At 38.8% G+C, this 69,294-nt stretch overlaps 2 protein-coding genes across 2 annotated transcripts; both read right to left on the reverse strand.

Annotated features, from left to right (window-relative positions):
* Positions 1-3,399: 3,399 nt before the first annotated feature.
* On the reverse strand, positions 3,400-21,963 carry Ms4a5 (membrane spanning 4-domains A5). The gene is made up of 5 exons (XM_026411631.2): positions 21,811-21,963; positions 17,202-17,330; positions 15,726-15,782; positions 14,575-14,727; positions 3,400-3,501 (listed from the first exon to the last, which is right to left on the reverse strand). The coding sequence occupies exons 1-5, from the start codon at positions 21,961-21,963 to the stop codon at positions 3,400-3,402; spliced, it is 594 nt and encodes a 197-aa protein (XP_026267416.2).
* A 4,197-nt stretch (positions 21,964-26,160) lies between these two features.
* Ms4a14 (membrane spanning 4-domains A14) lies at positions 26,161-44,641 on the reverse strand. The gene is made up of 6 exons (XM_026411630.2): positions 44,504-44,641; positions 42,542-42,670; positions 38,744-38,797; positions 36,237-36,386; positions 31,483-31,581; positions 26,161-28,014 (listed from the first exon to the last, which is right to left on the reverse strand). Exons 1-6 carry the CDS (start codon positions 44,639-44,641, stop codon positions 26,161-26,163), a joined length of 2,424 nt encoding a protein of 807 aa, XP_026267415.2.
* Positions 44,642-69,294: the final 24,653 nt, after the last annotated feature.

Consider the following 69,294-nt stretch of genomic DNA (forward strand, 5'->3'; position numbering starts at 1 on the left):
AGATCGCAGCATGTGGGGTCCGAATTGTGGATGATCCTGAGGCTTAAGGTTGGAGTCCAGGACGGCCGGCTGGTTAGAGGTGTGTGTCTTCATTTTAGTGAGTGTGCGATCAGGGTCAGGAAGTGGCCAACGTGTGGCCTCAAAGAGGTTTGAGTTTAGTTTGTGCAACCCAGTCTTTGGCATTTTTTCCCCCTCTGGTTAAGCCCTTTTCTTCCCCCATCGGTCTTGGGTTGTTTGTTATTTTGATCTTCGTGGCCAATGAGAAAACAGATGGCTGTATGGGTGGTGCATCCTAAATGAACTTGAATTAATTTTATACAAATAAAAAAACCTTTCATTTTTCCGTTGTTAGTTTGGACGGATGGTCCTTTCAGTGCTTGAGTATGTTGAAATTCTCACACTCAGAGCTTATCAATAGCATCTTCTTGGATCTGTCACTTTCTTCCCTTTGAATGTTTGAGGATATTTTGCTGCTATGTAGTATTCTATTACACATTTAAAAGTATTTCTTTGAATTAGCTTCTTGTCATTACCTACCAGTCTTCTCATTTCTAAAAAAAAAAAAAAATCGACTTCATGAAGTTAACTTAAAAATTATACCAGTTTTATTTAGTGTTTGCCTGATATGAATTTTTCTTTTATTTATTCCCCTATGTCCTATTACTTGTGTCCTTTCCTTACTCAGCCGTTGGTCTTCGTGTCCCTTGAAAACAGGGATAGTTTTTCTATTGCGTGATGAGACTAACAGCTCTCCTGTGGCCACCCGATATTAGGAAGTAACAATACTACCAATTCTCAGCAAGGCCTGGACGTCCAGGAGTATCTGCTGTTGGAAGGTTTTTATTTCAGAGCATTGGTAAGGGAGATACAGGGTCCCTTAGAAATGAGGCAAAATATCTAACTGAAAATAGAATTTGGTTACAGATCATAAAATCCCAATGTTGTGCTTATAATTCGTACTAAGGAAAGTATAAATTCAAATATTTAAGAGCTTTATAGTTCCTTCTGTCCTGTAGGACTACTTTATATTGTTCACAGCAAGTAACATTAATTGAATACCTACTTATATGCCAAGCACCACCCATGGAAAAGTATCATAACATGTAGAGATTCTGTTTAATAATTGAAGAAACTATAGTTCAGGAAAAGAGGAAAACTGGCCCCAAATCACAGTTAGTAAATCACCTAATAACTGATGTTTCAAGAGCAGGATAATCACAATTATGTGTTTTAAAAAACCTACTATTAGCCAGGTGTGGTGGGGCACGCCTGTAATCCCAGCAGTCAGGAGGCTGAGACAGGAAGATGGTGAGTTCAAAGCCAGCCTCAGCAACAGTGAGACACTAGGCAACTCAGTGAGATCCTCTCTCTAAATAAAATACAAAATAGGGCTGGGGATGTGGCTCAGTGGTTGAGTGCTTCTGAGTTCAATCCCCAGCACCAAAAAACTAAACAAAACAAAACAATTACTATTTATGAAGCAATTTTTAAGTTCTAGATACTGATAAAATCACTTCACATATTTCATTTAGGGGTCACAGCAAACTCACTAGGTAGACATTATTATTTCTGCATATTATTCTAGGAATTTAAAGCACATAAAATTTAAATAGTTGGTTCAAGTCACAGTTTTATGGGGCAAAACCAATATTTAAATCTAGATCTGACTTAAAAACCATTATCTTTACCTGCCGGGGGTTCAACCTTAAATATTTCTCACACCTCACCCATCTGAACATCACTCAGTTGCCAAAATATTTTTTATCAGATCCTCATCTCCTGGAAATTTTTTTTTTCAAAATGGACCATTTTTTCCTCCTGCCATTTCCCTGTCCTTCACCTTCATACCCATACATACCTATAGACAAAGCCTGTTAATTTATTTTCTTTGAGTATGCTAAGTTTTTTGTTTGCTCAAAGCCCATGTGAGCATAAGATAATGGGATTTGGAGTTAGGCAATCTTGATTCAAATCCTGGTTCTAAATCATATTCCCTTTGTGATCTCAGAAAAGTTAGCTACTTAGAATGTGGGTTTCACGTCCCTGACAAAGGCACAGCTAGCTCAGAGGGCTGTCAGGACAATCGAAATGGCACAGGCAGATCCCTAATGCCCAGAAGATATTGTCAGCGGAAGGCAGTGATTCCGGAAGTGTGGTCTGGGAATTTCCTGGGGTCCTCAAGACACTTTTAGGGTGCCCATGAGCTCAAAGCTATTTTCATGTTAATACTAGAACTTATTTCCATTGTTCACAGGATTGCAATAGGGCACCCCATAGGCTCCAGAACCCATACATCAGAGTGAATGCAAAAGCCACGATGAGAATCCAGTTGCCTTCCATTGTGCCGGAGGAAAGCAATAGTTTCCAAATTTTGCTCTGCATTGGAAATCCTTTGTAAATCTTTTTTAAAAAAGACTGATGTCTGGCTCTCACCACATTCAGATCCAATTGGTTTGTGTTTGCATTTGGTGAACGGGAATTTATGAAAGTTCCTCAGATGATTTGAATATTCAATTGAGTCTAGGAACCATTGCATTAAAGAGCTTACTGAAAACAGAAATCAATATCATCCTCCCTACTAATTATTTTATTTTGAAAAATATACTTTAGGAAAAATTTTATTTGTACTAATGTGTAAAGACTCCTTTATAATTTTTAATGAAGTGATCCCGAGACCAAAAACCTTAGCAGAGATTGGTTTACAGATTAAGACCTCTACACTCTGCAGCCAGACTGCCCCTGAAAGCTTTGTGACTTTGAGAAAATTACATACTTTTTCCGTTCTTCAGCTTCCTTGTTTGGGTATAATATTAAAATTGACTTCTTTTGTGAGACAAAATGAGCAATGGGTGAAGCATGCTAAGTTCTAGCATGAAGCCTGGAGCACCACAGTGGCTCAATAAATATTTGTTCTCTTTGTTTTTATCATTACCATTCTAGTTGGTCAGCTTACTGCACGGATGATCTTTCAGCATCAACATATATTTTGTGGGCCAAACCATTTTTGCCTCTAACTCATCTTTCTGCAAAACAGAGTAGGAATCACAGGACAGAACCTTAGAGGAACTGGCAGATTTTTCTGAATCAGAAAAGTGAGAGAACTTGGTCACCCTGACCTGGGGCTTTGGTTTGAACCTTTGCTTGTCTTGGGGCAACAGCACTCTGCTGTCCTGTAGGTGAAAGAATGCATGAAGGACAGCTGAAGGCACCGAGGTGTGGAGAGGGGAGATGCCCTGGTCAAGAGGCAGGCAGTGTTCGAGTGCCAACGTGTCCTCGCACCCACCCTCTCTGTGAGTCACAGAGTTGGCAGCCTGAAGATTTTATGTTCCTTTGGGGCAGAGCTCATCTCTCAGGAATATTGTAACACATTTTATTCTCACAGTGCTAGAAACGACAGTCCTAAAAGTCATGATCTTCTTCTGAGTGGAATCCACAAACTGAGATAGACAGAGAAATGAGTAATTCGATAACATTGAGGATCATCAACATGGTGAATATTCCCTGAAACACAGAAGATAAAGAAGAGTCATCATATTAGCACATTATTTTTTTCTGATTAGAATGAGGCAGTGATGCCTATGTAATAACCCTCCTCCCCCCCATTTCTCAAGTATTTCTCATGCTCTGGAATCAAGTCAGCGGAGAATCCTGAGAGTATACAGTTATTTCATCATAGCATAACACAGAATATCATGAATCATACAGTTTCTAAATTATGCATGGGCAATACTCAATTTCATAAATATGTCAAATACAAAAATATATCCAAAAAGTGATCTATTAAAGGAGAAAGAAAGAAGGTGGTAGAGATAGAAAAAGGAATAAAAAACAGAAAGCCTTAACCCAGTCAGTGAATTAATACCCTGATAGGAATTAACTGAGTGGTAATTGAAGGTGGGTAGGGTGTGGCTAGAAGAGGTGGATATTGGGGAGCATGGCTTAGGGGTATATATCTTGTAGCAAGTGGAAATCTCTCTCTGCTTCCTGATCATGATGTGAGCCACTTCCCTCTGCCACACTCTTCTGCCATGATCCTCACCTTGAACCCTGAGGAATGGAGCCACTGTCTCTCTGAGACCTCTGAGACTGGGAGCCCCCAGATTAACTTTTCCTAGTCTATAATTGTGCTGGTTGAGTCTTTTAGTCATAGCAAGTAAGTGCACGACTAAGAGGGACACACACTTTGTCATAGCTCAGAGGCTGGACACAGGGGCTGTGCCAGCCAAGGTGTGTCGTCCTCTGGGAGCTGAATCTTACACTGAAGTTGCAAAGGTTAATACAATAACATTCTGTTCCTCAACCAGGTTTTTCTACTGCATTTTTAAATGACTATTTTAGAGCCACATGTTTTTAATTGCCAGATAATGTACAAAACCCATAATTATAGGTGGTTTACTTGCTGTGGAGGTGAATATTAGGGTTAAAAGGTATATGCATCTTTCATAAGAGTAAACAATGTCTCCTCTCTTTCTAAAAGGGTATAAACATCTTATATTTCTATTGCTGATACATGAGATCATCCTATTCACCATGTATCTGCCAGTAATAATTGTGATATCTCTTTAATTATTTCTAGGCTAATGAATGTAAATATTAGTCCATTGTTAATACATTTGTCATTTCCCTGGTTACTAGTGAATTTGAGTTGCTTTTGTATAAACTCCTTCCCTTTTTAGTAGTGTTTTTGACTTTTTTCTTGAGTTATATGCACTCTGTACATAAAAATATAAAACTGTTATCTGCTTTAAAAATATTTCCTAATATTTTTAGCATTAGAGTTTACAAATAAAGAAGTACATTCTATCTATATCATCTATCTATCTATCTATCTATCTATCTATCTATCTATCTATCTATCTATCTATCTATCTATCTATCTATCTGTTTGCTTCCTATATCAAGATACAGCACATTGCCATCACTCCAGTAAGGTCTCTGTTTTCTCCCTGTCAATCCTCCGACATCACCTAGAGTATCCTCTCCTCTGAATTTCTGAGATCATTTATTAAATTTGCCTGTTCATTTTTGTATCTGAAATTGTGTGTTTAACATAATGGATTGAGCAGATAGGAAAAGGAAAGACAGTGGAATGAATCTGACAAAATTTTTCCATGAACATGTATGAATCCACCACCAGGTACAGCCACAAGAATGGGCTCCTAATTAGAATAAGACATATTCCATGCTTGGATAATTACTTCAAAATGGATTCTACTGTCATGGTTCTAAAAAGAACCAATAAAAAACCATAAGGGATTGAAGTTCATCCGTGTTGATCCATGTATCAGTAAGCCATTCTTTTTTCTTGCTGAGAGATACTCTGTTATTTGAATAATCACCACTTGTTGAGCTCTTTTGCTGTTGATGGACATTTGAATTACTCCTGTTTTCACCATGATGAACAGAGTTGCTGTGAATATTCTCATGTGTGAGACATAAAATAGGTGTATTTTACCGTGTTAAAAACCGCTAAATAGTTTTCCAAGGTGAACACCTCATTTTGCCCCCCACCAAAAATATGTAAGACTTCCAGCTGCTTCACATTCCTGCTGACACTTGGTATTGCCAATATTTTTAATTAAGGTCATTCCAATGTATACATAGTAGTATCTCACTGTGATTTTAATTTGTGCTTCTCTGAGGACTAATGGCATTGAACACATTTTCACATGCTCACTAGCCATCTGTCTTCTTTCTGATGTGCTTGTGAAAGCCTTTCTCATTTTAACTTTTTGCCAGTTTATTACTAATTTTCAAGTGTATTCCACATATGGGTCATTTGATAGGAAAAATTACCCCCACTGTGTGCTTTGATTTCCACTCTCTTAATGATGACTTTGATGAAGTTTTAGTTTGTTTGCTCCTTTTACTTAAAAAAATTTTTAAAAAAGCATTCCTATTTATTTATTTATTCTTGTTAGTCTCTTTCATGCTCTGAGCACCTCCAGTCATGAAAATGTTCTCCTAAATTCTCTCTCCCAGTCTAGAAGCTTTATAGTTTACTGTTTCACATTTAGGTCTATTACTGATAAATTTTTGAATGTGAAATCAACTGTACTTCTGGTTTTGACTGAGTAGCCCGTGATGAATTCTCACGTGTATCACTCAGTTTGGTTCCTCATCTTTTATTTCGGATGTCTACACAAGGTTAATAAAAGAGAACTTCCTATAATTGTCTTATTCTTAGCAATGTCCTTGTCACATTTTAGTGTCAAAGATTGTGACAGTACCATATAAGTACTTGTTCAAGTTACTGTTACTCCTTTTCTAAATATTTGAAAGAACTAATCTGCTCCTGAATTGATTTTCTTTTTCTTTCTTTTTTTGGGTGAAAGTTTTAAATTATAGATTTGAATCTTTATTAAAGAATTTTCAGATGTTCTCTTTTCTCCTTTGCTGTGACAGGTGGGTTTGACATAGTTTGGGTTGTTGGGCTTTTATAAGGCATTTGTGAATTTCGTCTGCAGCGTCAGATTATTTTTATAATATTGTTCATGATGACCTTGCTTCCTATCAGCCTGGCTTCTGATTTGGTACCCTGTAAATCTTAGGAGTCAGCAAATACCTCAAGGAGAAAAGTGGTAGAGAACACTGGCTTTGTGTGGACAATTCTTGACAAGAGCCTTGCTCCTCAGATCCTAGTCACTGTGGTTTCCTTCATCTGCATTCCAACAGCCAGGTGGAATGCTAATCAGTTTTAAAGTGGTTGTGCCTGTAATCCCAGTGATTCTTGCAAGGTTGAGATAAGAGGATCTAAAATTTGAGGCCAGCCTCAGCCATTTAGCAAGACCCTAAGAAATTTAGCAAGATTCTGTCTCAAAATAAAAAAATGAAAAAGAGGCTGGGGATGTGGTTTAGTGGTAAAGCATCCTAGGATTCCATCCCTAGTACCAAAACAAAACAAAACAAACAAACAAACAAAAAACAACCCCAAAACAAACAAACAAACAAACAAACAAAAAACACCTCTCCTAAGAGAGGTGTCCTGGTACTACTCTATCATAACCAGAAGTGGAGAAAAGAAAATAAATTACATATTTTTAGCACTTTCCAAGAAACATTGTTGACTGTTTTGATCTTTACTAGTATGTGCACGAATTCTTTTCTCTCTTTTTCACTAATGTATGCTCTTGCTTTTGAGGGGTGGGGTCGGGGGGGGGGAGCAATTTTCTGTCTTTTTTCTAATTCTCAATCGTTGGACCATAAATTTTTACACGTTTCCTATTTTATAGTATCTAGCTTTCGAGGTACTATGAATTGCCTCAATAGTGGTGCTTATCTCTTGCCCACAAGTTTTTGATCTTTCCCTTTACAGCATTGTCATATTTCCATTATGATTTCTTCCCTGGCTCCTACATCATTTGGAAGCATCTTAATACATAGTCACATAGGGGTTTTGAGGTTATTATTATTGCTCAAGGTTTATTGCATAGAACATACACTGTTTGGCTTCAACTTTGGTGTTAATCTAGAATGATTTTATTTTTTAATGTGTGCTTATTTTCCTTTTGTTGTATGTTCTACAAAAATGTGCATTATATTCAGTATAGTATTCTAAGTATATTAGGTCTACGTTTCTTTTGTTTGTTTTGGTACTGGGTGCTTCCTTACCACTGAGCTACATCCTCAGCCCCTACCTATCCCTTTTTAAAAAAACACTAAGTTCTCACTAAGTTTCATAGGACCTCACTAAGTTGCTGAGGCTGGTCTTGAACTTGTAATCCTCCTGCCTCAGCTTCCCCAGATGCTGGGATTACAGGTGTCTGCCAATGTGCTCATTGAGGTTCTTACTTTTGATGATACTGTATACTTTAAAACATACTTAGCTCACCAAAGTCTAAAGTTTATAAAACCTTCATTCTCTGCTCAGATAACACTATCATGTTTACCTTTAGCAAATATAAATAGAAGAAATGCCATTTGCCCCTTACTCTACTTATATATTAGTATTTTCTGTTATTTTAAACATGTCCTTACAGCTTAATCTTAGTACTTATAATTATTACTACTTTCTATAAGCAATATCCAGTTACATTTGTTCACATATTCATGGCATTTCTTGATCTTAGTTCCTTCTTGCATCTGGTGCTGGTTTTTATTTTTTCCTATTTGGAGTTCATTCTTTTTTGTGTGTGTGGTGTTGGGATTGCACCCAGGCAAGCTCTCTCCCAACTGAGCCATATCCTCAGCCTGAGAGTTTATTCCTTATTATTCCTTTTATGCCTAAATAGGTCTTCAGGAGGTCGATTCAATTTTTTTCTATCTCTGAGATCCTTTATCTCTTTTTCTCAACTACATTCTTATAAGAATGGACAACAATGGGTGAGTGGTTGAAGGTTGTTTTTCTCAGCACACTGATGTCATTCTGCTGTCTCCTGAACCCTGTTGTCACTTGTTAGAAGTCAGCTGACACAGGAGTCACTTGACAATCTAGCTGTGTCTTCTTTTTCCACTTTGTAATTTCCATTGTCTTTTAATTTTTTTCCTTTTGGTTAAGATCACTGAGAACTGAACAGAAAGCATGAATTTAAAAACAACTATACTATGAACCAGCAAATTTACAAAATGCACCAAAGCATGATGTGTGTAACCAGGTATCAGTTCCAGGTTTTATTTGAAGTCTTTTTAGAGTAAAGATAAGGCAACAGTTTTTCCATGTCAATTCATGTTTTCCAAGAATAACACCATCCACTGGCCTTGTATACTCCTGAGTTTGTAAATTCTAACCAGTTTTTAACCAGGTCTAGTGTTACTCTTCTTGAAAACTTCTTTATGAATAAATTCAGTTGATGAAACCCTGCAAGTACCCGCTCTACTTTCCCCTGTTGAGCCCAAGACCCTACGTTCTTGTCTTCTTCTGCATATTTAATAAACCCAGCTTTGAACTGCTGTAGATTTCCCTGGTGGTCTGTGAGTGGGTGCTTGGTGGTTATGGAGGCTTCATGGAGGTCTAGCCAAGACCCCCCACCGTTAGGGTCCTGCTCCTGGAGCTCATTTAGCACCTGTTCCACGGAAGCCCCTTGAGTTTCCCTGTTGGGACTTGCATGTCTATGCGGATGGGGCAAGTTCAGCACTTTCTGTCACTCAGGGTTTGTCCCCCCTGCCTCCCGCCCCCAGGAATCACATCTCCCGGAAGTTCTTCACCGTCTTCTCAGAGCTGTTCTTGTTTCGTTTTGACTCATGAAGGTCTGCTAAAGCATTGCCTCTACCCATCCTTTCTGTCTATGCCTTTGTGTATCTGAAAGAATAAGTTCCTGGGGCAGGAGTCAATTTTATGATGCTGTTTTCTTAGCCAGGCACAAGGACCAATAAGTAAAATGCCTCCCAAACCAATATTCTTTCTAGAAGAAATAATGAGGCTATGCATTAAAACCTTACAGAAACTTTCCTCAGTCTACTCGGTGTTTAAGAAATTGACTTTAGGAAAGACTCTTTTTCCCACATTCCACCTCTGAGGCATGGGACAATTTTTCAAGGTCCTCACAATATTTAATGACTTCCTATTTCCTTGTTAATCCTTGATTAAATCCACAGAAACTCTGCATTATACCATATCTCAATGCATGATTCTACTCTACCCTGTTCTGTTAACACTGATTCGCATAATACATTTGTCCGTGTTTTCCGCTAATCGGTATGAACCATCTTCCTTTGCCTGTCTTCTACTCTAATAAATCTTGGTGATGTTAGGCAAGAAACTGGCTACTTTGCATCAGAGGGAGACTGCACTGAGCCTTCATGGATGAGATCCTACTTACAAAAACACCACCATCACTACCACCACCACCTCGTCTCTTACAGACTTCAAGCTGCGGTCCTCAAGATACTCTAGAAGCAGATATTTCGGAAGGTGGGACAGTGGGGTAGATGGCTCTGGCTCCTCAGCATTAGCAGCTACAATGCTTCCATTCAAAACTACTGGAACAAAAGTGCCTTCTCTGAAAAGGTCAGTTGCCATCAGTTGTGATGTGTTTAGTCTCTTGGCTAATTTCTCCCTTTTCTGCTCGTTCAACTTTCTAGATGATGGGTTGGCAACTCTACTGACATGGGACCTTCATGACAGTCTTTCTGAACAGTCAATATCGCCATAGTCTTTCATTCATTTATTTTGACAATAAGGGACACCCTCTTAGAAACTGACTCAAGATGAAATAGAAAATTTGAATTCATATATACATCAAGGAATTAAAAACTTTTCACAGAGATAAGTCCAGGCCTATCTTGAATTTTATGAGATGTTTCTAGGCGATCTGATACCATTTCTTTACAAAGTCTCCCCCAAAAACATGAGAAAGGAATACTTTACAACTAGTCTATAAAGCCAGTATTAACCACAAGCAAAAACCACAGACACCACAAAAAAAGAACTATGTGTCAATATTCCTTGTGAATATGGATGCAAAAATCTTTAACAAAGTGTCAACAAACTGAATCTCACAATATAACAACAAAGGATTGTGCACTAAAACAGGATGGGGTTTCTTAGGGATACAAGGTTTGTTTAAGACAGGGGGAAAAAAGCAATCCATGTAATATGGCCGACTAAAAGATGAAGAAAAAGCATTTGACTAAATTAAAAAATTATGGTAAAAATATGCAACAAACTGGAAATAGAAGAGAACTTCCTCAACTCGGTAAAGTGCACCTACAGAAACCCTCAGCTGATATCATACTTGGTGGTGAGAGACTGTATGCTTCCCCCTAAATTCAGTAATAAGACAAATATGCCTGCTTTTACAGCTTTGATTCTGGGTTGAGCTAGGTATTCTAACCAGGGAATAAAGACAGAAAAAGCAGGCAAAACCATCCAGTTTGGAAAGGAATAGGTCCAGCTATTTCTAGATGACATGCTCTTATGTATAGAAAATTCGAAAGAATCTTCTAAAAGGAACTCTTAGGACTTATAAAGGAGAGCAAGATTTCAGGATGCAGTATCAATACAAAAAAAATCAACTGTGCTTCTACACCTCAGCAATGAATATTCCGAAGACAAAATGAAGAAAACAACTCCAGCTATGATAACATCAAAATGGATAAAATACTTGGGAATGAATTTATCAAAAGAACTGCAAGGCTTATATACTGAAAATATAAAACATTGGTGAAACATATTTAAAAACTAAATGAAACAAAGAGATATCCCAGATTCATGGTTTAGGAAATACAGCAACTTGTTATGCTAAGATTCTAATAACCCTCAAAATTGTCTAAAAATTCAACACAACCTCTTAAAAAAATTTCATCTGAAATTTTCTTTTGACAGAAATTGACAGGATGAGCCTAAAACTCATATAAAAATCTAGGGACCCAAAATAGTCAAAAATAATCCTGAGAAGGAAGAGTGAAGTTGTAGAACTTGTACTCTGTGTTTTCAGAACTTATTGCAAAGCTATGGGGATAGAGGCCCTGTGGTTCCGACGCAGGGTAGGCTATAGAGTGATAGAATGGAATTTAGAGCCCAGACATTAGCCCTTACAGTCATGCTCCATTGATATTATATTCATCAATGTGGCTTGGAATAGAATAGGTTAAACAAGTCTTTTTAGCAAATGGTGCTTAGATGACATACAGAAGAATGAAACTGATCCCTTTCCTCACACCACACACACACACACACACAGACACACAAACTCAAAGGACAAATGGAAGACCTGAACCAATAAAAACCTTAGAAGAGGGTATAAGAGTACATCTTTGGTCAGGCAATGATTTCTTAGATACAACACAAAAAGCACAAGCAAGAAAAAACCAAATGAGTAAATTCCATGAAGATTAGTAACTTGTTGAAAAGACTGAACTTTAATGTATGCAAGTTAAAAAAAATGGTATATTTCAGGTTATTGGGTGATTCTAGAATGTAGATGACTCTAGAATGTAGACTGTGGCAAAGTCATCTAATTGTATGACAAGCAGATGAAATAAGCTCACTGAAGGGGTGAGGGAGAAAAAGGTGTTTAGCAGAGTTTTGTGGGAAGCTGAAGAAGTCCATTAGCATGAATGTAAAGGTGCTGCTCATTGGCACTGTGTCCAGCATGGAGATGCCGGTCAACAATTCTGACACCACTCTGCATTTACAGAACATAATCGAAAAAATAAGTGCACAGCTGGAGGATGGTGGGAGACAGGTTTCCCACTACTGGGAGGTAGTTTCCCAATAACCAGTTCAGAAGCTAAAATGATCCACATGGTAATGCATCGTTATGAACTCATGTCCAGCTCAATATACATAGTTCTGAGCACATTAAGAAATATTTATAGATATATGAATAAGTTGGGTTAATGCAGAGGTATTTCATAACCGTCAGCTGAGAGGGTCTGTCTATGAAACAATGGTACTTGGGTAAAACAAGCATATCTAGTACCTGATCTTGGTTTCTAGTACCATTTATTGACAGAATGAATGTGGGCTCCTCTGGATGAATGAGTGCTTCTAAGGCCTTGTGCAGGGAATATACAAGAAGAACTTAGAGAATCTTGTAGTGCCTGAAACTATGGAAATGTTAAAACAAATAAATCCCTTCACAAAATAGGGGAATGTACAAGGATCACAGGATCCAAAGAGTTCACAGTGGCTGAAATTTTCTTAATTTGCACAATATTAAATTATAACTCAAAGTATTAAATAAACACTCATACAAGTCCATAATGATATAAATACACAATTGAGTGAATACATAAATAAATGGGAGAGAATAGTCAAATCTGTCATTTAGAAAGATTTCAAACAATATATGTAGACCCTCTGCTCTCAAGAACTTGGTACTTAACCCCCTACTCTTATTGGTGTTTGGACATAGTGATTTCACAGTATAGAAAGAGAGAAAATAGTAACTTGGTATACAAATATGTTCATTTTAGGAAAATTCGTTAAGATCTACATATTTCAGTTTTAAAAGATGGTAAGATGCTTCAACATTAGGTGAAGGTGAGCTTTTTAAACTTAAGCATCCTGGTTATTCCCTTGGTATAGAAGTCTGTGAAGCATTACGTGGGTCTAAATTAGCAAACGCCAGAATAGTTTTGGCTTAGTTTGTTTGGCACGTTAAAGATGAAACAACACTCTGGAGACTCCAGCTCCCTTATTTTTCCTTCTAGTTACTATCTTCTCCAAGATAAAAAAAAAAAAATCACCTATCTTTTGAAAACAACTGGCCTTCTTTACTTGTTGCTTTGAAATTTTCTCTGCCCTTGTTGTTTACATTTTCATTATGTGTCCAGGTGTCCAGAATTCACTAGGCTTCTGGGACTTGTGGGTTAATCATTTTATTGGTTCCAAAAATATTCCGTCATTATTTCCTCTTTCTCTCCTCTGTCTGTAATTCTTGCCTTGCCCCCTTGATGACTGACTACCGGAATTAAAATCCCAGCTGGAGTGGGAGTGGGAAGTGGCTGACAGGGCATTTGATCTATGGCTATAAGTTCCTTATGTACATTATACAGTAAGATTTCTCTGTCATGATGGGACAGGGTACTTTGTTATGTCTTTTTATCCTTGATTGAAAAAGAGTGTAGAATTCCATCAAGGGCTTAGTTCAACGTGGAGAAGGTCTCTTCCAGGTATTTCTACCTCGTGTGGACTTTGGGCCTCTGCTTGTGCTGGGAATCAGATTCCAGATGGGCAGTGTTGACAAACCAGCCGGAAGACATGGCAGCTTTGGTGCTCTTTAACGTACCATGGCTACAGAACTCACCCTGCGGTTCCAGCTGACTTTTGATTTTTTAATATCTTTAAGATGGTTTTTGTTTGGCTTTTTTTTTTTTTGATTTAGCATTTTTGTTTTAAAGAAGAGTTGATACTAATAGCCCAACCCACCATTACCTGAACCAGTCTCCCTATTTTCTGTTCTCTGCCCTGATGTCTGTGGTTGAAGTGCATCCACCAGCTCAGTATTCTTAGATTCTGCTATGTGAAATATCTAACTTCTCTTAGAACCTCCTTTAGGTAGCTTTTAGTGTCTTCAGCCATTTTTTGGGGGGTACCATGAGTTGATTCCAGTGCCCAATATATGCTAAATGCTTCACTCCATCAGGGACCTACATCTCTGTCCCTCTTCACCATTTTTTGATGTGTTGACTACCTTTTTATCTTCAGGTGGATTCACACCTTTTACATTCCTTTACACTAACTTTAGTAGTATTTTGGGAAGAGCAGAAATAAGTGCCCATTTTCAATCTACCATGCTCTATCAGAAGCCTAACCTAAGTTACTAAAGCCAAATCAAAAATCAGAAGAACAATTTGGCTTAAAATTCTAATGTACTTCTAGGACTATGAACCGAAACCAAACTGCTGTGCCTGTATTTTTCTTTTAGTATATCACTTTTAGTACATCGCTCGCTTGTCTCGATGTTTTACCTCTTTTCCACCCTTTGTGAATTTCTAAAGGTGGGTGTTGTAATGTATTTATTGTTCTGTTCCATAATGCGTCATAGAATGTTTTATCAAATATTATGGTTTTCCTGAATGTTTATGAGTAAAAGACAAGGCATGTGTATCCACAGTATTATCTGGATGGTGCTAATTAAGTGTTAAGAAATCTTTTTTTTTTTTACTCTAAAATTACAGCATACTTACAACCAAGAGCGCAGTAATTTCACCGCAGTGAATGCCTTCTGGAGAATAGCCACAAATGTAGTTTCGATCTAGAAGGAAACCAAATGTGAGGAGAATGATTCCAGCTGCTGCTGCCACGGCACTAAGAAAATTCATTACCCGGCTCACTTTCGCCTGAAATAGAATCAGAGCATAATACAATGATTTAGGTCCGGCCTGTGCTATAGTCAAAGCAATGAGAGGGTGGCTGGAGAGCAGGATTCTAGTCAGTGTCACAGTGTCACAGGCTAGCTTCATTTCTTTGGGACTCAGCCCTCATCCACAGAATAAGAGGATCCAATGAATTTTTAATACATTCCTCCTCCTTCTTTTCACATTCTGCACCCACGATGATTTCCATTTGAATGGGGAGGGGTGCACCTGGGACACAGGGCTTTGTGGGGTCACTGTGTTCCACTGCATTTAGACCTCAGGGTCCATTAGCATTTTCACTTCAAGACTCTTGTGTCAAACTGAACATTGCATTTCTCTGCAATTTTTATTTCAAGCCACAAACTTATAGGAGATATTCTTTTTACATATTTACATTTACTCCTATTAATAAGTCAATAAGTGGTTCAGAAAAATCATTTATTGGCTTATAATCAATATCTAATATCTCTGAATCTTTGGGTAGACCTATTCTAGTTATAATGAATCTATAAGTTATAATTTCACATTCTTTAGCAACACTTTTGATTTCTAGATTCTACTTCTGACTTAATTAGGTTTTCTACAGTATATCTTTCCTGTGGGTCAAATAAGTGTCTGTCAGAGTGTCTGGCATGCAGTAGGCACTAAATATCCAGAAAGACTGAGTGATGGGCTAGCAGGAATATGGAGATGCATTCTACCACTAAGGGACTGAGGAAATTGAACCAGTTGCTTAACATTTCTGTGCCTCAGCGTCTTCACATTTAGAATAAGAATTCGGCTTGGTGACCCAGAAAACACTCTTCTGGCACTCGGAGCTTACGATTCCATGAAAGTAGGAAGCAAATGCCATTTCATGGTATGAGTACTTGGCCGTTTGTGGAATTGTGGTCACCTAGGGATTTTCAAAACTCACTTTCAAGGCTAGGATGAATAATTTCAAAGTTGTAAGTTTTTAATCAAGGGGAAACATCACTCACCATGGATTCGGTGGTTTTCCTTTTTAACGCAATGAGAAAGGCTCCAGATGTAATGAACTGTGGGAGAGAATGAGTATCTTAATGGGGGCCATGGTTAGCTGACGTGGAAGAGTCCCCACGCCATGGGTGTCCACACATTCCCTTTGCATCCTCCTCCTGAGTTCACATGGTCTTGCCACGCCTGAGAAGGGGAAGCTGTCTGGATGACTGTCCACACAGGACAAAGGACAAAAACACTGCACTGGACATCGGCTCCAGGCTTCGCTACTTATTTGAGCATGAGATTTTCTTTTAACCTTACGGGACATTAAGCTTTCTCACTCATCTTCCTTTTACGGCTATTGTGTGGACTCAGCTTTGCTGTCACGACACACTAGGTGTCACATCCACTTATCACCAATAAGATCTGATTCCATCTTTCTTACAACCTAATCTGGGGTTGGTAGCTAATATGCTGTTAATTCTGAACAACAACAAAAAAATCCCAAGAATTTTCATGAAGGTGAGCCAAATATGATAGCATTATTGTCCAGTGGAAACTTCCCATCCCATTACAGCCCACCCAAGTTTAAGTTTCTAGCCTCCTTGCTGGCATTTCTCCACCCCCCTCCCTGCACTCTCACCCTCTGTGCTAAACTCTTGCAGGACATAGAATACACAACGCTCCCCACACCTCCAGCCTTTTGCATTTATTTCCCCCTTGGCATGCAACAAGACACTCCTATCCCTTGCTCCGGATGCCCTGGATATATCTTCATCATCCATTAAAACTCAGACTGGAAGTGGCTCTGGACAATGTCCCTGATGCTTTTAGATGCTTTCCCTATGACCTTTGTCATCACTCATCACTCCATGGTAATTTGTCTGACTCTCCACTCAACTGGGACCTTGAGATTGGGGACTGCCTGTATGAGCAACCCCTAAACTCCACTCATTCTCTGGTGCTAAATTAGATGCTAAAGTAATGTTTATTGAACGTGGTTAAATAGGTCCTCCGTGCTCCCCTCTCTGCCTCTCCATTTCTCTAAGGAGGAAGTTGTTCCTTTGCCTCTGTTTACCTGAGTACTTCCTACACCTGTGTGAGATCATTTTACCTTCATGTGATCCGTGGACAAGTTTTCTCCCTGGCCTGGCCTGGGAGCCCTTTGAAGGACTCTCATTGTACTAACTTTTGGATCCTTGTCTTTCTCTATGGATCTAGATTATATTAGCAATAAATTTTGAACAAATTAATGAACAAATAAACAACTACAAGGCCCAAAGAAATTTTCCCAGAGGAATTTCAAGACTTCAAGCTGGGAAAACAGTCATTCTGGTAATTTAATGGGGAAGTAATTTCACAAAGGCTGATTTTTTTTTCTTGGTCGTACTTTTCAAAGCCCACCATACTCCTGAATATAGTTTATTTCATAACTAGGAATTTCCCGCCATCCTGGGTGGCATGGCTTCAAATTGAACTTGATTGATTATACTCACCAAAGCAGAGCCCCAAAATGGGTATCCTGAAAGAAGTATAAAAGGAAACCTTGGGTAAGGAGGTACCAAGGTGAAAAGAAAAATAATTCCAAAAGAAAAGTTTACAATTCCAATCAGGATCTGAGTAGCCTGTAAATGAGGGGAAAATCATAGTGAGAAAAAAAAACAAAGTGACGGGATTCCCTTCTGCTTACATCTTCTTTTGATTAAAAAGATTTGGCAGTTTACCTTCTTTTATGAAAAATAAAAGAATAGTCAAAGTCCCTTTATGATGCTCACAGGTATGTGCTTAATTCCTCTGTGATATTTGGCAATCGGGAAAATGATCTAAGTCAATGTTCCTGAAAATGTGACCTATGGATGGCAACCTCGGCATCTCTTGTGAGCCAGAAATGCAAAGTTTCAGTCTTATCCTGTACTTATCAGAATCCCCAGGAGGAAACCAAGAAACTTGTGTCTTCATAAGCTGTCCAACTCCTTAGCACATATGAGTGAATGTTGGACGAGCACTCAATTCTAAACTGCAGCACCAGCCTGTTTCAGGGAGAAGTGGACTGTCAGAAAACCCCTGCCTATGACCCATGCTCAGCCTGCTGTCCCCCTACCAAGGCTAAAGCTCTCTTGGACTCTGTATTTTGTTCTGTTTTCCCTCCTGTGCCACACTTGTGATGCAATGCAACACCAAGCAGCAGCCTGACAAGTGTTAGGGAAGACCGCGAAAGTGACATAAAGAACAGAAACTATGGCATAAAGAACAGGAGTCTATGCCCTCTGCCCTCTTTTACTTTCAGTCCACCTTCTCAGACTGAGTGATCTCACTTGCTGCCATAGCAACTATCACTTTTAGTGGAGCCCTAAGTGAGAATATTTTCATGAAGCCTGGACCCACAATTTTTAAAATCAGAGCTTTATAGCCATACACAGTAGTTGGGTTCATCCTGACAAACTCGTCCATGAATGGACTTAGACTTCAGTTCATGGTGTCTCCATTTCCCTCCCCCTTCTCTCTCCCCTTCCTTGTTCCTTTTCCTCTACTAGACTTCTTTTTCACTCATCTATTAATTTATATTTGGTTCTTTTTACTTATGCATCAAGATGAAATTCCCTGTGGTATATTTATATGTGCACATATTAAGATTTTTAAAGAATTCATTCTTCATTGCCTCCCCTTTCCCATCCCTCCACTCTGCTTCTCCATTTCCTTCTACATTACTTATCTGCCCTTTATCTTTATGTCATCTCCCTTCCCCTTTCCTTTATTTTACTCTAGCTTCTGCATATCAGAGAAAACATGAAACCTTTGAATTTCTGAGTTTGGCTAATTTTCCTTTAGCATGATATTCTCCACTTTCTTCCATTTACTGGTAAGTGCCATAGTTTCATTCTTTGTTATGGCTGACTAGAACTCCATTGTATATGTATACCACAATTTCTTCATTCATTCATTTATTGACAAGTACCTGGGTTGATTCCATAATTTAGCTATTGTGAATTGTGCTGTTATAAACATTGAGGTGGCTGTGTCACCACAGTATGCCAATTTCAGATCTTTTGGAAAGATATGAAGGAGTGGGATAGCTGAGTCACCATGGTAGTTCCATCCCTAGTTTTTGAGAAATCTTCATCCTCCTTTCCAGAGTGGTTGCAGTAATCTGCAGTCCTAAAAGCAATGTACAAGTGTACCTTTTCCCCCCACAATACTGCCAGCACTTATTATTGTTTTTATTCTTGATCACTGACATTCTGGCTGGAGAGATGAGATTTTAGTGCAGTTTTGATTTGCATTTCCCTGGTTGATAGAGATATTGAATTTTCTTTTTTTTTTTAAATTTATTAGCCATTTGTGTTTCTTCTTTTGCAAAGTTTCTTAAAAAGTTTAGTTCTTTTGCCCAGTTATTGATTGGGTTATTTGGTTTGTTTTTTGGTGTTAAGTTTTTTTAGTTCTTTATATATTCTGCCCATATTAATCCCCTGTTAGAGGAGTTGCTGGCCAAGATTTTCTCCCATTCTGTAGGCTCTCTCTTCACACTCTTAATCATTTTCTTTGCTCTGCAGAAGCTTTGGTAAGTTTTAAAAAATACTGGGCAAAGAGAACCCGAGCCCTTTTATTCCATTTTTGGGAGTGAGCTCTTTTAGGAGGACACATTCTGACTTCTTAAGATTGTAAGTATTATAGAGGCAAATACTGCTCTTACTATAGGAATCTGGGAAATTCAGTCACCTCAATAGCCACCACTCATTCATCTCAATTATTAGAATTTTCTAACTGGCTTTCCTGCACCTATCTTCTTTTTCCACATGTTGAGTCAGTGCTAAAGTAAAATTCCAAAACAACTCCAAATTATATTACTCTTCAGAATTGTTTGAATAGTAATTCCTGAATCCTGTGGGCATTAGATTCACTCAGAGAAATGTTTTAAAGATAACATATTTCTAGTATTCTTCCTCCTCAAAAATGTGGGTCAGTGGTTCCACATTGAGGCATAGGAACTTGTTATATACTTTATGAAATAAGCACTTTTAGTAGTTTCAGTAATTTTATAGGTTGGAAACTAATTGTCTATATTATCAAATCTCATAAAGAGGGAACACATATAATTATTGAATTTTGGGTCTTCAAAGTACCTTCATGGTTGCTTTTGAATTTTTTTATTATTTTTTAAGTATTATTTCATGTCCAGCGCAGTGGCTCATGCCTGTTATCCCAGCAGGTTGTGAGGCTGAGGCAGGAAGATGGTGAGTTCAAAGCCAGCCTCGACAACTTAGCAAGGCCCTAAGCAATTCAGCAATTGTCTCCAAATAAAATATGAAATAAAGAGCTGGGGATGTGGCTCAGTGGTAAGCGTCTATGAGGTCAATCCCTGGTACCAAAATACACAAATATGTTATCTCATGATTTTTATTGTGGCACATGACATTTACCATATTTAGCATTTCATTTAAATCAATAGACTTTATATTTTAGAAAAGTTTTAGGTTCCAGTAAAATTGATTAGAAACTTAAGAGGTTTCCTACATCTCTTCTCCTTCCTCTTCCTGCCTCTTCCCCTTCATCCCAGCATTTCCTACCACCACCATCTCACATCATGGAGGGACATCTAATACAGCTGATGAACCGACATGGACACCCCATCAACTATAGTCCATAGAGATCACATTAGACCTCATTTTATGTTGCACATTCTGCGAGTTCTGGCAAAAGTCTGCCATTGTAGTGTTACAATTTTATACAGAATCATTTTCTTGACCTTAAAATCCTCTGAGTTACCCTATGCATCCCTTTCTGTCTCCCTAGAACCTCTGGCTGGCACTGACTGATCTTTTCATTATCTCATAGTTTTGTCTTTTCCAGAATGCCTTATAGTTGGAATCCTACAATAGGTAGCCTTTATAAACTGTCCTCCTTCACTGAACCCTAGTGTTTACAGTTTCCCTGCGTCTCTTCTTGTCTGGGCAGCTCATTTCTTTTACCAATGAATACTCTTGCATGATGTGGATATCCTGTGGTTTTCATTTGTCCATGATGGTTGCTTCCTATTTTTTAACCTTCTTGAGTCTTTGAAGCCTTGATTGACCTCTCCCAGCTCTCTTTTGCCATTCCTAACCTGCTACCATATGCATTTATTTAGGATGTGTTTCCCACTTAGACTGTCCTGCCTCCTTCCTCTCTTTTTATTTCCACTTGTTGAAATTCCACCACTTCTTTAGAGTTCATGTTAAATGCCAAAATTGCCATAAAATTGTCTTGTCCTTTTAGTTGGAAGTAACTATTCTCTATCTGACCCGCCATCACTACCACCATTTATAGCTCCTATTAGATGCTCCATTGAAAAGTAATTTGAATTGTTTAGCACAATTTTGGATTTCATTATATTTGAATAGATGCTAAAGCAGTTTACATTGATGGTTCTCTTCTTCATTTTACTTGACCATCTTTTTCCACTTTTCTATTATATTTTTTTCTGAAAAATTAATTTCTATTTTTTTTTTTTTATTCTTGGAGGATGAGGCCTGAGAGGACAAATGTTTTCAGATATGGACAAATTATAATCTCCAATACAACCGAATCCCCACATTATCCTAAAGAGGGATTGGTTAAAAAAAAAAAGAAAATTAATCTTTATGGCATGGGTTAGCCGGATGAATGGAGAGATGAGTATTAATAGTATTAAGAGGCTATTCTGCAACAGCTGTATGCAAATATACATGTAATTTTCATGCCAGGCTTTGAATTCTGATTTTTGATCAGAAAAAAATATAAAACTGGGAAAATTGCAATAATCCAAGACATAAGACTCTGTCCTGTTGACTTTTTGTTGATTTTCCTTCCCATTTCTTCTCTCAGAAATCAACTAGAAAAAATTTAATAGTTGGTCAGTATGGAGAATGTGAATGTCAAGAGCCTAGGGCCCTTGACTTTTTCATCTTGCGTTCTCCTCTTTGCAGCATCTCATGCGTATGGGTATAGAAATGTAATCCCTACTCTCTGAATTGAGTGGAAATAAAACTTGGAATCGACTCCCACCTGGACACATGGGCCACCAGACGTTTCTTTCTATTCTTTCCCTCGGCCCCTTTAGTAGAATTCACACAGGGAGGCAAGTCTTACCCCTAAGATCTTCAGTTTTGAAGTAAGTAATTTCTGCAGGAGGTTTTGAGATGCGTAGGTGGTGGCTGAGAGGACATTTTCATGATACTCTGGTTGGTTGATCTCTGGAGGAAATACCAGAAACACAGGACTGTGCGTTTCCCTTGAGTTCATGATGGTACTGTTGGTGTTTTCAAATGAAAAAAAAATTTTTTTTAGTTGGTCTTTCAGTCTAGACCATGTTCTTTTGCTGTTCCAGGCCTGTCTGGAGCGCTGGCATTGTTTACTTGGGTTTGGAATTATAGAATGATAGAGTCACAGAGTCATAGAATCTCAGGACTGGGCAAGATCCCAAGTAAGTTAGAAAGTAAGCTGCCCAGGACTGTGGATCCGAGGAACTCACTAGTGTTCTTGGTTTGATCAGAAACACATTGTCACCATGGAAAAGTCATATCCCCCTATGCTGATCTCGGCTTCCTCATGTTTCTCTAGACCAGATCAGACTAGATGACCTAGAAAGACATCTTAGTTCCCAACTAAATGGCGACTAGAAAAAATTCCTCATTTTCTATACTCATGCAGGTGGAGGACCAAGCCTCTTAGGCTATAGATCTAATTAGCCAATTTTGGAAGCACACATAGCATCCTCGTAGCCTGTCACTGTTTTTCTTTTCTTTTATTCACCTGCTTTTTAGTAGCTTTCCCTGGGTAAAAGTCTACCCCAAACCTAGTGGCTTCTAACAACTACTGTTGTTACTTCATTGACACTTCTGTGAGCCATAGTTGGTTCTTCTGGTCCTGTTCAAACTCGGCTCATCTCTACCAACTTCTCTCACACTTGAGTGGTCAACTGGTGGAGTGTCCAGAGTTGGATGAAGTAGGATGTCCTCGGTCACGTGTCGGACAGTCGGCAGATTCCTGGTTCTCTTCCAATTCACAGATGCTTTTCATCTGAGTCATATGCTAGTGTTCCCTTGGCCTACACAACTGTGTAGATAGTCCAGGTTCTAATGTAAGGACATAGACTCCATGTCTGTGTGGAAGGATCTGCATGTCAAATTGCAGGGAAATGGATAAAATAAAAGAATTCATGTCTTCTTTTTTTTTTTTTTTACATTTTGTCTTGTCACCTCTGGTATTTCCCATAGAGATCAGAACTTTATTTGAATTTCCTACTGTCACCAATGTGATCAACTTCTAGGCACTTACCAGTGAGAACATTTGTAAACACTGCTCATTCCCTTAAAATGTCTTTTCTTTGGATTTACCCTTCACTCATTCAATTTTCCATGGACATAGAATCCTCATGGTGACCGTCTTTCATAAAACTACCTGATGCTAGGTTAGTATTCTCCGAGTTTAGCAAACTCTCCTCCAAAACACTTCATAAGGTATTATTTTACCCTTTCTACCCATGGCTTAGCTGTACTCTGTGTTATGGGCCAGGCTATATGGGCAATGACCAAACAGACTCCATTTTACCCTGAGACTCTATATCATGTAAGGAATACTTCTCCTATGGGAAAACCCATCTTTGTACCCACTAATCGTTACCTACCATAGCATACTTGGCAACACAAAATGGCAATTTTTATACAATGTAAAATTGTCCTCTCTTTGGTTCCCATTTTTCTTGGATAATGTACCCTGTCAGAGATTGGTTGTCTACACATTAGTGACCATTCTCTAATTTGTCCTCAACTAGGGTCATCTTGACCTACTTCCCTTCTGCATGTTTGCTGCTATGCCAACCCGGAAAGTCCCGTGGGAAATGCCAGTGTATCCGTTGCATTGTTTTGCTAACTGCACGATTCTGCTTCTGTACTCCTGCTTGCTTACAGGTATGCCAACCCTGATGTGGTTTTTGCCTTTAAATACCCTAAAATGTTGACACCCCAGACTGTTTTCTGCAGAGACACCTTGGTCCTGTAGGAAGCAGTCCTGGCCGGTCGAAATAAATACTCTTTCATTTGGACAAAAGTGGGACTTGGGGTGTTTTCTGAGACACTTGCCCCACAATATTTTGGATGTTTTCTGGTTTATTTTCCCCCCTCCCTAAGCATGATGACTAGAATAACATTCTCATAGTATCTGACAAATGAAGAAAGACAGCTTATTTATTATGTTTTAATTCATACAGGCCAATTCTGGTGATGCAGTAAGACTCATATTTGGGAGTAAAAAAAAAAGTCTAGACACAATTCTAAGTCCTTTTATTTTCTAGTTATAGTACTTAGGCTAAGTTATCTATGAACTTGCATATTGATATTAACTTATGTATATATTACCTGTTAAATTTCTTATATGGAATAATAATTGTAAGGTTATTCTTAGTGAATGATAAAGTACTTGGACTATAATCGATGCTAAATAAATTCTACTAAAATAAAAATAAAACAATAAGTATTATTTCTATTATTACCATTCTAATCCTAGTGGCCAAATACTTCATTTTTCTTTATACTTCTGTTAGAGTCTGTAAACAAGTCAGGATGGTGCCTGGCATTTTGCCAGAGAAATGTTAGTCTGTAAACAAGTCTGGATGGGGCCTGGCAAAATGCCAGAGGGAGTGGTTTGTGAAGTAAGGCCAGCGAGCCATTAAGTGTGGAGATTCCTTATTGGTTGACTGCTGTATCTAGTTTATGTTAATTAGATAAGCTGTGTGGAATGTATAAATACCTCTGTTGACCTACAGTAAACGGCTCCCACTCCTGCTGTATCGATCTACACAAGTTGCTCGTCACCCCCCCCCTCCCCCCCCCCCCTGTTATTTTGCTGCAGCCGGACTTCGGCATACTTCTAAAGTTCATTTTGTTTTTTTTTTTTTATCAGCGACAGGTATTTCCAGGAACTTAACTATAAGAACATTGAAAATATCGCTATGCCAGCCTAGAAGCTATTTTACCCCATTTTTCTATTTGGGATTGACTGTGAAACTCTATACGCTTCTGCTAATGAAACCCTAGATGTGTTTACAAATGGATGACATGAATTTGTTTACTAGTTATCTTTATTCCTAAATCCTTAGATTCCTTCTTATTTTGCAACTTTCCAAAACCCACTCTTTATATGGGTATTACTCTACTCTGAAGGTGGTTTATGGAAAAGTGTATAATATCTTTGTATTTCTTTTTTTTTTAAAAAGTTCCCAAATCAAGGTTTTATTTCAAGCTTCTTACTACTAGCTATTCTAGGGAAGTTATGATGTCCCAAACGATCAGACCACAGTCTCTGATTCACAGTCAACCGAATTAGTCTTCCTCGAAGTTCCAAGAAAGGCTCTTTGTATTCTTTCTCTCCTATCTTACTGCAGCTGGAGTTCGTTTTTTTAAAAGTTTCTCATCTTTCTCTGTTTTGCAAACGATCTCCCCTTTAAAAAGATCCATCTCCATACTGAAGAGTTCTGGAGGACCAACTGTCACTTGCTTAGGAGTCCCCAAATCCTCTAGTTTTTTTTTTCTTTTAATTTAAATTACAAATAAATCTAGATCTTCTCCTCCAGATGATAATGATACAACCTGGCAAATCTCTGGATATTTCCAGATATTTATTGGAAAGGGCAGGTAGATCTGAGAGGAGGAAAGAGAAAAAATGGAGGATAATTGATGGCTTTTGATAACATAATCTCTTCACAGAAATGAGATCATGTTGGGCTGAGAAACTAGGAGTGAATACAGGTGTATGAAAGGGACCTAGAGCCACACTCAGCACATTACAGGTGATTGTATTTTATCACAGCTGTACCTCTGCCCTTCCCTTCCCCCTACCTTCCTGTCTCTAGGTGCATGTTTTTCACCCCCCTCCACACATCCTGTCTTCATTGTCACCTTCCATCTGGTTGAACACTGAGTCAACCTAGGGACTATATCCTTGACACAAGTTCAGGGAAGGAGAATAAATGGGAGACCTGGAAACACCAAACAGGAAGGATGGGGGTGAGTTTTATTCCTGACTCTTCTGATTCTTGAACACCTCTAGATCCTGAAAACTTCTAGTTGACTGTCTGACTCTCTCTAGGACACAAAGGAGGAGGCCAAAAAATGTTGGCTCCGCAGGAAAGTCGCCTATGAAGTGTTAAGTTCTAAAACAAATTGGTGATTATAAATTGAAACACTAAATATTTAGACAACAAAAGTTGACATGCGATTTATTCCTTCACTCCCAGAAAATTCTGATATAGTATTAACATGTCATTTGTTGTCATTTTGTTCTAATAAGAATGAATTCTTTGGAGTTTTCTGCGTGCTCTTCATCTTCTGGTGAGCGAATTAGATGGCGACCACAGTTGAGAACATGGGAAAGACTCTGTTGTTCTCCTTCATTTAGCTTCTCTTATTGGGGGAAGTGTGATAGTTGGGTAGATTCTGCCTGTTAGTCAGACTCTTCAGATTGCGGTTGTTCTTTTGACCAACACGAGCTAGAAGTTATATTCAAATCTTTGTATGAGTTTGAGCTCGCTGAAGCATAATGCTGTACCTCTTGTTCTGAATCTATGTTGGACAAATAGTTTAAATCTGTGTCTTGTACTAAACTGTGGCTAGAAGAAGGTTGGAAATCTGGGTTCATTTCTTCTAGTTGCAGATTCGTTGGTTTCCCTTCTTTGGTGTCTTTTATTGGCTTATCTTCTTCTAGTGCAACTTTGGATTGAGCCTCTTTTTGGTCTTTTCCTTGAAATTGCCTGCTTAGGTTATATTGGGCTGGAGTGCCCTGGGATGGGATTTTCTGGCACAGACCTTTCTGCTTTAGAGATTGTTTCTCTAAAATCTCTAGGGTCTTCTGGTGTAGGGCATGCTTCTTTTCTGATTGCCAGTCTCGTGCTATCCAATCTTTGTTTCTCCTACCTTGACCTCTCCAGTCTTCAGATTGCTGGTTAAAGTTTTGCCAATTCTGTTTTCTACATTGCAGAGATGGCTTTGGGAAGAATTGCCCATCTTTGTGTTCCTGGCTTGAGGTGTCCGAATCTTGGTACATCTGCTTTAAAGGTTTCCTTATTTGAACTTGCGGGGTATTGGCTTGCCTATTTTGAGATGGTTCCTTTGGGGATTCTTCCTCTTGAACCTGCTGATCTTCAGCTTGTTTGACTTGAGTTTGTTTCTTAGGGATTTGCTCCATAGACACCTGCTGTTCTTTATCTTCTCTATGTTTGGATTGTTCCTTTGGGAATGGCTTCCCTTCTGTCTGAAGATGTCCAACTGACTCCCCTGAGAATTGTTCTGTGGTTTGGGTATATTTAGCTTGCTTTTTTAGAGACTGCCTCCTTGCAGATAGCCAGGCTTTGATTTTCTGGTCTAGGGATTTCCGTTTTAGAGACTGCCTACCTTTGCTTTGTAGGTCTAAAGAATATCTCCTTGGGGATTGCTTGCTTTTTCCTGGCAGTTCTAAGGAAAATCTGTTTCGGTGGTGCTTTCCATCTTTGGGTTTATGGAATGAGAAAAAGTGTCTTGGGTGTTGGTCCTGAGATTTCCATTCCCGGGTCTGTTCCATGACTTCTGCTCGAATGTCCCTATATAGCATTTCTAAAGATTGCTGGCGTTGAGGTTCAAGATCTTGAGATGGCTGTTTTATCTTAGAGGACCTTATGGAGTAGGATGGAGTGGCCTGTGCTGACAGAGCATTGTAGACCATGTCTTGCGATGTTGTTTGTGTGGATGCTATCTCTTGGAAAATTGTGTCTTGGGATGGTCTTTCTTCAGTGAGCACATCTTGAGAGGGCATGTCTTCAAATGTCAGATCCAAAGATTGGCTGATATGTGATGGTGGGGTTGCATAGAGCATAACTGGCTCAGGAGGGGCTTCTATTAGTAGAGCCTGAGATGGCAAGTCATCAGCAGGCAAAGCTTGGAATGTTTGCACGGGCGGGGCTAGAAAATCTTTGGTGGGTAAGGCTTTTTTCTGAGGTAACTGAGTTTCTGTTTGGGTGGATTGTGTCATAACATATTGCATGTCTTGATCATTCAGATTATCTTCCTCTGGAATAGGTGCAGAAGATGTGCTCTTACTACCCTTACACTTATTACATGTTGGCAACATGCAATGGTGGACTAAAGGACTTTTTAAAACCCTTAACTTGAAGAAAGAATAGCCTCCAATGAAAACAGTTTGTCTGTTTAATGTCCTATCAATCCTAGGAGATTCTTCCTGAAGCTCAAATTGTAATACAGTATTTTCTTCTGGGTCAAGTTGTTCACTATTTGGAGTAACATCTGAAGGTAAGAAAAACACAACCTATAAAACCAAGGGGAGTTGGCAGCATTAATAAGACAGAATCATCTTTGGTGTTATTTTATTTTGGCATTCTAAATTATCTTTCATCTCTGACTTAAGATGTTAGGTTGGAAATTACATCTGAATGAGGAGTCATCAAACAAATACCCACCCACCTTTACCATCAACTTATTAGTATTGTTTTGGACAGTGATAACCCCTTATTATCTCAAATACCGAACCAGGCCATTTGACTAAGATTGCTTCAAATATTTTCCCCCATCCTTGATATCACCAACTTCTAAGACATTTTAAATCACCTCGTCAATATCCACATATAAAGATTTAATCTATAAAGATTTATTGGTCATATGGATGAACTAAATGCTATCCATCAAAATGACTAAACGTGTTTTTCCCTTAAGGTGCTCACAATTGTAGGTAGAACAACATATAAGTAGATAACAATAAAACCATTCAGCAACTGCTATTATAGAAATAGACACTTGGTGCTTTATGAGAACATAGAAGATGACCTAATTCTGAGAGAATAAGTGCATGCTTCATAGAAGAGGTGATATTTAATCTACATCTTGACAGATGCGTAGAGATTCCTCAAGCAACAGATAAAGTAAGACAGGAGACGAAATCCAGAAAATAGAAATAATGAAAACAGAAGGTTGGGACAGAGCACAGGGTGATGGCATGTGGGAGGCAGGTAGATATTGTCCGATGGTGTACTAGGCTAGAGAATTAGGATTTGTATATATGTTGTCTGTATATACATTGCTCTTGTTGAGAGATCTACTGGAGTTTTTTAAACAGCTATGTGACACCGCCTGATACAGCCTTTGATCAGTGCTTCCCATTCTTTTCCGAGATGATATGCTGCGACTGCTTATGATGATGATGGAATTGTCATTGCAACCTAGCCTGCTGATTTTTACCAGCCCATTCCCATCCTGAGATTGTTCATGGAGTCAGAATAGACTACTTGTTCTATGAAGAAGTGATTGGAGCTCAGTGATTAAATAAGTTACGTTGGCCTAGTTGGTTAATGGTAGACCAAGAATGAGAATCGATACATTCTCTTACTCTATACATTCCTAGTACCCATCCTCCCAATTTGTTTTCTACATTTTTATTTTATCTCTATTAGCACACTACTTATATGAGGATACATGGGATTTCTGTATTTTTATTAATCCTCACCTAGATTTTTGTTTAATTTGCTGAAAGAAAGTTTTATAGACATGAACTATAGTATCCCATGTATTCAAGCACTTAAGTGTTATGATTTAGAATTGACTCATTCTTAACTAAGTGATGATCAAAGCACTAGAGGAAGTTCTAAAGTCATTTCAAGTCATCATTATAACATCCCTAGGAGGTTATTATCTTTATTGCCCAAGACTAGTGACACACAGTTGTAAACCCACACATGGCAGCAATGGACTGAAGAGAGAAACCAGAAAGAAACCACTGCAAATATGACCAATTCATTTTCAAAAAGAACGCCAAAATCATTCCATGGAGGAAAAAGATAGTCTTTTTTAACAAACAGGGCTGGGAAAACTGGACATCTACAAGCAAAAGAATGAATTAAACAAACAACTTGCATAAAAATTAACTCCAAATGGATCAAAGACTAAACTTAGGAGTGAAACTTATAAAATTCAAAGAAGAAAAACTTGGGAGAAATATTCATGACTTTGGATTTGGCAATGATCTCATGGATATGACACCAACACCATGAACACAAGAATTTATAAATCATATTTTGTGAAAATCAATAATTTTTATGCATCAGAGATTACTGTCAAGAAAGTAAAAAATAGTCAGGTGTGGTGGTGCATGCCTATAATCCTAGTGTCTTGGAAGGCTGAGGCAGGAGGATTATGAGTTCAAAGCCAGCCTCATCAAGGTGCTAAGCAACCTCAGGGCGACCCTGACTCTAAATAAAATACAAAATAGGTCCAGGGATGTGGCTCAGTGGCCAAGTGCCCCAAAGTTCAATTCCCAGTATCAAAATAAAAATAAAAATAAAAATAAAAAGGCTAGAAAATGAGGTAAAATATTTAAAAATCAGGGCTGGGGTTGTTGCCTGGTAAAGCACTTGCCTAGCATGTGCAAGGCCCTGGGTTCAATCCTCAGCACCACATTAAAAAAAAATAGAATAAAGATATTGCATTCAACTACAACTAAAAAAAATTAAAATATAGAAAAAAATGAAAATCATTTATCTAATAAGGGATTTATAGTAAGAACACATAAAGAACAATACCATTCAATAACAACAAAAGCAAACAACTCAATGAAAAAAATGGAAAATTTGCTATAAGAGATTTTTCTCCAAAGAAAATCTGTACACAGTCAATAAACATATGAAAATTTGCTTAAAATCACAAGTTATTAAGGACATGCAAATCAAAACCACAGTGAGATACCACTTCACACCCATTAGGATGGCTATTATAAAGACAAATAAACAGAAAATAACCAGTGTTGGTGAAATTAGGAGTGACTGGTACTGCTGATGGGAATGTAAAATGGAACAACCACTGTGGGAAATAGTTGAGCACTTTCTCAAAAGTTTAAACATAGAGCTACCATATGACCCAGCAATTCTATTCTTAGGTCTATCTCCAAAGCATGGAGTTAGGCTGATATTTGTACACTAATGTTCATAGCGCATTATTTACATCAGGAAAAATGTGTCTTTCAACAGATGAATGGCTGAACAAAATTTGGCCAAAAGGATTGCACTGCCTTGATTGTGATGGCAGCAACACAGGTGTATACAGTTTGTCAAAGATCACTGAATAATCTTTGTAGATTCAACTGCCATGGAGTTGATTAAAAAAAAAAAACAGAAAAAAAATCCTGCCAAACATAGAGCCTGGACTGGTATTTATAACTTAGAGAGTGGGCTGTGGAGCTGAATCCCCGAGCCAGACTCTTGAAGTTCTGTGATCCTGGAGAGGTTATTTAACCTCTTGGTACCTTGGTTCCTTCAAATGTTAAGGTGTTCTCATGGTGTTAGTAAAATTAAGTTGATGTCCAGTGATTATGATAATGACTGACATATTCAACATTTAGTCAATATGATGATAAATGGTAATGCTCTGGATATTTTTTTCCACTTCTTCTCTGGCGAGAGAATGGTCTCATACCTTCTTATTACCAAGTGTAAGCTTTCTGTATCCCAGTAATATGGGATCTCATGAAATCTGACATTTCAGATGTTTTGGCAGGAAGATAAGGAACTGTGTATGAGCAGAAATGACAGAATAGCAGATAGGGAAAGAAGGGAAAGCAGAGCCGTCCTCCAGGTGGGGAGCCTTTCAACCCTAAGGTTGTCCCTCACTGATCTTCCCAAATTTACAAGTTTCAGTTCAGCATCTGAGCTCTCCTCTGCTCACCAGTCGACCAGAAGTCACCTTAGAGTGTCCCCACAGGACTCTGTTCACACAACAACATTAAACGCACCTCATCTGAACTTGTCCATAACTTGCTTCTGAAGGATGCGATAGTCACAGAGATGCCAAGCTCTGCCATGGTGATAATTAATAAGATTGACAAAATTCCCTGCAAATAAGGAGGAGAAATGAATGGCAATTGGAATGAAAGCTGTATCATTTGAAAGATTTAAGTCCAGAATCTCTTACACCCTCTATAAACAAGTTTGGGTAAACTCATATTTTGGATGGTCTTGTAGCCATTAGATATTACATAAGGCAGTGGTAACAAATTCCAGTACCTATGGGGACCAGGATACCATTTTGAGCAAAACAGGAGGGGAGATGATAGGGAGTAATGGTATTCATAGAAGGCACCCATTATTCGATTCCAGCCAATTGTTGCCATGTGGAAATCTGGGCACTGTGACACATGATTTTTTTTTAACTTTCTTAAGGAAGCTATATATACACACTTTTTGAAGCAAAATGATTTTCCAGTTATTTGTTCACCAGTGTCAGTCACAGAAAACACATCTGCAAGCTGAGTATGCTCAAAAATCAACATTCTACACACTTCCCTTTAAAGGAATGTTTAGATTGAGAGGCAGCATGGTGGAGAATGGCATCAAAAAGTTTAATCTCTTGAGAAAGAAAAAGCTGGGTACAACTGGGTGCAAGGTTACACTTCCCCTTGGGCAAGTCACTGAACCTCTCTGAATCTTGGTATCCTTGCAATATATCCCAACGCTTAGATATTCACTATTTATAAAATTCAAATGGATGAAGATCCTACTGTATACAATTTTTTTGGTATGTGGTGCTAGGGATTTAACCCAGGGTCTCAATGCATGCTAGACAAGCATTCTACCACTGAGCTACATCCCTAGTCCCCTACTGCACGTAAGTTATTGGATTCAGTGAGGGATTACGAGAGATTTGATTCTGGTTTTATGAAACGTGCATAATTGTAAAGGAGGCAAATGGTAATATATAATTAGATAATTGCTTGAGTAAATTGCAGTGGGTTCTATGACAAGTATGGTGGGTCATACACGGTTATAAGGGAATATGTGACCAGGTCTGAGAGTGAAGGTGTGGTAAAGAAGGGCTTCTTTAAATAAATGATGATTGAACTGAGATTTAAGTGTGAAGGTGAGTTTATTAGGTAGATAGAACAGGGTGAACACTAGACTGGAACCATTCAAAGCAGGAAGAAGGTGGTCTTATGATCCTGGGTGAGTGAGATTACCGGAAGTGGCTGGTGTGTGCAGCAAGAAATTACAGAGTAGCAGATAGGAGATATATATATATATATATATATATATATATAAATTTTTTAATGCAGGCGCAATGCAATCTAAGTCTTTGGGAAAATGTATGATTGTTCTGTGACCTTAAAATTAGTCAAAAATTAATTCTTCCAGAGGGAAGTGGGGAGGGGAAAGAGTAGGAGAGAAAATGGAATGATTCTATCATAAATTTTCTATGTACATATATGAATACACTACAGTGAATCTCTACATCATGTATAACCACAAGACTGGGATCCTAATTAGAATAAGATGTATTCCTTTTTTGTATAAATAAGTTAAATTATACTCAACTATCATTTATAACTAAAAAGAACAAAAAATAAAAATTAAAGAGGAAAAAAAACAGAAAAAAATTAAATTCTTGATGTTGATATTAAATGTAAAGACATTATAATGTAACTTTTTTGTTATGTAAGACTAGTATTTAGTTCACTGTAAGTTAAAACATTAAAATCTATAAATTACAGTGTTTTAAAAAGTGTAAATAATGTATCAAGAGTAGTTTAAACACTATTTGCCTTCATCTTACTTATAATAAGCAGTGAGCATCTTTCCTACGCCTTGGCATAGGAACCCCCAATTTTTATCAGTTTTGCTTTCAAGGTCTTGAAGTATCTCTGAGGGTTTGATGTGAAGGTTTTTACTGGCATCACTTCCTCTGAGGGGTAAGTTCATCTTTTGTTACAACCACTTTTATCATTTATGCCAATAGGTTCACCTTCACTAAGTTCCTCTGGCTTTTCTAGAACTGCCTCTTGAACAGCAGCAGTATCATAATTCCTTCCCAGCCCACTCTATCTTCTAGAACACTGCATTTGAATCCTCCAGAATTTTTTGGACAGTAGGAATGCCTGTATCTTAGAATCTGGGTGTAAATTTCATAGTAGTGCCTTTATCTGAACTTGTAGCTTCACCAAATAGATTAATATTAATCAATTCATGCGGTCTTCTGAAATAATGAAACCAGTCTTTACTGGAAGTAAAAACCTCATTTTCAGTTTCATTACCACTTTCTTTCAGTGCAACAGCTAACCCCAGTGTTTGGGTCTGAATGCTAGCTAGCCAAACTGGGATCTGTTTTTGATTCGTCTTCAATTTTGGCTGTCAATGGCTTCCTGTTCCTAGCACAATTTAAATTAAGGTGTGGAAGCAACTAACTATACCTTCAATATCGTTCCCACTGTAGCTTCCTGCAGGCCTAGATCTCAACTGTCTCTGCTTTGCAGTTGCCACTTTTGAATCTTCTAATGACATCCAGTTTCACTTCCAGCGTTATCAATTTTCATTTCTTTGTGCTCTGCTATCTTTGTGGACCAATTTCTTCTTTGGAGTATCCATTTCTATAAACTGTCAAATGAGTTTAGTCTCTGGGAGACAAGAAGGCACTAAAACCGTGCACTTTGCTCTCTGTGAGTGAACTAAATAAATTTTCAGTGACCAATCACCATCAGCCTTTGAAAGAAGCAAAGTGGCTGATCACTGATCATGATGTACATCCTTTATTTGCAAAATAATTCATGAACTAAAGAGCTGGCAGCAAAATTCATATAACTATTTTCAGTTACTACTATGGTAACTAAAATTTTAACCACTTACTATGGTAACTGATACTTGTGCATATTAAGACTACCTGTACCTAAAAAGAAAAAAAAATCATTATTTCCCAAATGTCAACATTTAATCCTTTATTGAGAACTATTAAGTTTTGTCCTGGACCAAATAAAAACAAAGCTTCTCTCAAAGAGTGCTAGTTTCAAGACCAAATTACTTGACAACGATAGAAAAATGTTTTAAGATAATTTAATGAAGAACAAATTAGAATTTATAGATGGTCCAAAAATATTCTTTTGAGAATTGTGACTCCTTTTTTCATTTCAATAATGTTGAAGTCTTCAAAGAGTGAAGTTCTTACTACATATAAATCTTCAAATATGTTGAACGATGTGCTCTAAGAAAAACCACCTTTAATTTTAGTCTTTCCCTGAATATTTAGAATAATTATCTTCCAAGATCCACGTCTTTTCCCATGATCTCTGAGAGTCAATTCCTTGATATGAATCTTTTTGGCTGGAATCTCATTTCCTCGATTCCCTCAGGGTAGCAAAGTATCTTTCAGACAAGGGTTCTTTGAATTAGGAGTCGGAGCATGCGCACTTCGCTCAAGCGCCTCTGGAATCTCGTTTTGAACGCCAGCAGCTCCTACCTTCTCTCTGAATCAGAGAGCCGCAGTCCCATCAGTGTGTCTCAGATTCTCCTTAATTTGGGCTCCTCCTCTCTGCTTGGCATTCTCAGAATGGGCCTCACACAAGTCGTGATGGCCCTGGATTGATCCCAAGTAGGGGAACCGGGAGGAAAGCAATCCAGTGACAGCTAAACCCACTAGGCCAAGATCTTGCATTCAGTAATGGATGACTTTTTCTTTCCTTCCTTAGGGAGGAAGGTAACTTCCAATGGCATGACTCCACTTGCATCCTTAACATTCTAAGTCCCAAACCTTCATGTCGCAGCTGGTGGAGATAAGATGAACTCTCAGGACTTACCTGAGAAACTGCAGGGAAAGGCCTATTGGAATCTTGACATGGTTAAAAATAATTCCATTAATTATTTATGAGGTAGATATTTAAAATTGTATCTCTGTTTCTTGGTAAGGATATATCTCATTTGCCTTATTAAATAAAATTCTTACAAATTATATAAAACCATGTATATCCTCACGGTCTTCAAATACCCCACTTTTTAAATTGCTTTTTGTTTTTATTGTTCACTTAGGAAAATTTTTTCATCATTTTTGTTCTATATTGATGATGAAAAAGTAAATCTTTTAAAAAGGCAAAATTGAATCCAATTGATGTTAAATGATACTTGTAATACCTAAAATGATTGACCATTGGCACTGCACTAGGTTCTATTTTAAGTAATCTTCATAACAATTCCAGACTGTAGGCATTATTATCTTCATTTTCCACATGAGAAACACTGAGACTCAGAGAGAATAAACGTTTTAGATCAAGGTCATAGGCTTACATGAAATAAAGCCACAGTTAAAAATCCAGAGACATTTGATCATGAATCATCTTAACTGTCATCCCACAGTGTGGGATGGGTCAGTTGACCATGGCTCTAAAAGTTCAGTTCAAGTGTTGGCACTGTTTCAATTATGGTGATAAAAATCAGTGCATCAGCCCGGTTTGGTGGAGCATGCCTGTAATCCCAGGTTGAGGTGGAGGTTGGAGGATCGAAAGTTCAAAGCCAGCCTCAGCAAAAGTGAGGTGCTAAGCAACTCAGTGAGACCCTGTCTCTAAATAAAATGCAAAATAGGGCTGGGGATGTGGCTCAATGGTGGAGTGCCCCTGAGTTCAATCTTTGGTACCCCATAACCTCCAAAAAATAAATAGATAAAATCAATGCATGGTTGCATCATGGACTCAGCTAAGATTGAACAGTCCTCATTCAAAATGAGATCACTTACAATGAAAAATGTTTTACCGAGGACACATGATCCATCAAGGGAAAGCATCTGGCAGAACTTGTGTTGGTGTGTGAAGCTGATGAGGATGAGAGCAATCCCGGCCACTGCCACCGCGGAACTGATGACATTCATGGTAACGATACCTGGGATCTGGAAAGCAGTTTAAAAAGTAACAAAATAAATAAAAACCCAATCAAACCACAAACACCTTGGAAGAAACTCTTGGTGGTTTTCACTTTCTAGACACTTCTCAGGGATGAATTACTCTAGCAGGTCAGGGTGATAGGAAAGGTTGATAAGATAAATTCTGATTTATCAAAGTCAGAAGATGAATCAATTTTAGAATCAGCCAAGGATATATTCTATGTATATGTTGAAGAAAATGGTGATTTTATTGCAGTAAACCATCATTCATAATCTCTGAGTGGTGTAGTGTGTTAGAAAATATCTCAACTTGGAAATTAGACTTGATTTTGGATCCTCGTTTTGTAAGGACCTTGTATGAATTACTTAGTCTCTTGGGATTTCAATTTCTACCTTTGAAAATGAGAATTACATTGCCTACCTTTAGGGTAGTATGCATTTATTCATTTATTTCATAAATATTTAGTGTGATCCAAATATGTGTCAGGCTGCAGAGATCAAAAGATCATGGGGCTTACATGGAAATCTCCACAAGATTCAAACGTAACCCACGAAATCACTAACATATATTTGAAGATGGTTTGAACTGGGATTTAACGACGTCCTTTGTTGATCTCAGTGTCGGATATGGAAGGCATACAAAGTTCAGATTGTCTCACTCAATTCCTTTTATTCAAGCCCATTATTTTTGGAGAGGGAGGAGGAGATATACATATACGTTTGAGTTCCTTCAAAAGAAAGGGGGGCATCTTATTCTTTTCTTCAAACCCACTCTCAGCTCTGACCTTGTCCCTTTAAAGGCCAAAACAAAACTTTCATTTTAAATGTGGCAGATATTTCCTGTGTCTGTATTCATAGCATTGTGTGTGTCTGCTGTGGTGGGAAATGCTGATACGCTTATACATCATGCCCTTCCTGGGGCTTAGTGTGGCAAGAGTTGAGAGCATACTTATGACTTAATGTCTACCAAGTCATTTTTATTGCAAGTGAACTTTTTTTATTTTGGTAGAAAATGCAAAGGGGTGTACAGATATGCCATCTCTCCCAAATTTCATTTCTCCATTCTCTCCAGGCTCTGTTTGGCTCCCATATGATAGTTCATAGACTGAGGTCTCTGGATATGCAAACCCTTATGTGTATTGTGCTTTGTAAAGAGCACACCCAGTTCGAGTCTCATCTGATCCTAATTACAGGTTTGCAGTGTAAGGTGCTGCATCTCTCATTCCCATTTTACAGATGAATGAGATTCAGAATTAAGTGACAGTGAGTAATCTCATTGTTTGAAGAGCCAGGTCCTCTGATGCCCCCCATGCCATCCCATGCCCTGCCATCTGCATAGCTCTCCTTGAGTCAGCCATAAGTTTACCTTCACCTTAATATATTTCTCAGCTCTGGAAATAAGTCAAGACTGAGAGAAGAGAACAGCACGTGGAACTTCAGTGCATTGCTAGGGTTTATTTCCACAGGAAGAGATGGGGGTGTTCATCCCCTTAGGACTTCTCTATGGCTTATAACTATTCCCATAGGAAGTTGGTGGAGAACCACAAGAACAGAGAGAAGAGGGCTTTAAGCGAAGCCCACATCTCCAGGACTTTAAATCAGATCAGAGTGGTTAGAGGGGAAGAAGAGGAAAATTCAGTATCAGCATGCCTTTAACTAAATCCTAGTTAACCCTAAACAAACAAACAAAAACAACCCTAGAAGTTGGTACTTTTCCTTTCAAGCTGACACAGCCATGGGTGGGGGGCCTTGATTCAGTCCTAGAATCATGCAGCATCCATGCCCAGACCCTTACCTCTGGACACTGGGCAATCCTGAAGGAAAAGTCTCTGTTCGTATAGGAGGTGGAGCTGGGGTTGGAAAGCGGGAATTACTGGGTTCCTTGGTTGGTTTGGTTGGAGAAAGGTTCCTAAATCTTGGTGCTGTAGAATTTTTAGCCCCCTTTTTTTTTGACATGGGAGGCTTCCTAGGCATTTTGGGGACACTCAGACACTAGCCCTGGGCTTCTACCTCCTAGATGCCAATGGCACCCCTACCCAGTTTGGACAACCCAAAATGTCTTCAGACATTGTGAAATATTACCTGGGGGTGGAGAAAGGACAAAATTACTCCCAGTTAAGAACCATTTAGTTACATGGGTATAAAATGATTTCCATTAATCAACATTTTGAGTTTACTTGACCAGAGAAATGTTAGCCAGTATACAAATGTGGGACTAAGAGGTGGCATTGACAAATAGGAATGATGGAAATCGCAAGTCTGATGTATAAATATCTTCCTGAGACACATCTCAATACTAGAAATATTTACAAGAAAGAAGCAAATGGAAGATAAATTACATAGAAATCACAAAAGTGACTTACCTCGGTATTTTTTAATTTCTCATTGATTACTGTGACGCTTCCTGTAAGAAAAAACTGTCAAGAAGACAGGAGACAAAAGTTAACAGGTGATGTATCTGACCACCTTACAATACAATTTCCTTTGGATTTACCAACTATTTGTCTGTGAATCTCCCAGACAGCACAGTCTCTCCACCTGAGTGTTAAGGAGATGGGGGATAGGTACCAATGTAAGCGTAATCCATGGTGGACTTGCTCAGTACCCACACAGGCTCTCGGCCAGTGTGATCTGGAAGAAGCAGGCTCAGAAGACACCACACAGATATTTGGCTCAGCTGATCTCAGAAAAGAAAGGAATTCCTGGACTTTGGGCCTGGAAGAGGGGAGGAGAGGCTGTGTGTGTTCTGAGTAGCAAAGGAGATTTTCTCAGAAAAGACCTCCTATAATTGCTGTTATGGGGACTGAAACCTAGTATAATCAACCCAGCCACTTTTTTAATTTTCAGAAGCATGAAGAGTCTAGAACCACCCAGGAAAAGTGCCACTCAGGGTGGAGACCCTTATTGTTTTAATGCTCAGAGGATGAGAACCTCCTCTGTGGGAATTAACATTGGCCCGTGAGATTACCTGGATCTTAGAGTCCAAGGACCATGAGATAAGAAAATAACCTTAGTGCCCCCATCCCCATACCATCACCAAGAGCTGTCAGCTTTGCCTCCAAGTTCTCCTCCAAGCTGTCTGTCTGTCTTTATCTCCTCTTCTGTTCAGCTAGTTCAGGGTACCGTCTTCCCTTGCTGAATTACTGCAACCTCCACTTAACTGATTCTCCCAGGTTTGCTGTTATCGTTCTTGGATTCATTTCCCATTAAGAAAACACAATCATATCTGCAAATGTCCCTGCCCTTTCAGAATAACCAGTGGATTTTCCTTCCTCTCCATATTGAAGTTTCCATTCTTAACCTGACCACAAGAGCGGTCACAGCCTGACTCCAGCTTCTGTGTGGCCTCAGTTGGGCTGGACAACCATGGACTCTTGGTCTTCTTTTGGGTGATTGCCTGACCTCAAGCTCTCAGGTCGTGCTTTTTTGTTACCTGGGAACACTTTTCTTCAATGTGTGCACAGCACCTGGTATCCCCAGGCCAGGTGATTTCTCCATTAAAACCTCCCCTAGCTCCTGGGAATTCTCTTAGAGCATTGAGCACAAATGTTAATAACCTATGCCACCTCTCTAACCTTTGCACTACGAAGAAGACAGTTATGTGTTCAGAAATCATTTTTTTCCCATGCAGAGTGGATATTTAAAGGACAGCAGGCCAAAACCCCATTGCAATTCATGTGTGCAGATGATACGGAGTCTCACGGAATTCTGTTGTGCAAGGGGGAAGTGGGGAGCTGGTCCCTTTGATTTTCTGCAGTGGAGCATGTGTGGTTTGAAAAGCATGCCCAACATCATATTGTTTGTGTTGGGAAAGTGAGAACATGACCAGTCATTTCTGAAATGCCAATGACAGAAAAGGCATGTTGTGTTTATGCTTATCAGAACTAGACAAGGGTGCCAAAAACATTCACTGGAGAAAGGATGGCCTATTCAACAAATGGCTAGCAAAACTGGAAATCCATATGTAGCAAAATGAAATTAAACCTCTCTCACCCTGCATAAAAATCAACTCGAGGTGAATCAAAGACTTAGGCACTAGAACAGAGACCCTGTGGCTAATAGAAGAAAAAATAAGCCCAAATCTTTATCTTGTTGGCCTAGGATCTGATTTCCTGAAGAAGACTCCTAAAACGCAAGAAGTAAAAGCAAGAACCAATAAATGAGATGGATTCAAATTAAAAAGCTTCTTTCCAGCAAAGGAAACAACTAATAACATGAGGAGAGAGCCTGCAGATCGGGAGAAAGCCTTTACCACATGCACCTCTGATAAAGCATTAAACCCTAGGATAAATAAAGAACTCAAAAAACACCAAACCATGGGCTGGGGATGTGGCTCAAGCGGTAACGTGCTCGCCTGGCATGTGTGCAGCCTGGGTTCCATCATCAGCACCACATACAAAGATTCTGTGTCTGAAGAAAACTAAAAAATAAATATTAAAAAATTTCTCTCTCTCTCTCTCTCAGAAACAAAACAAAACAAAACAAAACACAAAAACCACAAATAACCCAATCAATAAATGGGCTAAGGAACTGAACAGACATTTCACTGAAGAAATACAATTGATCAACAAATATATGAAAAAGTGTTCAACATCTCTGGCAATTAGAAAAATGCAATCAAAAGTACTCTAAGATTTCATCTCACTCCTGTCAGAACGGCAATCATCAAGAATACAGGCAACAATAAATTTTGGTGAGGATGTGGTGAAAAAGGTACACTCATACATTGCTGGTGGGACTGAAAATTGGTGCAACCACTACGGAAAGCAATATGGAGAAAATTGGGAATGGAACCACCATTTGACCCAGCCATTCCACTCCTTGGTTTATACTCAAGGGACTTAAAATAAGCATTTTATAGTGATGCATCCACATGAAAGTTCACAGGAGCTCAATTCACAGTAGCTAGACTATGGAACCAACCTAGGTATCCCTCAGTAGATGAATGGATAAAGAAAATGTAGTATATTTACTCAATGGAATATTACTCAGCTTTAAAGAAGAGTGAAATTATGGCATTTGCCAGTAAATGGTTGGAGTTCGAGAATATCATGCCAAGTGAAATACACCAATCCCACAAAACCAAAGGCTGAATATTTTCTCTCATGTGGATGCTAATTCACAATAAGGGGGGGGAGGCACTAGGGAAGAATAGTGTCACCTTAGATTAGGTAGAAGAAAGTGATGGGAGGGGAGGATAGGGGATGTGGGGATAGGAAAGATAGTAGAATAAAACAGACATTATTACTGTATGTATATATGTGACTGCATGACCAATATGATTCTGCAACACCGACACTCAGAAAAATGAGAAATTATATCCCATCTATGTATGATATATCAAAGTGCATAAATGTATTCTACTGTCATGTATAACTAATTAAAACAAATAAATTTTTTTTAAAAAGAGAGAGCATGGTTTTCCAATAGACACTGGTCTCATCTTTTCCTTATTTCATCTGTTCATTGACTGATTCATTTAGTCACTCATTTATGCATGCATATTTTGCCTTAAGCAACATTCTAGATTCTGAGAATATAACAAGAAGTGAAATGGACAATGTTCTTTCTCTCTTGTGAACCTCTATCCCAGTGTCGAAGCTCTAGAGGTTCTGTCTTTAACTATGTGGTGCAAGATTGGGAACCACAGCTGTGGAGATTGGTTAGAGGTAGCTATAATATACTCAGAATATTATTGATATCTCTATGATTACTTCCACAAGTATCATTCATAAAGTTGTCTCTGGGGCCAAGAAGGAGGTTCAGCTCTAATAATCTTAAATTCTCCTTAAGCTCTGAGAGTCTGTGATTCTAAGAGCACCAGCTATAAATGTTTGGATTAGTACCTCATCTCAAACTGAGTTTCTCCATTTGCAAAGGAAAAAGTAAGATATTTTTTTCATTTAACCTCCCAGATTGGAAGTGAGGAGCAAATGATGTTATTATACACCCACGGGCTTTGGAAATGTAAGCAGTGAACACCGGGGGTGGGGGTGGGGGTAATAATGGAAGCACAATGTCCAAATGGAGTCATTTTCTTTGTTGTGGGGGTAGGGAGGGGACATATATTTTTTTCCTGAAATCCATTATCCTAGGACTTGAATAAATTCAGGTCATTCTTTATAACCATTTCTCCAAAGATCCTAATCCACAGTACTTACAATAAATGCTCCCCAGAATGGATATCCCGAGAGGAAAATGAGGGGGAAGATTTTAGATAAACTGATGTAACCAAATAGAAGTACAGTTCCAAGGCCCACCATGATCAGAGCAAGCAAGATCTGGATACCCTGTGAAGAAAAAAGGGACCTGAGGTTACCAGTGCCCGCCCCTCTGGTCTGTCCCTGAGCCACCGTGCACCCCCCTCCTCTGAATACCTTTCTCTGTAATTGCTGCCCCCCCCCACACACACACTCTCAGGTGCCCAGGAGGCTCAGCTCAATCATCCCCACCGCCCCCGTCATTCTTGCCTGAGTCCTTGGGAATCAAATCCATCACTCGTCTCCTTTATTATTTCCTGCATTCCCTGGTAGCACAGATTTCTCTCCTCTCAGACAGATTGGAGCACACGTCTGACCAAAGCTACACTGAACACTCTTTGAGGACAGGGACTTCAAACTGTTTACTTTAAGCATTCTCCCTTCGGTAGCAGGAGAGCGTATGGTTTTCCTTACCATCTGCCCTTTCACATCTTTCCACACATTAAATACAGTGATCTCGTGGTATCCATGGGGAATTGGTTCCAGGACACCTGAGACACCATCATGCCAAGACGCTCAGGTCCCTGAGGTAAAATATGTAGCATTTTGCAGATAACCTGCATCCTCCTCCCGTGTACCTTCGTCATCTCTAGGTTCCTTAGGAATGCTGTATACATAGTTGTCATGCTGTATGGTTTAGGGGACAGCAAGAAAGAGAGTCCACCGGTTCAGCACAAGCATGGTTTTCTTTTCAGAGCATTTTCAATCCCTGGCTGGCTGAATCTGTGATTGTGGGATCTGAAGGTATCAAAGGGCCATTTGTATATGCTTTTGGAGTTCGACTCATCCCTGTTTCCTGGAAGTTTGTGGAATGGACTGGGGTGATGTGGTGTCTTCTCGCCCCTTCATCCAGGGGCCTGGCTAGAGGTCATGATAACCCACTTAGCCTGTCAGGCACATGCAGAGAGATGGATACCGTGGTGGTCTTAGAGGGCAGTGGCTCCTCTTGGGGTCAAACTTCTCTGCTACTATTTGTGGTTTTGTGCCCAGGCCATGCCTTTCTGGCAGCATACTTTAGTGACTTTCCTATTGGACAAGGATATGGCTATGTATGCAACTCTCCCGGGGTGTGTTTATGATGAAGATTATTTTTCCTTGTGGGTATGTTTATCTATATCTCACTGTAGAGCTTTGAATCTAGTTTTCAAAGGACTCCTGACACCTATACAAGCACAAAGGATAGTCTAACCTCTCCTCTAATGGCTTCTTCACTCCCAGGGAGATGTCACCACCACACACTAAGGTCCCTTCCTCAAGGAATGTTTAGAAAAATTGCACTTATGTCCTGCTTCCCCTCTGCTAGGATTCAAAGACCCGTACCAACTCCTCATGAAATAGCTCTAGGGTTTCTCAGGGCTAGAGGTGTTGTTAATTAAAGACCTGTTTCTCAGAGTTAAATAAACCCTCAAAAACATTTCTAAGACCTGAGACAAACTGTGTGTTTTGAAAGAGAAATTTTATTTTGCATATTTATCAAAATATATTGGCTACATGTTTGTTCTTATGCCGATGATCCAATTCTTTTTCAAAGTAATTAATTCACTAATTAGTTAATTTATTTTTTTCCACACTTATTTGCTTGGTACATTATAGTTGCACGTAATGATAAGATTTGTTGTTAGGTACGTGTGCATAACGTAACGATATATTTTGGCCATCCAAATCCTTATACAAGCAAATGCCCTAGAAGCACTGCTCAAGACTCAGCAAGAAGGATACACCAAGGTGAAGGATGAGGGAGGAAAGACAAAACAGAATGGACTCCCTCCTTGAAATCATCACACAATGATGCCTCTGCAGATGTTCATGGAGAATGGACTCTTTTCTCCTCTTCAGGAAGACCCAGGATGGAAGAAAGCTTACCCCCAAGATTTTTGGCTCTCCCTTTAGGAAATCCAGCAGAGAGACATGAGGCCCGAAGGGAAGTGCTGCCAATACAGTTTCGTTTGGATGTACCGTGATGACATCGGCCCCTCTTTTCTCCTGGGATGACTCCCCCATGGTTCAGTGGTCGAACGCATTAAGAGATTGAGTGAACATTGCAGCCACACCTTCTCCACCGGTGTCACATGGGGTCCATAGTAAGGAGCCCTGGGAGACTACTGTGCCCAGATGCTAGAACCACGGAGGCTCAGTCTCTGAGTCATAGAATCTTAGGATTCTAGAACATAGCCAGCCCCATTATCTTCTTGGAGAAGGAAACAGTTTTTAAGAAAGCTTTTTCTCCGGTCCATTTGTTTATAAACACCTAGTAACCTCAAAATAGATGCTTTATGCAAAAACAAGGGCTTGTACTTATCTAAGTTCGTGACATGGAAAGGGACCCGTGGCATATCCACTGTGCTTCAGGCACCCGAGAGTTTGTTTGGTTTTTACCTGCATTAGTGTTTATTCTTCTAATAGTTCTACGGAGCTAACACTGAGAATAGAGAGGTTAAGTTGCTCAAGGCTACATACTAAGGGATAGTAAAAGGAGGCAAACTCTACTTCTCGGAGTCCAAAATCTATTGTTACTACCTTATCAGGCTTCCATCCCCCTTCAAGAGGAGTTTCCCACTTTCAGTTGATAATTGTCTAATGGTCTAACCACATACTTCAGTTCTGAACTGTGACTCTATTTTTCCTGCTTTTATTGAGGTATACTTGACAAAAATTGTACATGTTTATGGTGTGATGTTTCGACATACGCCTGCATTGCAGAATGATCACCCTCAAGCTCATTCCCACAGCCATCAACTGACGTTGTTTTTTTTTTTTTTTTCCTTGTGGTGAGAACATTTAAGATTTACTTTCTTTGCATTTTCAAGTTAAGTGAAAAATCACCAGTAAAAGAAGCTACCAGATACAGTTATCACTTTAATAGAGAATATTTTCACTTTTAGAAAGACTCTAAAACTAATTTAAGTTCTTCCTGGGTAGTCTATACAAATGCTAATTGAAGCAACATAATGTGCTATTTGAAAGTTTGCTTTCCCTGTCAGTTCTTTATGTTCCTATAACTGTTATGGTTTTAATGACTAAATCGTGAAAGAAAATGGTTTCACATAACCAAAAACAATATATACAAATATAATCTTAAGTATTCCTTAGCTGTGGCAATGGTAGATATCAAGATTTCTCAACCTTTGTACTGCTGCTATTTGGAACCAATCATTCTCTATAGTACAGTGTTGCTCCCTGGTATTGTAAGGCATAAACAGCATCCCTGGCCTCTACTCATTAGAAGCTAATAATGCCCCAGTAGTAGCAACCCCAACTTTTCTCCAAACATTGTCAAAGTCTCTTGGAGACAAAATTCCTGCTTGTTGAGAATTTTGCTATATAGAAATCATTGAAGTATTTCCTCCATACTTTTTTCCTTCCCCTTGATGGACTATGTCTTTGCTTTATACACCCAGATTTCAGAAAAGATAAGTATTACTCCATACATAATTTTTCTGCCCATGTTTATTCAGGTAAATTTTAATTTGTGTTCTTAAGATGCAGTGCAACATTTTAAACTAAAAAAAAAGAAAATTGTGGGCCAACTTTATATTTGAAGTCTAAGTAGAATGAATAAACTGTCAAAATCACATGGAAAAGTGCACCCAGGAAGGGCTGTAGCTACCTACTGCTACCAAGCCATGTGTTCCTGACCAGCCGTTGTGCTTATTTGGTGACCAGAGAATTATCATTTAAGCATTTTCTAACTTGATATGTTTATTTATTATTCACATATAGATATTTTACTTACATGTTAGGAAACTGGATGGGAGATTGAGTTGAATAATAGCATATAGGTATGTGTGTATATATAAATATACATATTCTCATAAGAATATAAGATGTTCTTGAAACTGAATGTAAGCATTCTTTAAAATGTATGCAAGAATTCTTTAAAAGAATATAAGAAATCCTTCAAACTGATGGGAAAGATCTGTCTTCCCGCAGAATACCTGGTTTGAAGGAATAAATTCTTGGTGTTAAGCAGTAAAAGCCTATAAATCTATCTTGGATACTCCAAAATGCATCTAATTTTATGTCTTTGACTAGGTTTTGGTTTTCAGCTCCACCTGTTCCTCTGGTCTTTCAAGCCCCTTAAAGATGGGCCCTCTGCTATTTCAATCTGTAGGCTCAGATCAGAGGCAGGAGTTAAGTTATTTATGGAGAGGTGAAGTGGGAACGTCTTCATGGGACAACTACAAGGACGATGCTGCTCTTTGGCTGAAATGGTGTTTTCTCCTGCTTTCTGACTGCACTAGACCACCCTTCCTTGAGTCTGATAAAGGGCATTAATGTGCCAACGCTTAATACCCAGCTACACTGCTCTAAATAAACTTACCTTTCTGCCTGTGCTACCATGTCACCCTCCCAACACCCTTGGGAGGCAGGTTCTGTCATCAGAGCCATTTAAAAACACGGAAACCAAGAGGACATTACTGCTGGTAAGTGGGGGAGCCGAATTGGAACATGGTTGAAAGGTGAACTTTTATTGTCTTCAGATTCCAGGAAATAACCCAGTGAGTTTTACATTTTTATTACTCTATGACTAATTTCGACGAATTAGGTGACCTAAAAACAACACAGTTTTTAACATTGGTGTGGCTTAGGAGTTGAGGCATGGCTTAGCTGGGTGGCTCTGCCAGGTACTAGCAGGCTGTATTTTCATCTGGAGGCTTAATTGGGAAAAACCTAAGTGCACAAAACATCTGGGTTTTTAGCAGGATTCGTTTCCTTATGGTAGGTGACTAAGGGCCCTGAGTTGTTGCCTGGAAATTAGAGACTGTCCTCAGTCCTGAGGATGTCCTCAGTCCTTTGATCCTTCAACGTGGCTGCTTGCTTCAAGAGGCCAATAAGGAAATTATTCAACTGAGAGTTGGCTAGGGGAGGGAAAGGACCGGACAGGCTGTGACAAGGATCTGAGCCTTTGTGATTCCGTTGCTATTTTGTTTTACCTTTTTGGGAAACCTGCATTTTCTTTTTAAAATCCAGAATCAGAACTCAGAGGTTCAGTGTATGTATAGTTCTAATAAATGTATCAACCATCTGCTGTATCTTCTTGGACTTGGTTGAAACCATCCTTTCTTGCCATGAGCTCATTAGACCTTCCTGTTAATAGTTCTTGGCTAAGTGGTTTCCAAACTGAATGAGTTAGTGAGGTAGAGGAAGGCATCGAGAACGACTCCGAAATTTCTGATTTGAGAAACAGAGTAGATAGTCATGCCATTGATGAAAGAAAACCTGGCTGGAGGAGGCCAATGGGTGGGGAAGGATTAAAAATGAAATATGGGGGCTGGAGTTGTGGCTGAGTGGTAGAGCTCTCGCCTAGCCCATGTGAGGCCCTGAGTTCGATACTCAGCACCACATAAAAATCATGAAAGAAAACGGTCAAGTAACTTTTCTATTTGTAAATTGACAAATCAGAGCTGGAAAAGCCTCAGGAGGCTGAAGTGAGTGCCTTAGTGTATGTAGCTTATGGACAAGAGAGACTAGACATGCAATAACAAATCCATAAAATATGTCGATTGTGAGGTGGTAGTAATTACTATGAAAAAATATGCAAGGGAAGGGAAAAGAAGGCTGCAATTTTTGTGTATGTGGGCGGGGGAATTTACATTGAGGGTGAAAGTTTGAACAAGAGGAAAGAAGCGAGAAAGCAAGCGTGTAGTGGAAGTACTTGTTAAAAAGTCATCCCAGACCGACGGGCCTAAAAGTGTAAAATTCCTGAAGAAAGAGCATGCCAGCCACCATGAGGAAGCTGATGTGTTTACAACACAGGAAGCAAAGAGGAGGGTGGTCAGAGAGGAGCTGAGAGGTCAGATCCTGTGTGGACATATAAGGACACCGGCTTTTATTTGGAATAAAATAGAATGGAGTTAAGCATAGGAAAGATGGGGTCTGATTTTAGATGTCTTTAAAAAATTCCTGCTGTCTGCCATGCGGAGAACAGACAGACATATGGGTGCCCTGTCAATCAATCATTGCACTAATCCCAGTGGGAGAGTGTATCTGAGTCCTCAGGAAGAGGTGAGAAGCCATCAGACTCGGGGTGTGTTTTAAAATTAGGACCAGCAGGTTGTAATGATGGGTTCACTATAGTGTGGAAAGAAGTAGAGGGGTTAGGGATGACTCTGGGGACTTTGGGAGATGGCTTTTTACAAGGGATTTTACTATGAAGAAGGAGTGACAGGTTCAATGACTAGACAGTAGCAAGAAGGCGAAGGTAACTTTTTAAAAACTTTATTTGATTAGAACAGGAAAAAAAAAGAGAGAGAGAACACACATTAGAAATCCACTCAAGAAAAATCATTGCAGTAACCCAGAAGCTCTCAGGCCCCCTTCCAATGGCTACCCCCAAAAGTAAGCCCTGCCCTGAATCTAACACCATATATTAGTTTTGCCTGCAAAACTTTATGCATATGGAATCATGCAGCATGTACTCTTTTATTTGTGGACTTTTTCTTCCCCTCAAAATTATGCCATGAAACTGATCTATAGAGCTGCATGCACTTGAACTTTGTTCATTTGTGTTGCTATGTAGTATTTTATTGTCTGAACACATCACATGTTTTATTTGTTTATTCACTCTTTATGGATATGTGAGTAACTTTCACTTGGAGATTGTGGTGCATTCTATTGCTATGAACATTTTTGTGTTTGGAAAACCTACATATGCATTTCTGTTGCACATTTCCCCATTGGATGGGACCCAAGGACTAGATCCAAGAAGCAATATTAGGAACTTTTATATATATATATATATATATATATATATATATATATATATATATATATATTTAAATACATGACAATAGTGGAATGCATTACAATTCTTATTACACATATAGAGCACAATTTTCGTATCTCTCTATATAAAGTATGTTCATGCCAATTTATGCCATTATACGTGTACTTTTTTTGCATTACAATTTTAATACACATATATACCACAATTTTTCATATCTCTGTATATAAGGTATGTTGACACCCAATTCAATTCTTCATACATGTACTTTGTAAAATGATGACCATCACATTCCACAGGGAGGGAGAGCATGGGAGGATTAGATTAATATTAGGCACGCTTTATGGGTTGTCATGTTGTTTTCCCCCATACAGTAATAAACTTGATGCTATTTGTATATTAAGTTGTCATTTTGTCTAGCACTTAGAGGTGGCAGAACATAACAATTAATTGTAGTTTTTAAATCCAAATATTTAAGAAGAATCATTTAATGAGACAGAAATGAGTCATATATTTTTAAAGCATTTAAGAAATATTCTTCAAATTCCAAATGTTTATATTTAAGCAATATGAATGTGAACATAATATAGAAATAGGGCCTGTATAGATAGTCATATGATTTAACTAACTCAGAACTCAGGCTAGCACAAGACTACACATTTTCCCTTCTAATATATATATATATATATATATATATATATAGAGAGAGAGAGAGAGAGAGAGAGAGAGAGAGAGATAAAAATTATAAAACATATAAAATTTATAATATATACATATATTATAAAAAATATATATGAAATTATATATATGTATATATAAAAGACTTTCTGCCCAGTTGCCTAGAGAAGTTTATGAAGTTTATGGTCATTGTAGAAGACAGGCTAATATAAATTTACTGATTTGGGCTTTAGGAAAATCATTTTCAGGAGAAAGGAAATGACTCATACTGAAAGTACAAAATGAAAGATTTTTAAGTTTATTTCAGTACCTAGTCACAGAAAGTCTAATCTCACTGTGCCAGAAGCATTGGGTTTCTCTTTTCTTCTGAGGCAAAGAGTAACTCATATTCATGACCTTGAAGACCTCTCTTTGACATGTTGAATATGACCTTGTGACTGAGGCAAAGAAATGCCCCCTAGAAAAGATAAAATTTATTAATAGCTTTTAAACTTTGATTTGGAGGGTATTTTGGATATTTATTTATAATACATTCTCCCTAAACTTTGTACAATAGTAAGTCTCCCCACTTTACCATAGTATGTAATGGAAACAATACAAATTCAAACAAATGGTACTCTCCAGTCTACTAATCATTTCACTGTTTTCTAATAGGATCACAACTAATCACAATTCATTCAAACTCCACAAAATCTTCCTTTTCTGCAAACATTTCTGAAAACATTTAAAAGTTATGATATCAAATGATAATAGAAAGTAAAGAGAATCCCAGAAAAACATAAACAGAACAGAGAAGTTCTAGTAAAATTTTATTGCATCAGCAAGGGAATATAGCTATGGAGACTCACTAGATAGGCCAATGGCATTGTTCAGCCCATAGTTTGTACGACTTATTCACCATAAAAATTTTATCCAAATCTTGGTTGTTGGTTAAAATGAAGGATTGGGTCAGGTGATTTGTAAAGGCAACTACCTTCATAGTAAATATTTCTCTACTGCCCTGAGGTCTTCAGCTGATCCCAGAAGAAACAAAGCAACCTCATGAAGCAGCCTACTCTTTGAACTCTTTCTTCACTATAAATGTTATTTTTTTCCTATTTGCATCTCATTATCAATGATCAACTCTCTTCTCCACCATCTTTTGGGTTTGAATCATCATAGCTCAAACTTGAAACCCAGCAGCTATCATGTGAGATGTCCCAGCCCAAGGTTGTTGGAGTAGACCTGTTTCCACCAGAAGGCAGAAGCATATGCCACTAGCACCAGAACTCCTTGCAAATCAGGACATGAATGCCTGGTACCTGACACAGAGCCTTGTGCCAGATTGACAGGAGGCCAAGGATGAAGGCTCTCATGACGAAGACCATCAGGGACAGAGAAAGTTGCTTTCTCTTTCAGTGTCTTAACAGAGGAAGGGAAGTAAGGAGCGGCTGTTTCATCTGGAAACCTTGGCATCCAGCATAATGACAGAGAAGAGTGATCTGTCATTTATCTCCAGTCGTTTCCTCATTTCTTTTTCATCTTTGGTACTTTTTTATTCACAACGATATTTCTAGGTGTGGTTTGATTTTGTTTATGCAACAGTAGTCTCAGTCTGAAATCTCATGTCTTTCTTTAATTTTGAAAACATTTTTAGCTATTTGTTTTTGCATGCTAACTTTCTCCCAAACCTCTCCTACTGGAACTCCTATGAGACGAATGTCGGATTTTTCCACCCCACTCTGGGCTACATGTCTTTTAACCTCTCGTTCATATTTAATTTATTTTTTTTAATCTGGGTGGGTTGTATTCTGTGTGATTTAATCAGATCTGAATTTCATTTGGCTGTTCATATTTTCAGGTATATTGAATTTGATTATAACTGATCTGCTTAGTTTTTAATCTGTCTTCAATAGACTAATTTTCAATTCTCATCATGCTATTTCGTTCTTTTTCAAATCCATTTGTCCTTTTTTTTCTTACTGTATGGTTATTTCATTTTTGGTTTTAATTACTTTTTGTATCTTTGATTATTTAAAACCTATTTTCATTATATCCGTGTTCAGATTATTGAATTATCTCCAGTTCTCAGCCTACTGACTTGCACGTGTGTTCCACCTGCCACTGTTTTCATGTTTTGAGTTTTCTCTTATGCTTCTTGTGATGTTTTTATTACTAGATCATTTCAGTGTGTAGGTGGTGGTAGCCGTGAGATTCTTGGATGTGTAAATGTCTTTTGAGTTGGGTTTATGGCATTCTGCTAGAATCTTAAGCATTTCACAGATCCAAGGGCAGTTTTTAAATTAATCCTTTTATTTGAAGCTCACCTATCTTATATGTGATTTTGAATCTGCATACTCTACCTGCACAAGGCTTAGTGAGCTCACGGCAGGGTTTCAGGAAACCTCTTAGAATATTGCATAAAAATTTTCTCTTCTTGTTTTTACAAAGTGGATAAATATTCAGTCTTAGCTTCCAACATTTTTTCAGGGTACTCAGTATCGGTTCCTATGAACCTAGCAAACCTAAAATTCTGTTCTAGGTATTCACACTCCCTGATCCTAACCCCCAACACCAATGCTGTTATACTGTCTCCTGGGCTTTACCTCTCCCTCTTTACCAGCCCTTTTAGGCCCAAATATAGTAATTATGTATTTGAGGTTAAGGTTCAAGTTTTTTGTCTAACTTTTTGTCTAACTTAATATATCATACACAGACATGCATTTGAAGAAATTAACACTGTATGGCTTCTCTAATCCCAAACTTACTGATGATTGGATGATAAGCATCCCTAAGAGGTAAGGGCTTCCAACCCCAGGAAAGGGATCCAGAAGGGATCATCTCAAATCCAAGTAAAATTCAAGTTAAAAAGATGTCTGCTTCTAGTGAGGAAAATAACGCCTGTTCAGTGTAGGAGGACTTTGAGAAGTGAGCCTTTTGAAGTTGGAAGCCTTGTGATTTGGAAAAGAGCAGTGGGGGACGAGAGTCTCCATTGTCCTTTCCTGATTTCCTTCCTTGACCCTGTGTACTGCCTCCCCACATCATGCAGTCTGCTCCTAGGGCCTCTTTGCAATCATCTTTTTTTTTTTTTTTTTCCTGTCCCCACAGACATTCAGGCCAATAGAACTAGAGACTGCTGAAAAAAGCAGAGATTATGCAAAGGAGAGAGGAGGAGGTTTCACACGACAGGACAATCAGTCTGAAACTACTTACTGTTAGACCGACACGGGCCAGGAGACCGTCTTGACTTCCTATATTAAATAGCAGTTCTCCGAACAAGGCGACACAGATAGACACTCCTTTTGTGAATTGTCACGTTGAAAGGCAGTCCCCAGGGCTGCCAGGCTGTGGCAAGTGAGGGGTAGGAGGCCTGCCCCAGCAACAACAGAACTCACTGCATTTGACCTCAGGCCGCTCATGCCCTCAAAGAGAAATTCTGCATGGGGCTCTCATCACAGAATCACGCTATTCTCCCTCTGTCTAGTGCACTGCAGTGGGGTTTCCTTGGGTCTCTGACCTCCTCTATTCTGTGTCCTCCTGGTGGACACGGGCTGTGTTTTAGTCACCTCTGTATCCCCCTCACTGTGTGGTTTATCACGTGATATAATTAGTAAACACTTGTTGAATGTGAGAATGCACAGATAATTCCCTGTAGGGAAATGGAACCCAGAGGCAGTGCTGCCTGGGCCACTGCCACTGTCTCCCTCGGCTTTCCCGACCATCTCAGATCATTCTATTGTCTCGAGGGCTCTTAGAATATGGCTTGGTCTTCCTTCTCTGGAAAACCCAGTCTGTGGCTTTGCCTTATGTAAAGGAGCAGCTTTAGAGAACTGGTGGAAGCAAACTAGAGAAGCTAGAGACCTGCCTACAGCAGGATCTGACATTTGGAAACTCTCCGTGGACAAACAGTTGACTTTCAATTGACAAGGAATACAGTTTCAATATGGCAACCATATTCCTTCAGTCTCTCTCAGGAGGACTTAGTCCCTGTGTCTCTCCATCCACTCACAAACAAAATAATGATCAGACAACAGCCAATTTCCTCATAGATCATGGAGATGTACTAGGAGGGAGAAGTCTGTGCTCCTCTCAATAGAAACCTTTCCTTCTCCCCTGACACATACCCACGGCCGTGATTTAAGGGAAAGCCACTTCTGATTCAAGAAGACACAGGTCTGGTTGGCCACCATGAGGATGTGTGGGTGGTACCTGAGACTATTCTGTACTTCTGATGATTAATGTTGCAGTCCAAATGCAGAAGTAGTGGGTGGAGTCTTAAAAAATTGATGGCATTGGATGGGGTCAGAATGTATCCTAATGAAATAGTCCAAAATATGGAAAATACCATTTGCATTTAAATGAGAGTCTCACTGTTGTTTAAAATGGCATAAAATTTGAAAGAAAGTAAACGTTAAATAGTGGAAAAATACATATGTTTTAATATAGTGCATTACTATATTAAATTTAATATATTATATTTATGTCCATAAAAAGTAGAAAGTAATCTAGAAAGATGATCCACTTAGATCTGATCAGAAAAACAAACTACAAAAGTATGTATTTGCTTTCATTGCCACCAAATTCATAAAATATGATCATAGTGGGGAAATGACATAATATATAAAGAACAAAGATTAGGTTACATATGAGTATATACAGAATATTTATTTATTTTCTATTTCATATGTGTATTATTTATTTGAGCTTTTATTTTCCAACTTTGCTACAATGAATTAAACTTATTTTGAAATAAAAAAATAATTACTAATAAAATAGAAGAAAAGTAAAAGTAAACATTCCAAAAATACCTATAGTTATTTTAGAGTGGTTGGATTATTATAATCAAAGTTGATTCTTTAGATATTCTTCTTTTTTATTTGTTCTTTTTAGATATACATGACAGTAAAGTGTATTTTGACATATTATACAAACATAGAGTATAACTTCCCATTCTTGTATGTGGTACATGATGTGGAGTTACACTAGTCTTGTATTCATATATGAACATAGGAAACGTATATCCAATTCATTCTACTGTCTTTCCTATTCCCATCCCCCCTTCCCTTCATTCCTCTTTGCCTGATTCAATGAACTTCTATTATCCCTCACCCCTTATTTTGTGTTAGCATCCATATATCAGAGAGAACAGCTTATCATTAGTTTTTGGGGGATTGGCTTACTTCACTTAGCATGATAGTCTCCAGTTTTATCCATTTACTGCCAAATGCCATAATTTCATTCTTTTTTATAGCTGAGTAATATTCTATTTGTGTGTGTGTATATATATCTATATATCTATATATCTATATAGATATATATATTTATATATATGATGTTTTCTTTATTCATTCATCTGTGGAGTATACCTAGTTTGGCTCCATAGCTTAGCTATTGTGAATTGAGCTCCTATAAACATTTATGTGGCTGTGTCACTATAGTATGCTGATTTTAAGTCCTTTAGGTATATACTGCTTTAGTCAACTTCTTTGCCACTGCTACTAAAAAGCCCAACCAGAACAATTATAGAGGAGTAAAAGTTTATTTGAAGCTCACAGTTTCAGAGGTCTCAACCATAGACATCAGGCTTCATTCCTTGGGTCTCCAGGTGAGGCAGGACATCATGGTAGAAGAGTGTGGCAGAGGGAAGCATCTCACATGGTGATCAGGAGGCAAAGACATCTCCACTTGCCAGATACAAATATATACCCCAAAGCCACACCAAAAGTCCCACCTCCTCCATTTACACACTACCACTTCAATTACCACTCAGTTAATCCTTATCAGGGATTAATTAACTGATTGGGTTAAATCTCTTATAACCCAATCATTTCTTCTCTGAATCTTCTTGCAATGTCTCACATGTGAGCTTTTGGGAAACACCTCACATCCAAACTATAAAATATGCCAAGGAATGAGATAGCTGGGTCAAATGGTGGTTCCATTTTTAGTTTTCTGAGGAATCATCATGCTGCTTTCCATAGTGGTTGCACCAATTTGCAGTCCCACCAGCAATGTATGAATGTACCTTTTCCCCAACATCCCCGACAACATTTATTGTTACTTGTATTCTTGATAATTGCCATTCCAACTGGAGTGAGATAAATTCTCAATATAGTTTTAATTTACATTTCTCTAATTGCTAGAGATATTGAATATTGTTTCATATATTTGTTGATTGACTGTAGTTCTTCTTCTGTGAAGTGCCTGTTCAGTTCCTTTGCCCATTTATTGACTGGGTTATTTGTTTTTTGGGTGTTAAGGTTTTTTTCAGTTCTTTATATATTGTGGAGATTAATGCTCTCTATCTGAGGTGCAGGTGACAAGTATTTTCTCTGTTTACATTTTTGACTGTTTCCTTTGCAGTGAAGAAGATTTTAGTTGATTCCATTCCATTTATTGATTCTTGATTTTACTTCTTGTGCTTTAGGAGTCTTGTTAAGGGATTTGATTCCTAAGCCAACATGGTGGATAGTTGGATCTACTTTTTCTTCTAGTAGGCACAATGTCTCTGGTTCTAAGGCCTAAGTCCTTGATCCAGTTGAGTTTTATGCAGAGTGAGAGACAGGGGTTTAATTTCCAGTTTTCCCAGAACCATTTGTTGAGGAGGCTATATTTTCTCCAATGTATGCTTTTTGCACCTTTGTCTAATATGAGATAACTGTATTTATGTGGGTTTATCTCTGTGCCTTCTATTCTGTACCATTGGTTTTGTGTCAATACACTGCCATTTTGTTACTGTAGCTCTGTAGTATAATTTAAGGACTGGTATTGTTATGCCTCCTACTTCACTTTTCTCACTAAGGATTCATTTGGGTATTCTGGGCCTCTTATTTTTTCAAATGAATTCTATGACTCTTTATGAAAATCACTTGAATTTATTAGTTCCAAGTTTCTGATGTACAAAATGGATCTAACGATGTCTAAGTGGTAGGTTTTAAGGATGAGAGCTACGATGATCTAGTTCCTGGAATTCAGCATGAGTTTAATAACGTTTATATTATTAATTAAGCCAATATGAGCAAAGGGAGCACTGTGTATGGGACAGGACAAGCTCTCTATGTAAGAAAGGAAAGTGGAGTAGTATTGACCTAACATTTTATTGGAAAGAAAATGAAGGTGAGGGTAGAGGGCTGAGCAGTGCAGGTCTAGCATAAAGGTACAGTCCTGGGAGCTCTGAGATGGGAATGTACTGCGGTGAAGCAGAGATGCAGGAGGTAATGAAAGGAAGCTGGAAGTTGGGGCTACAGGAGGGAAATGAGGTGGTTACACTTAGGGCTAGAAAGCAAGTTCTATGCAGATGGTTCATCTCTCACCTGTAGTGTTTGCAATTTTCTCACCTAGAAGTGTTTGCAATTTTCTCCCCTAAGCCCTGCCTTCGATTTTGATCCTACAGAACAGGCCATCCTTGGTATAACTGAGAAATGCCTTCCTGTTCCTGCAATCTCTGATCCCGAGGAGCTGGATGCCTACAGGTCAGACCTAACCAAGATCATGGCCCTTTCCCACATCACCAGCACAATGCCAAGAGACCCCCAAACTACAGTGACCACTGACAGCTTCTTTCCAAAGCTCATCATCATCCCCAAGACAGAGGAAGCTGGGCACACCAAATGAAAATAAAACGGCCTGAAGAGTGGCCTGCAAACAGAAGCCCATCTTACCCGCAGGAATGACATTGTGAAGGCGCCTAGACTACAGACGTAAGGTGGGTCTGGGAAAATATTTCACTTTTTTTCTGGCTGACCCCAGGGTAATCAGGACATGGAATGGAGCTTTCTGAGAAGATGACACACTCCTAAGGCCTCTCTGTAAACTAATTAAAGCCACTAAGTCTTTTCCACTAGAACATCACCCAACAAATAAATTCTCTTCTAATGGGACCTTACTATAGTAGAGATTTTTTATTTAATCCTAGGACTTTACTCTTCCTGAGAGGATGAGAATCCGATTCCCTTGCTCACTGTTACGAAACACATAACCGCCTCCAGAATTGTGATCTAAACTGAGGTACCTACCTGATCATTCAGCTGGTTGCTGTGTGTTGTGGCCAGTGGGCCATCTTGCTGACCTCTGAGGAGCTCTCAGAGTTTCCCCCTGGCTGGTCCTCCGAGAACAATCTCACGGCTCAGCTTTCCAGTTGTTGAGACTTCCTGTCCCTTCCTCAGATAAGTATTTAGGATCACGCAGGATATGAATTTTGATGTAGTTATAGATGGTTGATATGTGAAAAGTGACTCTGCTTCCTCTTTCTAAATTTTGAGGTTGGGAAAAATGTCACAAAACAGAAATGACACATGAGAAAACGAGGGATGGTCCCAGTTAGAACTCATTTTCTGCATGCCTACGTGGAGTTGGGTAAGGCAATCTGTTTCTCTTAGACTGAATTTTCTTATTAAACAGGGGACCAATAATAATAATTACATCATATGGTGATTGAGAGAACTATCGAGAAAGGATGTAAAGAGGTATTGAAAAGTGGGCGCTGACCTATTGTTAACACTATTGCTAAAGTTGAACTTGGGAGAATTCCAAAACTTTCTATTTGTAATCTTCCCACATTTACTCTAAATCCATCTCCCTGTGCATTGGCTGGGATATCCTCAGCGCTTTTCCAAGAGTCCTGGTGCTCTAGACTGGCCTGTGGCTCGTGATGCTGAGCCTGCTTCAAGGTACAGTCTCTGTGTTTCCCAATTCCCCACTCTCCACCTCAAGTTGAGTAGGAAGCTCATAAAGTGGAAGGTATCTTAGAGATGCCTCCAGCCATCGAAGAGTTACCAACAGCCATTTCTCAGGCTCTCAGTAAACTGAAAGAATCTCTGGAGACTCACTGTCTAGCTGTTACTTCTTGGGGATGCCTCTCCATCCTCCATCCCTGTCTTCATATATGTTTTTTTGATGGAGAAATAGGTCACAGAACTTTTGGAAGTAGAAACTGTCACCAGCTTGTTGGAAAAAGGCTTTAAAGAAGTTTCAAAAGAACATTCCAAACAAATTACTGCAAAAGAAGAATCACGTCTGGCTGAGGCAAGCAAAAGAGTCATAGTGCAGAGGCGAAGGTAAAGGTGGACGCATGAGTGTTATGGCGGGCCAGTTAAACTGCCAGTGTACTTGGAGCTAAAACTGTTGCTAAGGCAGTTAAACTGGAGACCAGGTCTGAAGAAGCTCTGAGCAGACGAAGGCAGTCAGGCCTGACAACTGACCTAAGCCTGGCTTCATTTGCAAACATAAGTGAAACTTAACTTGAGCTGTGTTTGTAAATGGATGTACGGTAATTCCCCTTATCCTTGGTTCTGCTTTCTGGGTTTTCCGTTACCTCTGGTCAGCTGTAGTCCCAAAATGCTACTGGATAATTCCAGAAATAAGTAATTCATACGTTTTAAATTGCCAATCTGAGAAGTTCTTAAAGTTCTGTGGAATATTGATAACAAATGGTAAATAACAGGTTAACATGGACCCTGTAGGCAAGAACCACTGGTTTTGGAGATATGAACTCTGATTCTGGGTCATAACTCTGGGTAAGTCAACTGTGACTCTGCATCCCAGTTTCTCTGCCCCTTAAGTTCTCAGAATGAATGAAATCAGAGGCTCTCTAAGATCATTCCAGCTATAGAGCTCAATAATTGTGAATCCCAAAGTGTGAGGACTACATTTTATTAGTGTAGAACTTCACTTTTCATATTAGGATAACTTGAGGTTTATTTTGCTATTTGTGAAACAATATTGATTTCTCCTGGAAATGCCTGTTAGTCACTGAGAGGATGTACTCCAATACCAAAGCTTAAGCAATTAGAAAAGTATGCTTATCCAAGAAATATGAGGACACGGACTATAGAACTAATGAACACAATCCATGATATCATTAATATTTTGAGCTTCTTCTATTTTTCTGCAATTATTATTATGGTTTGGATATAAGTGTCCCTCTCCCCACCCCCTGAAAAATTCCCCTGTTAATGTAGGAAGGCTCCGAGATGAGAAGGTTGGATTGTGAGAGCTGAAACCTAATCAGTCCATCCTAGTGGTGACTGTAGGCAAGTGTGGCATGGCTGGAGGAGGTGGGTCACAGGGGGCGTGGCCTGGAAGGGTACATTTCCGATGGCCCCCAATGTACTTAAACAGTACAGTGACAGAATCTCATTTGAATTTCTAGATTCCTATGGGGGAGACAAGGAAAGATTTGGAAATGCAAAATAATAAAATAAGGTATACAATATTTATATCAACAAAAAAATCTAAGGAAAATTTTTAAATACGTCAAAAGGACTCATTTCTAATGATGAGGTATTGTCAAGAATCTTTACGACCAAACAACAAGATATACAAACCAAAAACCTTCACAGGAATATGCGAAACTAGCAAAAACGACAATAGTCATTTTAAATAAATATCTTGCAGGTTTTGAGAACTGTAATTAAAAACATATGATTTAAATTATAAAATGCTTGAACGGACCCAAATTAATGGAAACATTCCTTTTACACATACATGGTACGTTGGGAATAATTGATCACATATCCATCTCAAAGAAAACCTCATTAAATTTAAAAACAGCAGTCTAGATCACATTTAACGATCAATTGTAATAAAGCTGTACATAGATAATACACTGTGTCATATATAACAAACTAGAATAAATTATATATAAAAAAAGATGGGGATTGTGGACTGGGGCTATAGCTCAGGGGCAGAGCACTTGCCTAGCATGTGTGAGGCACTGGGTTCGTCCCCGGAACCACATAAAAATAAACAAATAAAATAAAGGTATTGTCCATCTACAAGTAGGAAAAAAAGATCATACAAATATTTGTTGCCATGATAAATATAAATTCAGACTCAATGAAAATTCAGATTTTTGTTCTGTTAATAACAAGATTAAAATTCTAACATTCACATATCAGAGAGAATATTCGACCTTTGTTTTTTTTTTTTTTTTTTTGGATTAGCTAATTTCACTGAGCATGATAGACTCCAGATCCATTCATCTACAAGGAAATGTCATAAAATCATTCTTTTTTAAAAGCTGAGTAATATTCCGAGGAACAAATACAATTTTAAAAAGATCAAAAATCTATAGTGAATACAAAATGTATAGCTAATACAGTTTGTTCATATTGAAACAAAAATACAAAACACTCTAATTCACTTAACTTAAAATTTGAAGAATTTATACAGAGAAAGATGCACTTTTTAAAATTAAGAAGCCTAAATGGAAACTTGACTGAAATGACATATTTCTGGTTGTCAGTTATTCCACAGTTTATTTTAAATGTAATTTACATTTAACAAAATCCCTTTGGGAACTTGACTTAATGGTTTTATGCTCATATCAAATGAATATGAATAGCCAAAAGCACTTTAAGAAAGAAATGTTGAAGCAAGTAATGTGCTATCAGAAATTAACGTGGAGCACACAGGAAACAGCAGAAGTCATGCGTTACTGGTGCTGAAATAGCCTGAATGATACAAAAATGAGAATAGAAAGCTCAGACAGCAGCCATAAGCACAGTATATATGAAAATATGAACAGAGAGCTCCTGAATATATTCTGCATTCTTATACAAATATACATAATCAGATACATATTTGCAGTCTGAGGTCCTATGATCATTTATTCAGTTAGCTCTGTGTGAGTGCGTGTGTGTATATTTTACATTTATACTACTTATCCTATACACCAGAAGATGACAGATGAAAAGAATCATAAAATGTTAATTTTTTAACAAAGAGATCTGTTTTCTAGTTGTCATTTCAGAGTTTGAAAGCAATTTCTAAACATAAAAAAAATGTGCTTAATGGCTAGGAATTTCAATAGTTTTAAATTTACATAAAACCTAATAAACAATTCAAAAGGCAAAGCCAAATTATAACAAGGGACAAAATTTTTAAACAAGTGATAAGAGAAAGAAAGGCAAAAATTAGATATGTAACCTAAAGCCCAGTCCTTGTCCCAGATGCCAATCCAATAAGGAGGACATGGTTTTGGAAAAAAGGAAAAAGAAGGTTTATTGCTTTGCTAGCAAAAGAGAAACACAGGGGACTCCTGTCCCAAAGGCGGTGATTCTTGCCATCAGGAGGGGCAGGAATTGGGGTTTAAAGGAACTCTTCAAGGGTTATATTCCAGGTGTAGGGGGTCCCAGGGCGCCCAGATGGCCTGTTAGGATTCACTTGTTAATTTGGGAGATACTCACTTCCCAGATCCTCAGCAGGCCTCTCCTTCCTATAGTGGGTGTGTTCAAGGGCAATTATCTAGGGGAAGAAAAAAATAACACTGTCTCCCTAATCTTGCTAAGGAGAGGGATAGGGCAGAAGAGAGAGAGAGAAAAAAAAAAAAAAAAACACCTTTTAAAAAATAAGCCAAAGAGCAAGGAGGGCTATATGCAGAAGGTGAAGGGATGACAGATAGATAGATAGATAGACAGATAGATAGATAGATAGATAGATAGATAGATGAAGTGCATAATCTATAAAGTACTGTTATAGATAGATAGATAGAGTACATGATCAGACATTTTCAACAAAAGAAATAGAAATGTGTATGCATTTATTAATAAAAATGCTTCCAAAACCAAATTATTTATAAGAGAAAATAAATGAAAAAAATGATGCGCCTTAAAATGCAAGAGTGGGCTGTTGGTAGAGAAAAGCCCCAGGAAGAGTCTAGACGTTGAAGTTCTAGAACAGAGGAAGCTGGGACAGGAGACACAACATTGGAACTTTTGCAAAATGGGCACAAAGAAGTTGGAGTCCATGTTCCCAGGAAGACTCAGTGAGAATCGATAGACAGGTAGAGATATGGCAGTTTTTTGATTTGTTTTCTTGGCAGCCTGGGAAGTAATAAATTTGAGTCAAATTCTGAAAGCCTGGGTTGGGGGTGGGGGAATGAGGCCCATCCAGTTTGCTTTCCCTGGTGGACTCTCAGGAGAACCATGGAATGTTCTGTCTGTCCATTGGCTCTCACCTGGGGTTCTCCTTTTAGAAGGAAACCCCATGAACTGGAGGTACTTGGCCCAGATGTAGCACACTCTTGGAGGCACAAAGGTACTTCAGTCTCACATATCCAGATGTGGCCCAACCTCCTGCCATGAAACACCAGAGCCAAGCTTCTCAACCTGCTAGGGAGAGCTGATCTAGCTAATGTCCCTTCCATTGGACTCTGAAATCCAACTCTATGCTGAAGATTGTTCAAGAATCTCAGAATAAAAACCTAGTCAACATCATCTCCCTGACTCTCTGAGTAGCTAAGTGTCTCCTGCAGTTTTCTGAGCAGGGAGCAAAGAGTCTACTACCACAGGTTCATCTGGCCTTGCTCTTGACCTGAACATACCTGTCTCCCTACATGAACGTATCTTTTCCAAAAATAGTTTTACGGGCATAGAGTATGCCCTGTTAATATTTAAGAAACTTGATATGGTTCCTGGTATAGATGTTCCAGCTGGATTATGATAGTACAGGAATGACCCAGACTAGCTATATCTTCTTGAATAGGAGCCAGACAGACATTCTTAGAAGGATCTATAAAATAGGTTAGGTTGCCAGTTTAATTGTCTAAAATCTACTCTTGGACTCCATAGAATCGTTTTCAGGCATATTTACCCTGATTTAGATTTTTGTTCAGTTATTTTTTAAGTTCAGATGCTCTCTCCTTATCTTTAGCTCCTGAAAATATTTTAATCCTTTATTAATAACTACTTTCTTTTTTCTGGTGGGTCAGTCGCCTGCCTGGCAAGGTTGTGGGCTAGTCTTATGTATTTACTTAGTTAACAACTATTCAGTACCAATAAGTAGCAATAAGTCATAGCTCTGTGCTCATTTCTAGGGAATCATTGATGTGCTAGTTGGTTCTCATGGTCCTTATTCCTGACAGGATTTGTGTCTGGGGAGATAGAGAAGAGAAAAAGGAAACAATGTAATGTGCCCCTTGTAATGTAGTTATGAGAACTATGAAAAAAATATAAGAGAAAGGTGCTATGAAATCACAAAAGAGGAATATCAACCCCAATGTTTGACAGCTGGGAACAGTGTCTCTAAGGAACAGATCTTTGCTGAGATCCAGGTAAAGTAGGTCACTCAGGTGGTGGTTTTCACATGAGTGTGGGGACTTTAAGTCAATGGCCAGAATTTCCAAAATGGATTATTCATTTTGCTTGCTATAACATTTGAAAGTGATTTTAAAGGAAATAGGGAAGAAATTCAGGGAATCATTGTTTCGATTGCAAACATCCGTGTCATTTCATCCAAAAGGGAGGGATGAATCAGAAATGAGAAGGTATCCGGTAGCTATAAAGAAAGAGGTGGGGGATGGGAGGAGAGTTAAGGTGAACTAAGGAGAGAGGGAAGCCAAGTGAAAACTCCATTTCTTCTTCTTCCCAGAACGACGAGGACAGAAGAGTTTCTTCAAGTAGAAGAACGACTGAGGCCCTTTGATCCCAAATCTATAGGGCTATCTTAGGAGATAGTGCAAACTGCGTGTGTTTTGTTCAGGTTTCTATACATCAATGGTGACCAAAAAAAAAAAAAAAAAAATGGTGGTAGGTAACAGAAATGGCCATGTCTTCCATTCTCTCCCGAGTGCCTGTGGTTCCATTGGATGCAGCGTTTCCATCAATAGGTGGGCATCTTTTTCCCCTCCCCTTGAATGTGCCTAGCCCTGTCACCTGCTCTAGACCACAGAATGCAGCAGAGATGACAGTATGGGTCAGGCTTGATATGAGCTCTGTGTTACTGCAGGAATATTCAGAGGCAAAATGATTAGGTTATGAGATCTATAACCCAATCAGTCCGTCCCATCTTGAATGAATTGATGGGATAGTGACTGAGGTCAGGCAGGGCATGGCTGGAGGAGCTGGGTCACTGGGGGTGTGCCTGGAAGGGTTCATCTTCCCTCTGGCCCCTTTCTTTCTCTGGTCCCTTCCCTTTCCTTCTGCTTCTGGGCTGCTGTGAAGGCAGCAGCTGCTCTCCCCCATGCCCTCCTGCCATGGAGTGCTGCTTTATCTTGGGCCCAGAGCAATGGATTCAGTTGACCATGTACTAAACCTCTGGAACCGTGAGCCAAGATAAACTTTTTTTCCTTTCTTTCTTATTGGCAAAATAGTGTACTGTGCTAAATATGCTAAGTTCAAGTCTAAGCCTTAAGAAGTCTGGTCTACTTCTCAGAAACTACTCAGCTACCTTGTGAAGAATCCTGAGTTCATGTGATAGAGGACCTTATTCAAGTTGGCCAGTTTCCACATCTATCTCAGACGAGAGAGCCAGGCCAATCTCAGAAAAGCTGCCTACCTTACCCACGCTTCACCCCCAATTTTTCCTTCTCTGCCTGAGTACACAGCAACATCACAAGGACCAGTTTACTCTAAAGACCACTGAGAGAGTGCAGAAATTCACTCCATTCCTCTAAGTCATATGAATGAGAAGTGGAAATCGTTTTAAGAGGACAAGGTTGAGCTTCCTGACAAAACCTACTGACAGAACATTGGTAGAGTGGCCGAATCATTTACCAAGTGGTTTCCCACTCCTACATCCTGTGAGCCTCACGGGAACCTAGAAGGAATGGCTATCAAGTGTTTTGAATCCCATTTTCTATATGGTTAGACACATAGTGGGATTAGTTGACATACCTTGGACAATGGTGGAGCCATACTCAGAATTCCTGTTTCAAACCTCCCCTACCATTTTCTTTCTCTTTCTTGCCTTTTATTACTCTTCAACCAAGTATGATTTTTTTGCAAAATTTCAAAGAGATTAATAATTAGCACATTCTATCCCAGTTATTAAAAGAGTTTACAAAAGAATAAAAAGTATTGACATTGAGGATATCCTTTACAATATATTTAGTAAGTAATTTGTGGACACTTGAAAATAAATGAATGGCATGAGACAAATATAAAGTGTTCTTTAACATTAGTCACTTAAAAATAAAAGGAATTATTGTACACAGAGAAGTTCTTGAGACAATGAATTAATCTTCTGCAAGGGTGGAAATAGTAAGTGGACAGGAAGATTTCCTACACAGAGCCTGCCTTGATTTCAGCAAAAGAGTTTTAGTTACAGCTGGAGTAAGATGTTTGAGAGTAAGATGGAGAAGTGAGGGTTCAAATATAGCTCAGCCGTGTGGATTGTATCTGGCAAAAATTCCACACAGGAAGTATTTATATTAAACTATATGGAGTTATGGGTTTGAATCTTCAGTTGCTAAGTTAAGTTCTTTTCATCAAAAACTTAACTGCTGATCTAATTTGCAAAGGATCCAAAGGTGGGAAGTGTAATGATAGAATCAGATTAGAAAAAAAAAAAAAGAAAGAAATAATGACTCCAAAGAGATGGTACAATGAGAATTGACCTGCAGATCCAATTCCATCTGAGAAAACTAAAGTTCCAAACTTAGGTTTAAAAGCCAGCTTACCTGCACAAACATGGGGTGGGACTATAATTTAACTTAACAGAGGTGAATGTGAAAAAAAGTCCTGGGGTTCCTTCCTTGTTAATTGAAATGGTGGAGAAAGAAGAAAAGGGCACTCCAAGAAATCTACCTTCACCTCTGCAGCAATGTTTCTTGTTCTTGTCTAAATAGTGAAATCATTTGAGAAAACTAAAATGTCCTAATGCATGGGACCCATCATCAGATATTCTGATTTAATTAATCCAGATTATGACTGGGGAGACAAAATACATTCAATTAATTTGTTAATTAATTAAATTTTATTGGTTCTTTCTGGTTGTACATGACAGTAGAGTCCACCTGGGTAAAATTATACATGCATGGAACATATGTGATTCTAATTAGGGCCCCATTCTTGTGGATGTTACATAGGTCCCCAGCTGATTCTACCCTGTATTCAGACTTGCTAGATAGATATTAAACTTGACTGTTCCTCAGACTCACTTGCAAGGGCTTATTCAAACATGGATTGTAGCCCCAGAGTTTCTGACACAATAGATACAGGGTAGGTCCCAGTATTTCAACCATTCTGGGTGCTACTAGTGTGGGGAACACACTTTGAGAACCACTGCTCTAAATGAACCTGGATCCTCCCAATACAACGAAAGACTTTGGATTCTACTATCAGTAATGAGTCATGAGGCTCAGGGCCTGCCCCTGCACCTGCCTTCTCTCCTGAGCAGGATTTGTGCCAAAAGCTTTGGCATTCTCTTTATAACTCCATATTCGTTGCCAATGGGTGGGGCCAGGTTGCACGATAGGCTACTGAAGTTACACCCTTTACCGTTAGGACAGGGAAGAGGTTGTGATGTCGTGAGGCAGCTTCACGTTGCTAGAGGAGGCAACAATCTCAGTTCAGAACCTAGCTTGAAGTCATAAATCCTCGGGGACAAGTTGTCCCAGGAATGCAAGTCAGATGTTTTCCCAGCAAGAATAAAAAGGGTGCCATGTCTATGGGAATAAATTAGGATGGAGGAACAATGGACACAGGAATCCATCCATGAGCCACCATCGAACTGAGCAATGTTGGAGTCATAAGAGGTCTCAGGCACTCAGTGGGAACCAACTGGTTGGAGAACACCTGATTCACATGGCGCCCTGCCCTAGCTCCCTGCTCAAGTTCTAGCTTAGCACAGGAGATGGGAGTGACCTTTTAAGAGCCAAACAGCCTGATTACACCCACTCCTACCTCTCCCTTTGGATCTGTACCACTGTAAAATAAACGTGGGCTCTTTCTCTTGTTAGACAACTACACCTCTGGTTGGCTGAACCCATCACTGCCCCTGTTCTGAAAAATATATTTCTAGGCTTTCGTGTTTATTTCGTGGCAGGACTTTCATAGTTTTTATTTTGCAGCCAGCCCGTCCCTCTGATTGAAATCCCTTCCCTTGCCCAAACAGGAAGTGAGCGAAGAAATGGAAATATCAAACCCTGGCTTCAGGGGGTTTCTCCTGGAGCTTATACCCTGACCTGTGCAATATCAGGGGCAAACATACGAAAAGAATGCATGACCTTCACGTGCCCAGAAAGACGAGCACACCTTTAGCTGATATTATTAGGTAGATTGAGAGGTGTTTGTAAAGAGAACTGAGATCGACAAGCACTTGGAGACAGAACCTACTGTTTGCTCAGCACTCCTAACTGTTGTCTTTTACTAGGGTTTTAAGATAGTCTTGACCCACCTGCAAACTGCTGGCAGGGTGCTCTCTCTGGCACATCCCCTGAACTACCCTTTATGTCCCATCCTTTCGTGCCCTTTTAGTGTCTTTGGTGATGCTCATTACGTTAAGTTTATTCAATCTGGTAGAGACATGAGTGGAAGAATGCATCTGGGCTTGGAACCAGAAAATCTAAACCCAAATCCTGGTTCCTGCACTTGTTGGAATTTTTAACCAGGTTCCTGAGGTTGGGCAATGCCTCAGATGGCCCTGGTTTGCCCTTCTGTGAATGCAGATGCACTCAACCGTGACACATCAGCTTCTTTTCCATGCTAGAGGCAAGGGTAAAGTCATAGAGATGCTCTCTGAGAAGTTGGTTAAGTAAATACACACACACACACACACACACACACACACCACACGAATCATAGTTCTAATGGAAAAGTACTGGGACTGGATTGTACCAGAGAGATGTGATATATAAGGTATAAATATAGGGGATTAGAGAAACAGGGGAACTTGGAGATTGTTGTACATTGTTTCCTATTCTTGAAATAGGAAGAAAATTTTGTTCCAGAGAAATAAAATGGCTTGTGTGTTATATAGGTAATGGATTTATATTGGACATAGTTTGCTTGATATTGTTTCCCTGTTGTCTGCTTCCTTTTCTCAATATTAAAGGTATATATTTATTTGTACCACAAGAGGGAGTCAGTGGGCAAAAAAAATTGGTTCTCAGAATTCTTGCCTAAACCCAGTGCCTTCAGGGAGCTTATCATGAGAAGCTGTCTAGCATTGGGTACGAGATCTGGGCTGCATGTCATTTCTACTCCATATCATTTGGGGGGTATAGAAGATAAATTAACTCATCCCTCTGAGCCTTGGGTTTATTTTCAGCTAAGATATTATTAGGTATATTGAAAGGTGTTTGTAAAGATAATTGAGATTGATAAGAACATGAAGACAGACCCTACAGAATGGGAGAAAGTCTTTGCCACCTGAACATCAGATACAGTGTTAAATTCCAGGATATACAAAGAACTCAAAAAGCTTAACACCCAAAACAAAACAAAATAATCCAATTAACAAATGGGCAAAGGAACTGAACAGATCCCTCTCAAAAAAAAAGAGATATAAATGGTTAATAAATATATGAAAAAAATGTTCCACATCTCTAGCA

Source organism: Urocitellus parryii, chromosome 4 (assembly GCF_045843805.1).
Source record: "Urocitellus parryii isolate mUroPar1 chromosome 4, mUroPar1.hap1, whole genome shotgun sequence".
NCBI lineage: Eukaryota > Metazoa > Chordata > Mammalia > Rodentia > Sciuridae > Urocitellus > Urocitellus parryii.

Bases quoted from the DNA above. Each gene is read 5' to 3' on its own strand.
- Ms4a5 (XM_026411631.2), bottom strand. From the start codon at position 21,963: ATGAACTCAAGGGAAACGCACAGTCCTGTGTTTCTGGTATTTCCTCCA. The intron at 17,331-21,810 runs GTAAGACTTGCC...CCTCATTTACAG, and splicing joins CAAAACTGAAGATCTTAGGG to GCTACTCAGATCCTGATTGG. The intron at 15,783-17,201 runs GTGAGTATAATC...TCTCTCCCACAG, and splicing joins CATTTTGGGGCTCTGCTTTG to TTCATTACATCTGGAGCCTT.
- Ms4a14 (XM_026411630.2), bottom strand. From the start codon at position 44,641: ATGGGGGAGTCATCCCAGGAGAAAAGAGGGGCCGATGTCATCACGGTA. The intron at 38,798-42,541 runs GTAAGTACTGTG...TCTTCTTGACAG, and splicing joins CATTCTGGGGAGCATTTATT to TTTTTTCTTACAGGAAGCGT. The intron at 36,387-38,743 runs GTAAGTCACTTT...ACTGCTTTCCAG, and splicing joins AGAAATTAAAAAATACCGAG to ATCCCAGGTATCGTTACCAT.